The 54,242-nt window shown below is 41.3% G+C and overlaps 2 protein-coding genes across 3 annotated transcripts; both read right to left on the reverse strand.

Annotated features, from left to right (window-relative positions):
* Window positions 1-202: 202 nt before the first annotated feature.
* Window positions 203-35,844, reverse strand: HEATR3 (HEAT repeat containing 3). Of its 2 annotated transcripts, none has more exons than XM_074969141.1 (15): window positions 35,669-35,844; window positions 30,139-30,311; window positions 28,917-29,004; window positions 24,588-24,736; window positions 21,995-22,104; window positions 21,125-21,265; window positions 20,365-20,648; window positions 19,064-19,154; window positions 15,582-15,739; window positions 8,165-8,247; window positions 7,708-7,844; window positions 4,865-4,953; window positions 2,915-3,058; window positions 2,638-2,814; window positions 203-1,488 (listed from the first exon to the last, which is right to left on the reverse strand). In XM_074969141.1, the coding sequence occupies exons 1-15, from the start codon at window positions 35,801-35,803 to the stop codon at window positions 1,366-1,368; spliced, it is 2,082 nt and encodes a 693-aa protein (XP_074825242.1). In that variant the 5' UTR covers window positions 35,804-35,844; the 3' UTR covers window positions 203-1,365. The 2 variants fall into 2 exon arrangements, with proteins under 2 accessions (XP_074825242.1, XP_074825243.1); XM_074969142.1 differs by having other exon boundaries at window positions 24,588-24,700; window positions 35,669-35,841.
* Window positions 35,845-39,802: 3,958 nt separating this feature from the next.
* On the reverse strand, window positions 39,803-48,336 carry CNEP1R1 (CTD nuclear envelope phosphatase 1 regulatory subunit 1). Its single transcript, XM_074969143.1, has 6 exons — window positions 48,200-48,336; window positions 45,648-45,719; window positions 43,520-43,593; window positions 41,912-42,021; window positions 41,752-41,806; window positions 39,803-41,146 (listed from the first exon to the last, which is right to left on the reverse strand). Exons 1-6 carry the CDS (start codon window positions 48,222-48,224, stop codon window positions 41,105-41,107), a joined length of 378 nt encoding a protein of 125 aa, XP_074825244.1. The 5' UTR covers window positions 48,225-48,336; the 3' UTR covers window positions 39,803-41,104.
* Between the last annotated feature and the right edge of the window lie 5,906 nt (window positions 48,337-54,242).

Genomic DNA, 54,242 nt, shown 5'->3' on the forward strand with positions numbered 1-54,242 from the left:
TATTCAGTATTTAGAAGAATCCATTTTAGTGTTAGCTACTAAAATCTCTGTGGACTGGCACAATAGCATCAGAACACTAAAGTCTTCAAATATTCCGTTTCAATCATTCAACAAGGCTTAACAGGCAAGCTCTAAAAATACCCCCCCACCCTCCCAAAATTTTATACAATATTTGACATCTTTAAAGTGTTCAATTCTTCCCAATTTTATTGGTCTTTGAATATGGCCCCACCTCACATAATGAATAAAACTGATTGGTTTTTAGATGTAATGTCTGCATTCCCAGTTCTCCAAAGCCCCACACACACACACATCCCCTAAACTTATTTTTCTACATCATGTATTTGAGATACTTTCGTTTTCATGAATTAAACAAATACATTTTAAGAAATTAATAAAAAATTTTCATATATAAAAGTCCATCTTTGTCTTTATGCATCCATAATCAGTGACACTTCTTCAAAAATAGGTAATGTATTTTACAGGCATTTCAGTTTAAAATCTCTAACAAACACATTTGAGTAGATATCAGTTCAACAATTTTTATAAAAATCTTTTTTATATCACATTTCAGTACAAAAATAGCTGTATTTGTTATTAGGTGTATTACTTCCCCGAATCCAAACTTTACCTTAATGTAGGATCTACAGAAGGGAAGTAAAGCCTATTGAACTGATTTTCAGAAAGCTGAACACCCACAAAATGAAGTAAAAATCAGGCCAAATATCTTTTGCGGGTTTCTTCTAAACTAACTTCCACAATAATTACCTGTCATGTAAGAATTTATTATACTGGATGAAAGTGAATTTGACATAGCTTCTTCTTTGATAAGCCTCGGAGGACAAAAAAAAGTCCAAATGCTGATCACAATCTATGTACCTATCATACTTTGCTCAGGAAACTCGCCAAAGCTGCCCTTTCAATTTTGAACACAGCTGACAGTACACATTAACTTTCTTAGGCATTCAGCCGCTACTTAGATCATCTGAAAAAAAAAATCTAGGCTTCTTATGGGTTTTCTCAACTTTGTAGGTAACTGTGATTTTATTTTTTTAACTAATTCCTTGTGGTATAATTTTGTGCCAAGGTATATGAAGGTTTCCACACAATGAGAGTAAACTGTATTTACATATCTCAAGATTGCAACACCATTTCTTACAAGCATTAACATGAAATTTCAAAGTAATGCAATACTTTAATATGCTGAATCCAGCTTTAATATTGCATCTTCCCAGAGAGTATAAAATATATATAATGTAAGAAATGCAATGTTAACATAAAAACAACTCCCTCTCTCCAAAATTCTAGAATTCAAAACTTACATATTTGACAATCAATAAAGAAAACCTTAATTTAAAGTCTGTTTCAAGTAGCCTTTTCCCCCCCTAATTTCTCTTGATAGGCAATGAATCTTCTCAAATTCATTTTCACATTGTCAAGAACACACAACTGATCTGTACTGTACTGTCCTTTTCCTTCTTTCCGTATCTGCAATAAAAAAAAAAAAAATTATATACACACATCCACACCCCCACAATTGAGAAGGCAGCTTTTCAGATTAGGACAGCCAAGCACTCCTCTGATACCCTCTGGCAGGATATGATGCTCCTGCCTTTCAATTATTCAAAAACAGTAAATTCACAGCACACGTGCGCACATACACAATGGTTAGCAATTCACACTATAAGACATTTACTGCAACACAGAATCCCCCCGCAATGAAGACAGGTCATTGCCAGATATCTGACCAGTACTATTATTGGTATCCTACTTCAGAGTTAAATCTGTATTTATGTATAAACATGTATTTATCCTCTGTAGATATTTTAGGGAAAACACCTAGCACTGCACTCAGAAATAAAATGAGGTGCAAAACACCCACACATTTAATGAAGGGTCAATTGGTGGAGTATGACAGCCGCGAATTTGTTGTGCCCTAGAATGATGGGCTAAAAGATATTAGGCCATCCAGCAATAAACTATAGAAATAAAAAGGTATCTATTTTAAAAGTATATTGGAGCTTTTAGCCTACTGGGTGTCATCTGGTTAAAGCAACACAATGCTTTGAAAATTTACCCCCTTTTAAAGGAAAAAAATAATAATTTGAGAGATCGGAAGTTTCACTTGTATAATTTCACTTACCAGTAAAGGATTCTGGTTAAGACTATCTTAACTAAGCAGCAACAGGATAAATATATGCACATCTGGACACCCATGCAAATTAAACAAGAAGTCAAACTAGTTTCAGAAGAGGATTTCCTCTCTCCTCTCAAAGGTTAACCATGTTTGGCCCTCTCTACCCATAGAGGAATTGGCAGAATCAACTTACCAGAATTTCAGAAAAAGACTGATAATAACTTAGACACCAAAGGTGCCTCGTAGTAAATATAGGACTATTTCTTTATACCCCTGGTTAAATTGACGGTCAAGAAAGGAACTTTTCTTTCCATCTAAAGCATACTAAGAGTGAGTGAGGTTTGTTTTTGTGCTCTCTTCTATGCACTGGATTGTTTAAAATCATGTGGGCATATTTCACATAAAATTCCTGGTAGTACAAGCAGCTAAACTAATCTCAAGTGTTAACTTGCACTGTGTTTTGAGGCCTTGGACTGGTTACTAGTTTGTGAGATGCCTACCCTCATTTTGAAGACTGGCTGAAATTCTTTCAGTGCAGGGAGCAATTTAATCTGAACTGCTGCTTTTTCAGCCTCTTTCCCATCTGCAAAAACATCAAAGAGAGCATCCAGAGCTTCTCCGGCTACCACAAGAGAAGAATCCTTCATAGCAACCTCAAGAAGAAATTTTCCAATCATCTGAAAAGAGATACTTATTTTTAAAAACATGGCATTATAAAACAATGGCAAGTAAGTTCCACTAAAGCAGTTTAGGGGTTGCTACCAATGTATTTTTTACCTTTAGTGTTTCAGCTGTATCTTCTACTTTTGCCAGCACGCTGCCAGCAATTCCCAGGATGCTAACTACATTTACTCTAACACTGATATTACTGCTATGAATACCTGCTTCACATAAAGTCATCAGCTGCTCAGGAGTCATACACTATTTAAAAAAAAGGGAAGAAAAGTAAATGTCAGACAAATTTAAATTTCCAGAGAAACACTATTTCAAAAGAAAAATCTTTAGGTCATTTGCGTCTATATAAGACAGAAAAAAGAAAAGGAGTACTTGTGGCACCTTAGAGACTAACCAGTTTATTTGAGCATGAGCTTTCGTGAGCTACAGCTCACTTCATCGGATGCATAGCATATCGTGGAAACTGCAGAAGACCATATAAGACAGACAAACCTATAGCAGATAAGTAGCATCAGTATATTATGAAAAAAGTTAAGACTGAAGATGGAATCAGCATGGAGATTATTAAACTATCCTTTTACTCCTTCAGGAATTTCCTCCAGAAAGGCTCGAGACTCATTGTCATGTCTCTGTAGGTAAAAAGCCCTAAACCAAAAGCCACATATTTACCTGAAATATTTGAATAACTCCTTCTAAGCCATTAATAAACACTACAGAAACTCTTTATTCATAAATTCATAGCATTTAAAGCCAGAAAGGACCATTAGGTCATCTAGTCTGACAAGAATATCACATTTCCCCCAGTAACCGCTATAATGAACCAATAACTTGTATGGCTAAAGTACATCTTCTAGAAAGGCATACAGCCTTGAAGCTATCAAGCGAGAAAGAATCCACCACTAGCCTTGGTAGTTTAGCACACAAAAAGTTAAAAACTGTGGCTGCTGCACAAACAGATACAGCTTCAGTTTTACATTTGTTTTTGAAAAAAAGTTAGCCCAACTGTTTTTCTTTAAATACGTATATGAAATAACCACCAGGCTCAGAATTAGCGTGAAAGGTTTCTTCTAGGACAGGGGTGGGCAAACTATGGCCCAGGGTCCACATCCGGCCCATCAAGACCTTTTAATCCAGTCCTCGAGGTCCTGCTGGGAAGCTGGGTCGGGGGCTTGCCCCGCTCCGCACGTGCCGTGGCTCCGTGCGGCTCCCGGGAAGCGGCCGGCATGTCCCCCCTCCGGCTCCTACACATAGGGGTAGCCAGAGGGCTCCGCATACTGCCCCCACTTCCGCAGCTCCCATTGGATGGGAACCATGGCCAATGGGAACTGTGGGGGCAGCGCCCGCAGACAGGGCAACGCGCAGAACCACCTGGCTGCGCCTCAGCATAGGAGCCAACGGGGGGACATGCGGCTGCTTCACGGAGCTGCTTGAGGTATGGCCATCTGAAGCCTGCACCCCTGAGCCCCAACCCTGATCCCCCTCCTGCTCTCCAAAACCCTCAATCCCAGCCCAGAGCCCCCTCCTGTACTCCAAACCCCTCATCCATGGCCCCACACCAAAGCCTGCACCTCCAGCTGGAGCCCTCATCCGCCCGCCTCCCCCACACTCCAACCTCCTGCCCAAGACCAGAGCCTCCTCCCGCACCCTAATCTCCTCATTTCTGGCCCCACCCCAGAGACCACACCCCCAGCCAGACCCCTCATCCTCTCCCCACCCCCCAATTTTGTGAGCATTCATAGCCCGCCATACAATTTCAATACCCAGATGTGGCCCTCAGGCCTAAAAGTTTGCCCACCCCTGCTGCAGGAGCATATTATTTTCAGCAACCTTATTTATCTATGAGAAAAATTAGGATGAATTTTGTTAAACCTATAATTCCAGCAGTGTTAATAAGCACTGTCACAATGCTTAAAACATTAAACATCAAGTTACAAGAATCTAGCACTCTTTAAAGATTGGTTTGTTTTCAAAACCATTCAAGTACAATCTGATGTAAATTTACTGTACCTCGATCTACCAGAATGTCCAACGTTTGGTAGAAAAATCTCTCACCTGAGATATATTCTTTGATGCCATTGTTTGCAAGAGAGCCCTCATAGCACTAGTTATGGCTTCCAGGAATTCAGTGTGTGTAGGAAATTCTGCTCAAAAATAAACACAAAGCCAAAGAGTCAGAACAAACTTCAAATCATTTTAAAGACTTTCTGCACTGAGAGCAGAGAAAAATTTCCTTCTATTCCACATCTATTGGTGCTGCTCTACGTTAAAACCTAGATTTTCAGAAACTGAGCCTCTAGCTTTGTAGGTGGAAACTGCCAACAATTTCATGTTCATACACCTCTACCCCGATATAACGCAACCCGATCTAACGCGGGTTCGCATACAACGCGGTAAAGCTCCAACACACTGCTCTGAGCAGCGTGTTAAGGGTTCCAGGCCAGGGCGTTGGATAAGGGGCAGAGGGTCTTGGGCGCGGTCAGGGGCTCTCCCCCCAGGGTCTGGGAGGCAGGAGCTGGGGGGGGGGGGGGGGAGACACTTGAGTGGCCCGGAAGATTAGCGGAGGGCTGAGAGTAGCCTGCTCTGCTTCCCTCACCCCGGCCCCGGCTGTGTCGCTCAGGGGAGGGGGCTTGGGGGAAGGGATTCCCCCCCACACTCACTGGCAGCAGCGGAAGCGGAGCAGCCCGGCCCAAGCCTGCTCCACTCCGCCAGCTCCCAGCTGTGGCGCTCCGCTTTCCACCGCAGGTGAGTGCGGGACCTTTCCCCAAGTGCCCCCTCCCCTGCAGTGACATGGCTGGGGCAAGGAAAACGGAGCAGGCTGGGGCCGCGTCGCTCCGCTTCCTGCTGCCGGTGAGTGCGGAGGGCGTCCTTTCCCCAACCTCCCCGCACTCACCAGCGGCAGGAAGCGGAGCGGAGTGGGCTGGGGCCGTGTTGCTCCGCTTCCCGCTGCTGCCGGTGAGTGCCTGTCAGGGGGCAGGAGATGTGGATAGGGGTTGAAGCAGTCAGGGGATAGGGTAGGATCGGGTCCTGGGGGTGATTAGGGATGGGGGTCTCTGGAAGGGGCGGTCAGGGAACAAAGAACAGGTGGGGCCAAAGCAAGTTCCATATAACGCAGTCTCACCTATAACGCGGTGAGATTTTTTGACTCCCAAGGACCCTGTTATATCGGGGTAGAAGTGTATTTGTACCTACAACTTATGCCACAGATGTCTAAAGTCCTAGTTTTCCCAAACAATCCAGGACTAGAACTTCTAAGTGACATAAAATATAGGTGTAAAATTATGCACGCAAAAAGAGAGGCCTATTTAAGGCCAAACTGAAAATTTAGCACAAGTGTCCCACAACAATATTTCAGACCATAAGCACCACTGAAGCACTAAGAGGAGCACTGCAAAGGAGCTAAGTGCGTATTTTAAAACTCAATTCCTAGCTCTCTTAAGCAGATTTATAAGACATCCAGTCTTTTTCCTGGGACTCTGAGCTCCAACATGCACCCAGAATATTAACATCTCCCCAATTAACGCAAAGAACATGTTTGTTCACCTGTTAGTTTCCCCCTGGCATGCAATAAACCCTGGAAACCTAAGACTCAAACTGTGCCCACAAAATTTTGAATACTCAACTGCTCCCCAATACCAACCATCTTCTTGCATGCATATTGTTCTGTATTTTAACACTTTTCATTCTCCCCTAATGTGCTTTTGTTGCTATTTACAGGCTTTTGCAAGAGTAAAAACCTGCTGTGGCACCTTACAGATTCCTATCCCAGTTAGGAGACTAGAGCTTTGAACAGCTACTTATACCAGTAGTCCACATAATTCACTACAGTGTTTTTAAGCCTGTCAACAATAATTGTGTGTTAGCACGATTATCCGCTACAGCTAGGAGCATCTGTCATCAGACACTCTTATCCACAGCAGAGAATCATGGGCTAATGTTCCTGTAGTGTAGATGGGCCCTTAAACTATTAATTTCCAGCATGCTTGCTTATCAGCTGGTCACCTCTCAATCTGAAAGCAGCATTAGTAACTGGAAAATCTTCACAATAGCTCTCAGTGGAATTAACACAGAAGCTTTTTAGAGACAGGGATAAGTTTGCTACTCCACAACAGTGCTGTTTTAAAAGAACATTGTCCAACAGGTTTATCATCTTCATTCAAATTAAATCATCATCATTCCAGGAAATTTGATAAGCAGCTTTGATGTTTAGTCCTAAACGTAAAATGTTTGGGGCAAATGATTAAATTTATTAGAGATATACATTTTCAAGAGTGGTACACAAAAAATACACACATAACTTATGCCCTGGAGAAAGAGAGGCCTGTTATATTTCCTATTTTTATAAGTATGCAAATACTAGAGTTTGTTTCAGCTTTGGAAATCACTTTGGGACTAGCTTCCTGTGGTGCCTAACCTGAATTATAATGCCGGTGACATGTCATTTCAGAGAAGTGAATTCTCTCAAATTCAGATTTGTTCAGACATACTCGGGAGAAGTCCTGTTCTCCCTGACAATAGCTTGCCTTATGTGATTAATGGAAAAAACTGTCACTATCACAGGTAGTGATGACCAAATACAGATGATGTGGTTTCATGTTAGGATGGGGCTCCCTCACAGGTTAAGTCACTTTATATTTTAGTGCTTGCATATACTACACACTCCAAAAACTTTATTCGATCAGAGCTTTCCTGGGTAAGTAGATTACGTGGGGTTTAGATAGCTTCGGTGCATGGCAGCATATTCCCAACATCAGGTTTTCTTGCATTTGGAAAGAAGTGCGGAGGAGATTAGTAATAAACTAGTATTAAATTAAATGCTATGTATAAAATGTATTTATAATAGAAGCAATCAAACCCTTCTGAGTTAAGTTTCTTTAACACTATGGCCTTAAACTTACCTGGTTGAGAAAAAACTAGCTGGGAGAGGTGCTGTGCAAGTGACTGAAGTGTTGAAGCTCCTCCAAGACAATCCACATCTGATACTAACAAAATGCTATGGAGACACATTAGAGCTCTGCACTGTACTGTGTTCATTCTGGAACAAAGTAAATAAAAGAAATATGCCTATTGAGGCTCTATTAATTAAAAAACGATCAATATAAACAAAGAATTTTAATTTAAATATGCAATGTTGAGGTGGGGTATAATTTACCTGGGGATCACAAAGTATCTACATGTAAATATTTGTATCTTGTTATTAAAACAATGTAGCAGACTTGTAAGGTCCAGTTCTCTAGGGTGACCCAAGATGAACCACACAAAATATCAATGTTTGTGGTACAAAAGATCTTGAAACTGAAGATCTAGTGTTACATTAATACACTGAAAATGTAAAAAAGTCAAAGAAATTCCTACTTTCTAATTAATGGCTTCCAAGATGGACTGTGCATACAGATGTCTACAGCAACGCTGTTCGGAAAAGCTGTTTTTTCAAGAATCTGGAAAAAAAAATTCAGCAACAGGTTTTTTCGGGGTGAAGGACAGTTTAATGTTAGCTATTTCTTTCAGAGAAGCAGTCGTGTTAGTCTGTATCCGCAAAAAGAACAGGAGTACTTGTGGCACCTTAGAGACTAACAAATTTATTACAGCATAAGCTTTCGTGGACTACAGCCCACTTCACTGGATGCATAGATTGGAACATATAGTAAGGAGATACATATATACATACAGAGAAGGTGGAAGTTGCCATACAGACTGTAAGAGGCTAATTAATTAAGATGAGCTATTATCAGCAGGAGAAAAGAAAACTTTTGCAGTGATAATCAAGATGGCCCATTTAGACAGTTGACAAGAAGGTGAGAGGACACTTAACTTAGGGAAATAGATTCAATATGTGTATTTCTTTGTTGATCACTCAGCAGAAACATTAACCTATATATTTATCCCACAATCCCAAACGACCTCCAGCGCTTCCCCAGATGTCAAAAACTCCAACCGTGATTCACTCAACTGCCAGAATCTCCAGCTTCTCTCCTGACAACGTCTACAATGAAGTTATGCCCTGGGTTTCGCATAATATAAAGATTTTTTATATTAAATTACATTATAAATTACTTGTTTCAATATTTAATCAAAAACCTCTTTAAACAATTTAAAATAAATATGCTGCATAATTTCCACAATGCTGCAGAATCCAGGGATCTTGCCAGATATTTTAGGTTCAGTTTGAGAGAGTACACAGTTTATCTTTGTTCTCAATTCTATCACACTGCCAAACTATTACTACTACTACTACAAGAAGATGAGGCATGTTACCTTGGCAACTCACAATTAAGAATGAGCAAGGCACTTTACAAATAAACAACCCATAACTTTTGCCAATCCCTCATACCAAGTTTTTAAGGTTAAAAAGTTGAGGTAAGATTCCCGCAGCTGGAAAGACAGAAAGATTAACCAGAGAACCCTCCAAAGATCTTCCTGTTGTTCACACAAAGAACTTGGTAGCAAAGAGGGAGCAAATCAGACTATCAAAGAATGACAGGAAAGGCTTAAAAAAAAAAAAATCAGATGTTACTCAGATCCTCCAGTGTCATTCTGGATCCTCGTTTGAAAGAAATCAAACTACTTCACTGACACAGTTAGACGAAGCATCTTTATGGTAACACCAATCCCTAATGGCAGAGTCCCCAGTATGACTTCATAGTACATACTATCACTGAACAAAATGTTTGGAAGTTTGATCTTTTTATTACAAAGGAACACACCTTCAATGTGAAATCAGTCAATTTTTTTTTTAAATGTACTCAAACTTGTCTCAGATTTTACACCTAACTTGAAGTTCCCCTTTGAATTTTTGTTATTTTACAGTCCCATTTTCTTATTTTAAAAAATGTTTCCTCTTCCCTGTCACTGCATGAAAAACCTACACACCCAGGGGAAACTCACCTGACTTTACACAGAAAAAGCAAGAGTGACTAAGCAAAAAATACCCCAGAACACTGTCAAATAAAGCAAACAAACTAAAACGAATATTTTTCTCATATTGCCAGTTACAGTTATCTGAGTTGTTACTTGTAAAAGTAGCAGGTGAAATATTTTTCCAGAAACATGATTTTTTAAGTTGGTGTCCTTTTAAGTACTGGAGGATTAAAGTTATTTTCCTGGGATGCATCAGTTGTAAAGATGAATTAGAAACAAGTTTTAACAACCCAAATCTCTTAACCTGTTAACAAAATACGGTGTATTTTTGAAAAGGATCCAAGTATATGTACATATATTTTAAAATAAACAGTAAGAGTCATGGCTCTGCTTCTGTTAAAGTGGCCTAGAGAGCAAAAGCAAAAATTGTCCTAACCACAGAAACCGGTGCTGAGATTGGGGCAGGGAAGGGTAGGAATAAAAATAACTAGATTCATAGCTTCCAAGGGCAGAAAGGATCACCGTGATCATCATCTGACTTCCTGTTAACAGGCCACTGAACTTCCCTAAAATAATTCCCAGAGCTTATCTTTTAGAAAAACATCCAATCATGATTTTTAAATTGCCAGGGATGGAGAATCCACCAAGACCCTCGGTAAATCGTTCCACTGGTTGATAACCTATACGTAAAAATTTATTCCTTATTTCCAGTCTGAATTTGTCTAGCTTCATCTTCCAGTCATGGGAACGGGTTATGCCTTTCTCTGCTAGGCTGAAGAGCCCATGATCAAATATTTGATCCCCACGTAGGTACTTATAAACTGTAATCTAGTCATCCCTTAACCTCGTCTTTGTTAAACTAAATAGATTGAGCTCTTAGAGTCTATCACTACACAAGGCATGTTTTCAAAACCTTTAATCATTCTTGTGCCCCTTCTCTTAACCCTTTCAAATTTATCAACATCCTTCTGGAATTGTGAACATAGTATGACAGTAGCAATCACACCAATGCCAAATACAGCGGTAAAATAACCTCTCTGCTTCTACTTGAGATTCCCATTTATGCATCCAAGGACTGCACTAGCCTTTTTGGCCACACGGTCACATTGGGAGCTCATGTTCAACTGATTATCCACCACAACCTCCAAATCTTCTTTCAGTCATTGCTTCCCAATAGAGTCCCCCATCCTGTAAGTATGGCTTACACTCTTTGTTATTAGACGTATACATTTATATTTAGCCGTACTAAAATGTTAATTGCTTGCTTGCACCCAGTTTACCAAGCAATCCAGATTGCTCTCTATCAGTGATTTGTCATCTTCATTATTTACCACTCCCCCAATTTTTGGGTCACCTGAAAACTTTCAGTGATTTTATGTTTTCTTCCAGGCTATTAATAAAAATGTAAAATAGTTTAGGACCAAGAATCAATCCCTGCACGACCCCACTAGAAACATACCTGCTCAATAACGATTCCCCATTTACCATTATATTTTGAGACCTATCAGTTAGCCAGCTTCCATTGCATTTAATATGTACCATGTTAATTTTATATTGTTTTAATTTTAAAACAAAATGTTATATAGTACCAAATCAAATGCCTTACAAAAGTCTATTACAGCAACACAGTTACCTTTATCAACCAAACTTGCAATCTCATCCATAAAAGATATCAAGTTAGTAGCACAGGATCTATTTGCCATAAACCCATGTTGATTAGCATGAATTATATCACACTCCTTTAATTCTTTATTAATTGACCCATATCATCCACTCCATTATCTTGCCCAGAATCAATGTCAGACTGAGTGGCCAATAATTACCTAGAATGTCCCATTTACCCTTTTTAAATACTGGCACCATATTTGGCACATCTTCAATACTGCGAGCAGATCTGGTCGCCCCATCTCAAAAATGATATATTGGACTTGGAAAAGGTACAGAAAAGGGCAACAAAAATAATGAGGGGTATGGAACAGCTTCCATATGATGAGAGATTAATAAGACTGGGACTTTTCAGCTTGGAAAAGAGATGACTAAGGGGGGATATGATAGAGGTCTACAAAAGCATGACTGATGTGGAGAAAGTAAATAAGGAAGTGTTATTTACTCTCTTTCATCACACAAGAACTAGAGGTCACCAAACAAAAATAGGAAGCAGGTTTAAAATGAACAAAAGGAAGTATTTCTACACAGTCAACCTGTGGAACTCCTTGCCAGAGGATGTTGTGAAGGCCAAGATTATAAAAGGGTTCAAAAAGAACTAGATAGGTTCATGGAGGATAGGTGCATTAATGGCTATTAGCCACGATGGGCAGAGATGCAAAACCATGCTCTGAAGTGTCCCTAGCCTCTGTTTGTCAGAAGTGGGGAATGCATCACTTGATGATTACCTGTTCTGTTCATTTCCTCTGAAGCACTTGGCATTGGCCACTGTCGGAAGACAGGATACTGGGCTAGATGGATCATTGGTCTGACCCAGTATGGCCGTACTTATGTTCTTAAATCACAACGTTAGCTTTCTTCCAGTCTTCTGGAACTTCCCCAGCATTCCAAGACCTAAAATCAACGTTAATGGTTCTGCAAGCTCCTCAGCCACCTCCTTTAAAACTTTTGGGTGCTAGTTATCTGGAACTGCTGGATTAAAAATGTCTACCTTTAACAGCCACTGTTTAATATCCTCTTGAGCTATTAATAGACTAGAAAGAATGTTATATGATGTGACTAGGCTATGAAGTTTTCAGTGTTGTTGTAGCTACGTTTGAGTCCCAGGAAGACACACACAAGATGGGTGAGGTAATATCTTTTATTGGACCAACTTCTGTTGGTGAAATAGACAAGCTTTCAAGTTCCACGGAACTCTTCTTTAGGCGACCTCCAGCTTCAGGTGAGGCTTAAAAGCTTTTCTCTTTCACCTACAGAAGATGGTTCAATAAAACATATTACCTCACCCACCTTGTCTCTATCTAAGCTGTGAAGGGTAGTCAGCACAGACGGTTTATTCTGCCTCTCTTTCAGCTCATATAGAAATCTTCTCACTAGTTAAAGGCTAATTGTTGAGGTTCCAGAACAGTCATGCTGGAGAATCGATCTAAGCATTGATGCAGCAGAGAGCCTCCAAGTGCGTAGACACAGGGACTGTGTACAGTGTTTAAGAAAATCTTTACTATAGTCACTTTAAAAATGAATGTTTCATATTTTCTGATGCCTGTGAAATCCTACTAAGATGAGTTCTGGGGACTCAACAGCAAACTCAGAATTGGCAAGTAGACTATAGAAATTAACAATTTAAGAGGGGGAGGGGGAGAAGTTTGTATTTATTTCAGTTTGCTTTCTGGCATTCTCCCCCAGCCTGGATAGGCATTTATTCCCATGGCTTGTACAATTTCCATTTTCTCTATGCAGGTCACCCTTAATATATCCAACTTGGAAAATCCTGCACAGTTTCAGAAAAGCCCAATATCTGACTTCATTCCTGACATACTGGAGGAATTTTCTAGTCCCATTTACACCACAGAATTATTTAAGTCAAGTCAGGATCCTGACACAGGGAAGAAAGGTAAGCAGCAGGATACGGACCCTGGACTTCAGGAAAGCAGACTTCGACTCCCTCAGGGAGCGGATGGGTAGGATCCCCTGGGGGACTAACATGAAGGGGAAAGGAGTCCAGGAGAGCTGGCTGTATTTCAAGGAATCCCTGTTGAGGTTACAGGGACAAACCATCCCGATGAGTCGAAAGAATAGTAAATATGGCAGGCGACCAGCTTGGCTTAACGGTGAAATCCTAGCGGATCTTAAACATAAAAAAGAAGCTTACAAGAAGTGGAAGGTTGGACATATGACCAGGGAAGAGTATAAAAATATTGCTCGGGCATGTAGGAATGAAATCAGGAGGGCCAAATCGCACCTGGAGCTGCAGCTAGCAAGAGATGTCAAGAGTTGTCAAGAAGTGAAGAAGGGTTTCTTCAGGTATGTTGGCAACAAGAAGAAAGCCAAGGAAAGTGTGGGCCCCTTACTGAATGAGGGAGGCAACCTAGTGACAGAGGATGTAGAAAAAGCTAATGTGCTCAATGCTTTTTTTGCCTCTGTCTTCACTAACAAGGACAGCTCCCAGACTGCTGCGCTGGGCATCATAACATGGGGAGTAGATGACCAGCCCTCTGTGGAGAAAGAGGTGGTTAGGGACTATTTAGAAAAGCTGGACGTGCACAAGTCCATGGGGCCGGACGAGTTGCATCCGAGAGTGCTAAAGGAATTGGCGAATGTGATTGCAGAGCCCTTGGCCATTATCTTTGAAAACTCGTGGCGAACGGGGGAAGTCCCAGATGACTGGAAAAAGGCTAATGTAGTGCCAATCTTTAAAAAAGAGAAGAAGGAGGATCCTGGGAACTACAGGCCAGCCAGCCTCACCTCAGTCCCCGGAAAAATCATGGAGCAGGTCCTCAAGGAACCAATCCTGAAGCACTTAGACGAGAGTAAAGTGATCAGGAACAATCAGCATGGATTCACCAAGGGTAGGTCATGCCTGACTAATCTAATTGCCTTCTATGATGAGATTACTGATTCTGTGGATGAAGGGAAAGCAGTGGATGTATTGTTTCTTGACTTTAGCAAAGCTTTTGACACGGTCTCCCACAGTATTCTGGTCAGCAAGTTAAAGAAGTATGGGCTGGATGAATGCACTATAAGGTGGGTAGAAAGTTGGCTAGATTGTCGGGCTCAACGGGTAGTGATCAATGACTCCATGTCTAGTTGGCAGCCGGTGTCAAGTGGAGTGCCCCAGGGGTCGGTCCTGGGGCCGGTTTTGTTCAATATCTTCCTAAATGATCTGGAGGATGGTGTGGATTGCACTCTCAGCAAATTTGCGGATGATACTAAACTGGGAGGAGTGGAGGGCAGGGATAGGATACAGAGGGACCTAGACAAATTGGAGGATTGGGCCAAAAGAAACCTGATGAGGTTCAATAAGGATAAGTGCAGGGTCCTGCACTTAGGACGGAAGAACCCAATGCACAGCTACAGACTAGGGACCGAATGGCTAGGCAGCAGTTCTGCGGAAAAGGACCTAGGGGTTACAGTGGACGAGAAGCTGGATATGAGTCAGCAGTGTGCCCTTGTTGCCAAGAAGGCCAATGGCATTTTGGGATGTATAAGTAGGGACATAGCGAGCAGATCGAGGGACGTGATCGTTCCCCTCTATTCGACATTGGTGAGGCCTCATCTGGAGTAGTGTGTCCAGTTTTGGGCCCCACACTACAAGAAAGACGTGGATAAATTGGAGAGAGTCCAGCGAAGGGCAACAAAAATGATTAGGGGTCTGGAACACATGACTTATGAGGAGAGGCTGAGGGAACTGGGATTGTTTAGTCTGCAGAAGAGAAGAATGAGGGGGGATTTGATAGCTGCTTTCAACTACCTGAGAGGTGGTTCCAGAGAGGATGGTTCTAGACTATTCTCAGTGGTAGAAGAGGACAGGACAAGGAGCAATGGTCTCAAGTTGCAGTGGGGGAGGTTTAGGTTGGATATTAGGAAAAACTTTTTCACTAGGAGGGTGGTGAAACACTGGAATGCGTTACCTAGGGAGGTGGTAGAATCTCCTTCCTTGGAAGTTTTTAAGGTCAGGCTTGACAAAGCCCTGGCTGGGATGATTTGATTGGGGATTAGTCCTGCTTTGAGCAGGGGGTTGGACTAGATAACCTCCTGAGGTCCCTTCCAACCCTGATATTCTATGATTCAGCTTGCATGAATGATGCTACATATCTAGGATTTTTAAAAAACGCTAAAGGTTGATTAAAGATAAATCTTCCTGTACCATAGTTGGATTAGAATAATTTGTTGGTCTAAACTAGGGTCTAAATCAAACAGTGAAAAGACTGAACTTGAGCTGTGATCAGATGATATACAGCAGTTCTACCTTCTTTGGAATGAGGTTGTTCATGAGTGCTGCATGAACCTCAGCAGAGAGGCAAAGGGGTGACATGGGCTGCCCACTGCCCTCATCGTAGGAATTCTCCATAAACAGATCACTCTCATCACTGCTGGAGAGTTCTTCCCATTCGTCATCAGAGGGATCTGAGAATAGAACATAGATTTAAAAATGAAATCTGAAGTCATGCACAAACTAGACAACCCAACCCCTGAATTATCTAGTGTGCAAACTAGTGTCTGATGCCCAGTTTAACTCCAGAAAAATATTACATGATAGTCTCTAGGAACTAGTGCTCTAGTACATTTCAAGACTACAGCCTTGTGCAAGACACTTTAAACCAATATCATATGAATTATTTTAATAAAAGGCTCATGTTTAGGTTAAGCTTATTCAATTTATCAAGTACTACAGGATGGAACAGAATCCTGAGTTTGGTATATTTTTATTCATTCCAAGACTGCATCTGTAGAGGGCAAGGGATATATTTACATATATACATATATAACAATATATTTATATATTTTCTCATTACAAATGATTCCCAGTCAAACCCACATTTGCAGCCCCACCTGACGACTCCTGCTCCCTGCCTTATGCCCCCTTGAAAAGAAGCCAGGACCTGGGGTGTGGAGTCTGTCTCATGCCAGTTCAGCTAATTCCCCTGGGCCCCCTGGTAAGCAGGGTATGTCTGAATTCAGTACACTGGCTGAAGTTCGGAAATCAAAATATCTTAGTCCCTAAGCAACCTGAAAATTAAATGAACACCCATCTCTGGATTCCTCTTAATTCCTACAGACCTTATTTCCGTCTAATCATGGACTGGATAGTACTGTAGTAATGCAAGGGGTTTGTATTTTATACTGAGTAAACAAACAGCAGCAAATGCAGCTACCCACAAGAGATTTTCTAATTAAATGAGGAAATCTTATTAATTACTGTTCATTAGATGAGATATTCAGTTTAAAAAGACCTTCATTTATTAGGTGCAGATTTTCTCACATGGTAGAAATTACCAAAGGGAATATATGGTGTTAGTAGGGTTTTCATCAGAACCAGCAAGATTTACTTAAAAAGTTATCACCTAAATGTGGGTAGCTTGGGGATCAAATTTACGTTATGGTCAGGAGCAGTAGTGTGAGAGATTACAAGTTTCAGCTACTTATTTTAATATTCATGTTGAAGACTCCTCAGTTATTTGATTATTTTATTAACTGTCAAAAGAATGAGTAATAAACTAGGATTGAAAAGAAGAGAGACTAACTGCTGAAGTCAAAACAGAAAAAAAAAAAAGTCCTCCCTCCCCCTTTTAAAAGTAAAGCAGCCTGTTTTCAAAAGAAGCTTCATGTACGTAGAGCCCTGTGAAATACTTGCACAAACCACATTGTGCGCATATAATTCCTATTGTCAGCACAGTACAAAGCTGCCTCTCCTCCCACTTTTGAAGTTGCATTCCATAATTCTAGGATGCAAAGACACTAAAGGACAAATGAAACAAAACAAAAGAGAATAAGAAAGCCAACGCAAGATGAAGAAGATAGCTCCATAACAAGAATGTGATTGCACAGCAGAAGATCGATCTACTGTAACAAACTGAGGCTCCAATCCTGCAAGTGGATCCAGGTGCTCATGGAATGCTATTTACGGTCCAGGATTCTGCTCAAGAGCCACCTTCCTGCACACTCCGTACAGATCCAAATGTGGGATCAAAGCCTTAATAGCATTGAATGTCCTGGGACATAAAGAATTGGGGGGGGGGGGGGGGGGGGAAGGAGAGTAGCGGCCGGGAAGAGGTTTTTATAAGTTATTCTTAAAGAGCCATTATCAACCTGAAAACCACATTTCCAGCTGAAAATGTTGTACCTACTATTCCTGCAAATAACCATTAAGTTTACTAGAACAAAAAATTAATGAAAAAAATTTATTTTTTTCCAATGTACTAGGTATATTTGCACAGAAGTTCATGCATAAATCAGTTTCTCGTTTGTTGGTGGTTAGTATCATCACTTTCATGCATTGCTCTAGGGGGAGTTTATCTACATATTCTTCCCCAAGAAGAGTGTTTATCAGTAACAGCAGCAAATCTAAAACTGAAGAGGTGGATCTATGCACATAAAGGAAGGGGATGGGAGGAGAGGTGGGCCTGGGTAAGTTTAGTGGTGTTGCTCTCAGGCTTGCCCAGGAAACTCTCATAAGCAAAATAAGGGATTAGAAAAGCCTTTGTTATTTATTTATCCCCCTCCAAATTAAATAAAAATGAAAGTCAAGATGTACTATTTAAAAAAGGCTCTATCAGACAGTTAATTTTTGAAATTACTTTCATGAAGTTCAAGCTGACATTTTTAAATAGTTGCAAGACAACTGGGAAAGTTCTTAATATCCGCAAAAGAAAAACGTCTGGTGCACAGATTAACAAAAACAGAGATAGTTATTGTAATTATTTAAAATCTAAAGAAAGCAACTGAGATGCTCAACTGCCACTGCTATAGCAAGTCCTATAGCAATAATGGAGATAAAAAATAGAATATTATATATAAACCATGATTTAAAAACAAACTAATGATTCTCTCGCACTGCTGCAGTCATAAGAAAAACTAAGAGATTCTTCACACAGAAGGTCCAAAGGATAAACGATGCACATTTCAATGGTGTTGTCCCATTTCTTTTAAAACCAATCATTGATGATTTTATTATTTAGTGAGTAAGCAAAAGAGTTGCTGCTCCAGAGCCATAAAAAGACATTTGCTACATTACTCTTTAAAACATTCCCCCCCCCCCCTTTTTTTTTTTTTTTAAATTTAGACGTATCAATGGTATCGGGTTCAAATTTCCCTTTTTGATGGTGGGCCTGGATAGCAACACCACAAAAAGCTGAAACCTGAACTGCAGTGCACCCAGCCCCTAACTGAAGACGGAATAGCTGTTGAGTCTTTGGCCCTGCCTGCACTTGAAAGCCTGGCAAAACCTTCTTACTGTAGATGCAGTTATCCCAGCAAAAGCTGATACAGTTTTCCTGTGTTCAGCCAGCAAAATAAGCTACACCAGAAAAGCACTTTTTGCTAATATAACTGCAGACACTAGGACTGCTGACAGCACAGCTATGTCATGGCAAAAAACAAACAAAAAACACACCCCTAATCAACATAGCTAAGTCTGGTGAAACTTAAGTGGAAACCTGGCTTCAGATTGTGTACAATTTTGCTGAAGGACTCCAACAAAGAGGGAAGTTTGAAACTATTACACCTCAAATCTGCAATGTCAAACACACAGAAAAAAGGATTAGAAATTAGTATCTTGACATTCGTTATGTACAGTAAGGGGCACTAAAGGATGCAAATCTATGGTTTGTTCACTTTTAAGAATGGGAGGATTAGCAGGTCAAGTTAGATAAGATCCCAGAACAGTCCAACTAAATTTGCCATGTTACTAAAAATGGAAGCCTTGGTAACAATGAAAAGCGGCCTACATACCTTCACTGCAGCACATATTAACAATGATTTCCAGGGCTGTCTGCTGAGCCATCAGTAAGGCTGTCACTTGTTTCAGCTCCCACTTATCAGCCTATAGAAAACAAAAACTTAATTTTGGAGGAGAGCACTCTAGTTTTAAAGCAGCTAGACTGTCAACCAAAACAGATAAAATACGATAATTGTGAATAGGTGTCACATAAAAAACTAACAGAACAGAGAATATCAAATGTTCTACTAATACTGGTGTGTGCCAAACTTCAGAAATTGTTTAGTATTTCGTTCTGCAGACTAGAGAACCTCTATCTAATAGACACAGATCACTTATCCTGAAAGGTCTAATCTCATCAAAACCTGCCAAAATCTCAGAATTGTTCTGTTTTCCCCCTTTTCAATATGTCCAAATTCTTATAATTTGTAAAAAAGAATTATAGGTGTGACTGGTACCACTGTCTACTAAGGTTGCCCGGCACTTCCCATTAATTCAGTTACTTCATAAACTTTAACCATTTGGGCTGAAATTTGACAGGCTGGGTGTCTGCTTCAGGCTGAATTTATTTTAAAAAATTTCAGCCATAATGACTCAGTGGTTTCTGAGAAGGAGGCTACTGTTCTGCCCTTGTTAAATTCTGGCAATCTTTCATTTGAAAAGGTCTAGCACCCCCATGCTTTGGAGCAGGGACCTGAAACTTGCCAAAGGTTGGGCTTTGTGTCAGGCATATGCCTTTTGCTGTCCCAATGAAAAACTGCCCAAATTTGGTCTAGTTGTAAGGCCCTTTTATAAACTGCAGGGATTAAAAAAAAAAAAAAATCACAGCAGAATCATGGGTAAGTGTTGGAATTTCACAGGACAGGCACAAATGCCAAGGCTCCCTTCGCCTCCCACTCCATGGGGAGGCTGTGGCTGCATGATGGGGGTTAGCATGATGGTCCTATGCCAAAGTGGGGTGGGTAGAGGAAGGGGGGGAAGCCATGCGCCAGCCCCAGCAGCCACTGCTACTTCCTGTCTGGGTGGCCAGCTGGCAGAGAAAAGGAGATAGCACTGATACCATCCTGGTAGCTCTGTCTATAATTAAGGATGAACCTTCCATTATAGGATCCCATTTTCAGTTGCTTATAACTTTGCCAAACTTTAACAGATCAGGATGAAATTCTCTATGCCAGGAGTCTGAGGCTGAATTTTTGGGAAAGTTTCACCCTTCTGCGAATGAGTTACAGGAAAATGAGATTGACAGTTAACCAAAGACTATCAGAAGCATAACACTGCCCTAAGCGCTGTGTCAGCCACAATCTGCCATACTTACTGGAAGTAGATCTGAAATGTCATTGTCTCTTTTGATTTTTCCTTTGGGTGGTTCTTCCATTTCATCATCTTCATTCAATACAGAGTTGTCTATTGTATCACCCACATTTTCCTCAGTTTCTGCCTCTGCAGTGAGTTTTAATCTTTGTGTTTCAGCTTCCTTCATGTGAATAACTGTTTCACCAGCATCCACCACTAGTGATTCTGAGAAAATCTTCAGGATAGCATTTATTGTGCTTGCCTGGCTACTGGATGGAATGGTGTCCTTTATATTCCAGACAGAGCCTAAACATGGGAGAGTAAGAATGTCAAAACCTTTAAGGTACATGGTGCACGGCCTTCTTGTAGCCATTGCAAAACCAGAGCTTGTGCTAACTATAGTACTCAGTATCTATGCCACATCTTTCATCAAGAATCTCGAAGTACTTTTCAAACACAGATATAGATCCCCATCTTATAAAAGGAGAATCTAAGGCACATAAAAGTTTCCCCGTGATCAGAGGTTTCATGGTATGGCTGAGCTACGTGGCTGTGAAAAATGACATGAAACCCCAGGCTCCCTGACAAAGGCATAACAGTGGCAGGAATAGATTTGCGAACAATCTACCCAGCTCTTGCTTCTAAGCTGGCACTTTGGCAACAACATAATTTGTTGCTATTACTTTGGCATGATGGAGAACTAAAACCTCTGCCTCTCCCATCCCACTTTACATTCTATACAGCATATTCAAATATAAAAGTTAGGGTCCAGTTGATCATACCTGCCAACAATGTCCTTAAAAGGATATGCTCCATGGTACTGTCTTGGGACAACATTATGGATTCCAATACTTGGTGCGCAGAAACATTGAAAGAAGAAAGCAGCTCTGGGTTATCTTCCGTCACTGCCTGCAAGCAATGTGCTGTAGTGACAAAAACCAACCAAACAAAAATGTCATGTTTTCAGATCGCTAACTGGATAGACACTATCATCATGAAAGCTGTTCAATTTCACAAGTGTGGGATAAAAGTAGTTTACGGTACTACACTGCCCCAACAATAACCGTTTTTCAACTAAAAAAGGGTTTTCTTCTCCTTTTTTGTTGCATGAAAGATACGCACAAATAGATGAAAGCAATGTTGGAGCTCAGTCTTGCAAACCCTTTTGGGCATGAATAACTTTACCCAGAGAACAGTCCCACTGAATTCAGTTACTCACATGAAGTATGTGGATCAAGCCCTGACTGACTGTACAAGAGAAACAGTGGAAATGTTTTGAAGTACTTGTAACAATATTAGTTAGAGCAAACATTTTCAGAGAGAAGTGTAATTTTTCAATTGACGGTGCCCCCTTGCATTACAAACTCATCCCTAAAAAATCTAAATTAGTTAATTTTTCTCCAGAAAACCTTCCTTCTCACTCAAGCACGACAATACACCATTCCCCTTTTGGAGTGAAAACAAGCATACAAGATTTCAAACTCCAAAGTGCAATTTTTAGAAGAAGGCTTTCTGAAGTTCTTTATTTTCAGTTGTGAATCTGAAATCTGAAAATCATTAATATGACCATATAATACAGTGTATTGAAAGGCTAGGTATATATTTGTAGCTCAAAACACTACATGATGATCATTACCCTTTTCACCACTTACCTACTGAGATAGCCAGATCTATGTTTGTGGAAAATTTCTTCAAATATTGTAACACAACATCCAAGCACCCTTCTTTGTTAAATATAGATACTGCCGTACCATTGCACTCACTAAGAAAAACAAAGAATGATAAAACATTTTTCACTTCTAACAAAAGTCACTATAATAGAGCTCTAACAATTTATTCAAACATTTTAGTTTTGGAATTTATATTTTTATTAATTCATTTTAAAAAACAAACAGCTCCAGGACACATTTTACACTTTGAAGGGTGGTTCTTTTCCACTCAGTAATAAGAAATCATTGTTCCAGCACAGATAGTTGACATTCAGAAGTCTGTACTACTTTTCTAAAACCATCTGAAAGGTGCCATTTACTTTAATTATCTTACTGATAATATTTGTATGTATTTAAATTACCTCACTTATTTCACTTAGAACTAAAATATTAAGACGGAACCATGACTTCTACAGATCAGAAACACCCCAGAACCCAGCCAATGGCCAGGAAACTTGCGATAATTATTATTTGTCTAGTGCCCAAAATATGCTAAATGCTTTACAAAACATGGTCCCTGACTCAAAGTCACTTACATTTGAAATAAGACACGACAAGTGACAAATGAATACAAGAAATCCAGTTCTATCGAGGGCAAGGGTTACACAACAAAAAGTCACGTGGCAGCACAGAGACTTGTGCATGCAGTTATTTTATAGTTGTGTGTGTGTGTTAGACACGAAGGCCCCAACCCTGCTACTACTCCATGCTTGCAGATGCCTGGAGCCCCAATGAAGGCAGTAGGGCTTCATATGGTCTCAAGGTTCCACCCCCATGGAGCAGCTTACATGATGGAGCCTAAATGAACAACAAAAAAAAACCATTCTAGGTTGAAATTCTTAGCCCAAGTCTTTGTCAGATTGTGTCATACCCATGTCTGCACTAGAGTTTCTATTAATATTGTTTCTCTTTCTCTTTGTGCAACCTATAATTTTCTTCATGTCAGGTACCCAAATGGATGTAAATTAGTAATGGGACTAGTCACATGCTTAAATATGCTTAAGCACCCTTCCTGCATCAGAGCACTAACGGGCACTGGGAACATCTGCAGAGGGAGGAGGAAGAAAAGAAATCCTCACTCTTTCCTCCGACATGGCCGCAGAGTGGCTCCATGGTGAAGCCTAATAGCTAGAAAATCATGGCTCTTATGTATAGCATAGCCGGATGTGTTCCACTGCTACAACGTCATCCATCCCCACACAGGAGGTGGAAGGATTTGACCCAACAGAGGAGATGACTGCCTGACACAAGTGGCGTTTCTCTTTATAATGTCAGATAGCAGGAGGGAGGGGAAAGCTATTTCTAGCATTGGTGGCATGATCAACCATTTTAATCTTCCGCTTGAGATTGCAGTACCTGGGGAAAGCACATGGTGGACAAATCGGTGTTGCGCATTGCTTCAGCTGCCTTTGATTTTAACATTGTGCTGAACTTAGTTCCCAGTCAGCGTTCCCTTTCTTTATACTGCAGATCTGCATAGGTCACTTTAAGGCTCATACCTCAGCACTTTCTTCACTATTCTGTTACTCTTCTGCAGCATTCTCTCCATTACAGACACCCCAAAGGTTTACTAACCTCTATGTTCTATAGGTCTTAATTCTTTCCCCATTTCAATACTCCATATTTCTATCTAGACATTCTGCATTCTCCTTAATGTCCTCTCCCTGTAGATTCAGCACTCTCTACACTTTCATGTAGCGATCTCCAGGCACTGATAGAATGGGCATAGCATATGCAGATCAGGAAGCTCCACTCTGCCCCTTCAATGGAGAATGCAGAGCCCAGCAGCATTTGGGCCATCCTAGGTTTCCATTCTGTGGCTTCGCTATGAATTCTAGGGGACTCCCATTTATATAATCCATGATTTGGAGCATTCCAGAACTCAAGAGGCCTGAACTCAACAAAATCAATTATAACACTCCTATTGGCTCCACTGAGTGCATGATCAGGCCCACAGAGAGTAGTTTAATTGTAGCAAAACATTAGGCTCCAGCAGTAGGGACTCTGGTGGGGCCTACATTCCCCACTGAGGCTGGGACAGCACTGGAGTCTCCTGGTTGGCATATAATGTTCCCCTACTTTTCCATTACAGAATGGTCCTGCAGGAATTTTGGGAGGTGCAGTCTTCAGTCTCCCATGAATTGCAGAAAGTCTTCATCTTCAAAGTGATTATGGTCTAGTAGTTGCACAAAAGCCAAAATCAGGATTTAGGCTGAGTAGCTCTTGGAAGTCAGATTTCAGCATAGTCCTACCTGCTTGATTAATAATAATTTTAAAATAATAACTTTGTGGATCTTCACCATCTTTCACTTAAAAAACATGTTTTATGTTATTTGCCATTTATGGGGGAAAGTATATAAATACATTTTTCAAGTTTGAAAAGAGATAACCATGTTAATATACAAACTACTTTCAGGAATGAAATGACCAGCTATTATTGCTTTTATCTTCACTGGGACATATCAGGTCAAACCATTTTTCAAAAGAACTAGATATATAAGAAAAGCATCTGTGTTAATATTAAAATGAAGCTTACCATACATTCCATAACACATTAACAGCCTCATTGGCTATGTCTTCAACACAATTTTTCTTGGTATCTTGGCATTTCGTGGGAGAGACCTCATTGGCCTCTAGTCCAGCACTGCACTGTAACCGAATAGGCAAAAAGGAATTGGAAAAGAACTGGACAAGAGAAAAAAATTAAAAGCAGAGATCTCAGGACAGCTACTTAATGACAGAATTTACAGTTCATCTGCAACTCTTCATGGCAAACGTCATATACTTCAGGGTCATATACGAATTCAACTATTCCTTTCTACAGAAAAGAAATTACACACCTTTACAAAATCACCTTTTACTACGTCTTGGCACACATCCCCTCATTTTCAAAAGCATTTTCTTCTAGACAAATAAACTTGTTAAACTTTTGTCTGACTGCCACAAGAAAACACAATGGCAGATGCTTCTCACGAACGCTGGAATGTCCATTAATGCTAATAATTAAACACTTTTACAGAATGTCGTCTACATATCTCACAGCACTTTACAAACATGGCTAATGTGGAGAACTGGGAAATATGTTGTTTTTTTATAAACGTAATTTTCCCCTCTGTGTACTCACCCTGTCTGAATGCATATTTAAACCAAAAAGGATTGTTGAAGAAACCAGGCTGGAAAGGTAAAATAACACTCAAGGCTCAGAATCTAGGGTTCAAGAAACAGTGTTCTCTTAAATGATTGCCCCTATGCTGAGGGAAGTTGTCAGGCTGACATGGAGACTTACTGGAAGTTAGGGGTCTGCAGCAACCATGCTGTAACTTGATGCCTAAAGAGAAGAGAGGGGCAGCAGGGCTAAGTCAGGTCTATCCGGGGCCTCAAGGGGAATGCCAAGTGTAGGTAAGACAGTACGTGTAGATCTCTGTTAATTTAAATCCACTTCTCCAAGAGCTGAGTACCCTTTGGCAAAACAAATATACCTTGTTTTCAAGAATCTGTTCCTGTATCACAGCATGCTATTCCTGTCCACAAATCCCCAGAGAAAACTCTTACAGGTGCCAAGCTATGGGCCTACTAATATGGTTGACAGCTAGCGGGTGTAAATCAGAGACCCAGTGGGAGAGTGGAGGATCGTGGGATCCCATCCCAAAGGGAAGGTAGAGACCTTCCAGTTAAACGGGATGCACTCAGTGGACTGGAAAAGGGTCTCAGAAGGGCAGTCTACACAGGCATTGACACTTATCCACATTTTATAAATGGGGAAAGTTAGGCAGAGAGGTTAAATAGCTTGTCCAAAACACAGTAAAGTCAGCGGATAGATGGAACCCAGGTCTTGACTCCCAGTCTTGGTCTTTATTCACTGGACCAAATGGAGACTATATAGTACAATTAGAGATATTAGAAACACTTTATCTTACTGTGACTCGTACAATAACAATGTTGCCAACTGTAAATTCAATCATTAATTTGGATTAGAGCACTCACTGTGAACCTCAGTAGATGTGGTATGTAATGTCAAATTGTAAAGATCCTGCAATCAGATTTGCTTGCATGATTCACCCTCCCTATACCTGTGTGGGGTCCCATTAACTTCAACGGATTTCTGTGTGGGCACAGGGATCTGTGCTAGCAGATCAGAGTGCAGAATCAGGTCCTTGCTTGGGATCTCTCTCTAGATTTGCATATCATTTTGGTAAACTCTCTTAGAAATAAAGTGTTCCAGTTGTGTAATAATTTATGTGAAAAGGGATTAGGAGCAATTCCTTAGGGAGCTGAGACATTTGGGGATCATCCCAACCAGTAAGGGGCTTGGTCACTGCCTGCCTTCTGACCTTGGGGTGCCTTAATGCTCTGCTGTTATGGCTCAGATTTCAAACATAAGCTCCCTAGCTGCTTTTTCTCCATTGCATACCAGGACTCTAATTTGCTCATTCTCCCCTTTCCTTCATTACTCCTCTTGACCCAAAAGAATACAACAACCTGTGAGCTTGTACTTTGTTCCCTCACTTTTGAATCCACTAGGGTTTGATCAGCAAGTGTTTGGAGAGTGAACCTCAGTTCACTGATACTGGAGTGCAACTCCTGTACCAACTACGCTACTGTGACATGTTGGAGATCATCCAAATGAGTAAGGACCTGTGTTACCACCTGCCCTGTACCTTGGGGTGCCTTAAACGCTGTATGACTCAGAACCCTGATATCAGTAGCTAGCCCACAAGCACAAGGTCTCACCCTGGCTTCCATCAGCTTAGTCACTGCTTGAGGGGTGACTCCAACAGCCCTTGGAGTCCTGAGTCTCCCCAAATCCATCCTCCCCAAGTTCGTAAATACCAGGCACCTGGACCATTCCCATGAAGGCATGAAACAGACCCACTAGTTATCAGTTTACTTTGGCGCACACACGCCATACAGTTTGTACAACAGATCTGCTTGGGGGTTTAAAAAAAAAGTAGATTTAATAGAAAAACCCCAGATTCAAAGATGAAATAGTAAAGGAAAGCAAACATGGAACAGGTACAGAGAAGGGCTATTAGGATGATCCGAGGAATGGAAAACCTGTCTTATGAAAGGAGACTCAAGGAGCTTGGCTTCTTTAGCCTAACCAAAAGAAGGCTGAGGGGAGATATGATTGCTCTCTATAAATACATCAGACGGATAAATACTGGAGAGGGAGAGGAATTATTTAAGCTCAATACCAATGTGGACACAAGAACAAATGGATATAAACTGGCCATCGGGAAGTTTAGACTTGAAATTAGACAAAGGTTTCTAACCATCAGAGGAGTGAAGTTCTGGAATAGCCTTCCAAAGAAAGCAGTGGGGGCAGAAGACCTATCTGGCTTTAAGATTACACTCGATAAGTTTATGGAGGAGATGGTATGATGGGATAATATGATTTTGGCAATTAATTGATCTTTAAATATTCATGCTAAATAGGCCCAATAGCCTGTGATGGGATGTTAGATGGGGTGGGATCTGAGTTACTACAGAGAATTCTTTCTTGGGTATCTGGCTGGTGAATCTTGCTCATATGCTCAGGGTTCAGCTGATCGCCATATTTGAGGTCGGGAAGGAATTTTCCTAGAGGGCAGATTGGAAGAGGCCCTGGGGCGTTTTTGCCTTCCTCTGTAGCATGGGGCACGGGTCACTTGCTGGAGGATTCTCTGCTCCTTGAAGTCTTTAAACCATGATTTGAGGACTTCAATAGCTCAGGCATAGGTGAGAGGTTTATCACAGGAGTGGGTGGGTGAGATTCTGTGGCCTGCATTGTGCAGGAGGTCAGACTAGATGATCATAATGGTCCCTTCTGATCTTAATATCTATGAATCTATAAACAAGTTACGCAGCAAACAAACAAAGATGCAGCCTCGCCCTTGGTCTAAGCCACATACTTCCTTCAGTACAACTACGTCATTCAGAGGTGTGAAAAATCTACACCCCAAGTGACATAGTTATAATGACCTTATCCTCCTGTGTAGACAGTGGTATGTCAGCAGGAGAGTTTCTCCCACCAACATAGCTATTGCCTCTCGTGGAGGTGAAGTTACTAAGCTGACGGGAGAGCTCTCTCTGGTCGGTTTAGAGCATCTTCACCAGACTCACTGCAGCTGTGCCAATGTAAATTTGTAGCGCAGAACTGCCCTTAGACTTTACACTTCCATCTTCAATGAAATCCCTTTTCTAATACAAATTACCTATTGCCTTTGAACAGTTTCCTAGCATACACCCTAGATATTGGGGGGCATTAGCGTCCACAGACTGCTTCCCATCTAAAGACGGTCCCTCAGTTGCCTTTCACTTCCAACCCCTTCCGTTTTAAAAGGGTTTGCAGGGTTTTCTTTTTCTTCAATCACTACAGATATTCAAAGTGGGAAAATCCCACTTGTCTCAATCACTTTCTATTAACTTTAACGGCCTATCTTTGTCTTCTCCTGGATTGTGCAATGGTTACTTGAGTCTGGCTTGGGAGGTGCCTCTCCCTGTCTGATTGCTCGCTGTCCGGCTGGGAGGTGGAGCTGAAGTTTATTTGACATTTTTGTCTAGTATATCATCATCATATACAATCAGCTGATTCAACAGCTTATTCTTTAGGGTTCAACCCCCCTGTTCTCCTCTTGGTGTCTGGTTGCTGTCTGTTGCAATTTATTTTCAGCTAATATCCTAATTCTGCTTGATTGTATCTACTACAAATAGAAAAAAAAATTACAATTCTAACATTATGAGATACATTAATCTTGACAGAATTTCTGCCTAAATTTCAAGTGACTCCTTCAGAACAATTTTACAAACACTTCATGGTAGTTTTGAAAAAAGAAAGACCAGGACAATTTAAAAATTGTATAGAAGTTAAAAAAAATTAACATACCTCTTTCAAAAGCGCTACAAGGGGTGTCATGATATCTTTAGTCACCATGTCATCACAAACTTCAAATCCTCCACAAGCACTGAGATTTCTGGAACAAGTTAAATGTCTTGGATCACATATTACAAAGTTACCTGCCTTGAATATTTCAAAGATGGTATATTTAAATATTTCTACAGTAACAGATTTAGAGGTTATGACAGGTTTTGCCTTATTTTTTTTTTAAAGTAACATTTAATTACTAAGGTGATACTGCATGAATCACCTGCTTTTAGTCTCTTACATTTCTTAAATCTAAAAATATATAAAACTCAGTTTTTAAAAAAAACAAAAACAGACCTCTGTAGATAGCATAGCAATGAGCCAAAGCCACGGAAGCAAGTCTCAGAGGCCAGGTCAACTGACTGAGGCTTGTGCTACAGGGCTAATAATAGCCGTGTAGATGTTCAGGCTCAGGCTGGAGCCTGAGCTTTGTGACCTGGTGAGGAGAAAGGGTCTCAGAGCCCAGGCCCAGCCCCAAGCCCAAATGTCTACACTGCTATTTTTAGTCCTGTAGCACAAACCCAAGTCAGCTGACCTGGGCTTTCAGACTCTGTCATGAGTCTTTTTCCCCCCCCACCCAGCGTAGATGTACCGAGCCTACTTTTATTCCTACTAAAATATGGCAAGATTTCATTTGGGAAACATAGCCCCAAGCCCTTCCTTCTGATTCCTGGAAGCTAATCTTTAAAGCATGTGTGTGCAAAATATTTACAGGAAACTGTTACTAAACACATTTCTAAAGGAAACACTAACACTGACATTATGTTTTTGTGCAAATAAAAAAAACAACAACAGTAGGTCTAGGTGCAGTACAGCTAGTCCCATAAAATTTTGCCCCTTAGTATTTCTTTCTATTACAGAGATGGAAAACAACATGTGACAAGAAGTAGGAACCAGAGTAGCAACAACTGCTAAGGTAAGCCGTGATCTTGCAACAAGACTCTTGTTGAGCTTTACTGAAGGCAATCAGCATCTGTCCATATGAATCTCATTGTGAGATCAGGACTGTAGGCATTCATACATCAAGACTTTTCTGATTAGAACAATATATATAATAGGGTTAAAGTAAAAAAATCCCAAAGATGACAATATTCAAGGTTGTTTCCTTGTATCTGAAACTCCCCTTCTCTACTGTACCAACAGTAACTCCTTCTTCTAAAATACATTATTAAAAATCACTTACCGGAGAGCTCCAGCAGCTGTCTCACGAACAGCTAAACTTTGATCAAGCAACATGGGACCCAAACACCGGACTACATCTCTCTGCAGAAAGGCTGGGATTGCATGCTTCTGCTGCAACATTTTGGAAATGCTGGCACAGGCAAACTCTCTTATATCAGCACTTGGATGCTGCAGCTGAGGAGATACAAGAAAGGAGATTAGAAAGTTACACTGTAGCAAGAGACAAAACCTGTCATTTTCCCCACCCCCACACTGCACTGTCTTCCCCCTCGTTATCATGTTTTCTTATTTCTGTAAAGGAAGAAGACTTAACAAATTTTAAAAGAAATGTTTCAGAGTAACAGCCGTGTTAGTCTGTATTCGCAGAATTGGTTAGTCTCTAAGGTGCCACAAGTACTCCTTTTCTTTTTTTAAAAGAAAAACACTTTTAAAAAATCAAAAGATCTTCATCTAGATTTTAAACTCTGAAAGGCAAAAATCATATCAAAAGAAAAATGAGCATACAAGAGAAAAGGGAAGCAATGATTTGTTCAATCAGTTCAAGTAATCACGGACTACCAAAAGTCTGATTATGGAAAAACAGATTTGATTATCCACACTCATAACATGTCTACATGAGCTTTAAGTACAATCCTCTTCAATGACACTAGTGAAAAGTGAAGGGTTATGATGGGTGAGTGGCTACCTCTATTTTGGGTTTTTTTTTAAATGTTTGTTCTCTTGATATTGCCGAGTCCTTGACGATCTCCTCTCCCAGTCTGCAGGCGAAAGCTCTGCTCAGGTAGACTCAAATTTTCACAGGGTTTACGGCCTGCTGGGCCAACAGCTGTTTCAAAAAGCAGGAGCAGCAGAGAAGTGGAAAGAGGCAGAAGACGCACAGCTGTGCCACGCACCAAAGATTGGCCACTACTGCTGCCCCTGCCCTCTCCAGTGACATACTAGTTCCCCCGGGCAGGGCTTCTGCTTGCAATCAGGAAGAGCACAGAGGAGTGGGTTGGTCAGGGGGCTTTACATGTCAAAGACTAAACTACACTTTTTTTCTTCCAAAGGGAGAGCAAGTTCAGCCATTTACTCTGCATGACCCTCCCTTTTATGAAAAGCAACAGTCAGGGTGAAAAAAGAGTGAGTCAAACTTCAGATGTTCAGTTGCCTCCTCATTCCCTCCTCAAGAATGGTACCAAGACTCAAGGGAAGAGCTGAGGTATATGTGGCAAAACAGGTGGCTGGTGAGATGAAGGCACCTGGAAGTTTGCCAGTGGAGGAAGGCAGGGCGGTATGGTTATGTATTAGACTCAGACTTTAAGGTCAGAACGAACCATCATGATCATCCAATCTGACCTCCTGCACGTTGCAGGTCACAGAACCTCACCTGCTCACCCCTGTAATAGACCCATAAGCTCTGGCTGAGTTACTAAAGTCCACAAATCATGGTTTAAAGACTTTCAAGTTACAGAGAATCCACCCTTTACACTTGTTTAAATCTGCAAGTGACCTGTGCCTCATGCTGCAGAGGAAAGCGAAAAAAAAATAGGGTCTCTGTGAATCTGACCTGCGAGAAAATTCCTTTCCAACCCCAAATATGGCATCAGTCAGACCCACCAGCCAGACACCTAGGCAAGAATTAACCGTAGTAACTCGGAGTCCTCCCTATCTAGTTTCCCATCACCAGCCACTAGAGACATCTGCTACTAGCAGTCACAAATCAGCTACATGCCACTGATGGCAATCATACAATCACCTCCACAAACTTACCAAGCTCAGTCTTTATATGTTTTTTGCCCCCACTACTACCCTTGGGAGGCCATTCCACAACTTCACTCCTCTGACGGTTAGAAACCTTCCTTTAATTCCAAACCTAAACCTGTTGGTAGCCAGTTTGTATCCATTTGTTCTTTTCTCAATATTAGCACTTAAATAACTCCTCCCCCTCCGTAGTATTTATCCCTCTGATGTATTTATAGAGCACAATCATATCTCCTATCAGCCTTCTTCTGATTAAGCTAAACAAGCCAAGCTCTTTGAGTCTCCTCTCATAAGGTAAGTTTTCCATTCCTCTGATCATCTTAGTAGCCCTTCTCTGCACCTGTTCCAGTTTCAATTCATCTTTCTTAAAAATGGGAGATCCAAACTGCACATAGTATTCCAGATGAGGTATCACCAGTGCCTTGTATAATGGGACTAAACACTTTTCTGTCTCTACTGGAAAAACGTCGCCTGGTGCATCTTAGGAGCCTTTTTTCAGAGCTGCATCGCACTGGCAGCTCATAGTCATCCTATGATCAACCAATACACCCAGGTCTTTCTCCTCCTCTGTCGCTTCCAACTGATAAGGCCCTAGCTTATAGCAAAAAATCTTGCTGTTAGTCCCTAAGTGCATGACCTTGCACTTTGCATTATTAAATTTCATCTCATTTCTGTTACTCCAGTTTTCAAGGTCATCCAGATCTTCTTGTACGATATCCCAATCCTCCACCGTACTGGCAATACCTCCCAAGTTTGTGTCATCTGCAAATTTTATTAACACACTCCCTCCTTTTGTACCAAAGTTATTAATAAAAATGTTAAATACGATAGGTCCCAAAACCGATCCCTGAAGAACTCTACTAGTAATCTTTCTCCAGCCTGACAGTTCACTTTTCAGTATGACCCATTGTAGTCTTCCCTTTAACCAGTTCCTTATCCACCTTTCAGTTCTCATATTAATCCTCATCTTCTCCAATTTAACTAATAATGTCCCATATGGAACTGTATCAAATGCTTTACTGAAATCCAGGTAGATTAGATCAACTGATTTTTTAGACAAAGGAAATGCAGTAATCTTCTCAAAGAAGGAGATCAGATTGGTCTGGCACAATCTACCTTTTATAAAACTAAGTTGCATCTAATCTCAATTACTGTTTACCTCTATGTCCTTAACTACTCTCTCTTTCAAAATTTGTTCCAAAACCTTGCATACAATTGAGGTCAAACTAACAGGACTGTGGTTTCCCAAATCACATCTTTTTCCCCCCTTCCTGTTGTTGGTTTTGTTTTCATTCCCCCACCCCCCTTCCCTTAACTTGTAGAAGAAGTTAAGTTCCCTTAACTCTACAAAGAACCACCTGCCATGGGAGGACAATGATGGGTTGCCAATACCACTGCTAGATCTTCCTCTACCTGCAGCTGTGGGGCCCTCGCCAGACAGACAAACTGACCCTGGAGACTTCATACCCTGGAGACTTGCTGAGAATGCAGCTTGCACATTCCCACCTGCTGTGAGAGGTGTCTGTTCGTTGAGTCTTTCAGGAAGCAAGTAAGAGAGCTGCAGGATGAGGCAGCTTGTCTGCATAGCATCCAAGAGCATGAGGACTTGATTGACAGAATGCACATGGAAACATCTGAGATGGAGAATGCTAGCCAACTACAGACAACGACTGCACCAGAGAAGAACTGGCTACTCTATGGCCACCTCAGACCACAGACTGTGCTCCACCCTCAACCCAGCTCCCCCATTCATCAAGGTAAAGTACTGGTCTGCCGTACCAGCTACAGGAGGTGAGGAGCAGACCTCAATGGCTGAGGAGCTGCCAGCTGCCCCCAAACGGGGAGGCTCACAACCACCGCACCCAAGAGGAGGCAGCGTAGGGTGCTGGTAGTCAGGGACTCTTCTGAGGGGGACAGAGGTATCCAACTGCAGACCTGACATGATGTCCTGAGAGGTGTGCTGCCTGCCTAGAGCTTGCATCTGAGACATTTCAGAAAGGCTGCTGAGGCTCATCTGTCCCTCTGACCACTACTCCATGCCGCTCATCCACATGGCCACCAATGATACTGACAGATATAACCATGAAAAGTTCAACAATGACTACAGGGCTCTGGGAGGGAGGGTGAAGGAATCAGAAGTGCAGGCTGTATTTTTGTCTATCCTCCCGGTTGAGGGTAAGGGAGGAACATGCACATCCTGGAGATGAATCGATGGCTTCACAGATGGTGTTAACAGGAGGGCTTTGGCTTCCTCGACCACGGGATGCTGTTCTGGGAAGGTCGTCTGCTGGGAAGAGATGGGGTCCACCTGACCAAGAAGGGAAAGAGCATCTTCAAGCACCAACTTGCCAACCTAGCAAGGAGGGTTTTAAACTACATTCAAAAGGGGCAAGTGACAAAAGCTTCTTTTAATTTTTTCATGGTTTGTGTGTATAAAAACATCATCTGTATTTTCCACAGTATGCATCCGATGAAGTGAGCTGTAGCTCACGAAAGCTTATGCTCAAATAAATTGGTTAGTCTCTAAGGTGCCACAAGTACTCCTTTTCTTTTTGCGAATACAGACTAACATGGCTGTTACTCTAAAAGCTCACAGGTAAGCATAAAAAAAAATGACCTTAACAGAGCACTAGTTGTTGGGGGGGGGGGAGGGGGAGGGAGAAAGACAGAAAATTACAATAGGGCCATAGGAGCAACAACAGGGAAATTAGTGGGGAAATCTGCTCAACATCTTAGATATCTATAGACAAATTCAAGAGGTATGGAAAATAAACAGGAAGAAGTGGAAATATGAGTTCACAAGCTAAATTATGCCTTAGTTGGCATCACTGAGACTTGGTGGGATAAATCTCATGACGGGAATACTGGTATAGAAGGGTATAGCTTGTTCAGGAAAGACAAGCAGGGTAAAGAGGGAGGAGGTATTGCGTTATACATCAAGAATATATATACTTGTTTTGAGTTCCAGGGGGTGAGAGACAGACCAGTGGAAAGTATATGAGGAAAGATAAAATGGATAACAAATAGGGGTGATGTCATGGGAGGGGCTACTACAGCCCACCAAATCAAGAAGAGAAGGTGAATGAGGTACTTCTACACCAAATAACAGAAATATCCAGTACACAAGATCTGGTAATAATGGATTAACAGAAATATCCAGTACAAAAGTTTGAGAACCACTGGTCTAGATTTACTTGGTTCTGCCTCCGACTGGACTTGACTTGACTTCTCAATACACTTGTATGATTCTATACTGACCAGATGACACCCCACCACTTGGTATGTAACAACAACCTGTGCATTTCTCTATCACAGAAGGTACAGCCCACATTGTAGCTCCTTTCCCTCTGAAAAGATGTTGCAGGGAGGGAAAAAAAAGTCCATCTCCCTGTATGGCTAGCATACACATCCCGGGTGGGAAACTGGCTAGCTACTGCACACCACAAATCAAGCCTGAGCCAGGTGCAGAGTGCAGCCGCTTCCGGCACAGACACCACAGGTCCCCTCCCAGATTCAGGGGAGGGTAAAGCCAGGCTCAAAGAACCCCTACCCATCAATCTGCCCGTGCCTGCGCGGCTCAAAGCATGCCACTGAAGCCACACACAGGCCTTCTCCTCCTCCCTGAGGCACGTGGGCGGGGGGCCCCGGCCCTCAAAAGGAGAGGCCCCCTTGCTGGGAGAGCTGCTTGCAGACCACTGGCCGGGGGGGGAGCAGCAGGGCTCCAGCCTGTGCCCAGCCCCCCCTACACCGACTTGAGGGGAGGAAGGGGAGGAGCTGCTTTCGCTTACTTTCTCCAGCAGCTCAGCGGCCGGGGAGCCTCCATCGCCGTCTTCCCCGGCCGGCCCCTCCCCGCTAGCCGCCCGCTGCGGGCCGGCTGGGGAGAACGGGGCTCTCCGAAACCTCCTGGCCTTGCTCTTGCCCATGGTGTCCGCCCGCGGACGGCGACGCGGCGACCCTGCCCCGCCGGGCCGGAGGAGAACGCGCAGCCCCCACGTGCGCGGCCGCAGCCCGGCCGGCCCTGACCCTGGCGCAGGCGCCGTAGTGCCGGACGCGGAGAAGAAGGAGCGGCTGGTTCCCGATCCGCTAGGGGGCGCTGCGCCGGCCAGGCAGCGTACGCCGTGGCGTACAATAGCGCCCTGGGCTGTGCGCAGCTTCCCGCCGGCTCCCCGGGCCGGTAACAGGACACCCAGGGGCACGGGCAGCGCCCATTGCCTTTTGAGAGACTAGGCCCTGGCGGGCTGCTGCTTTACGAGGATGGAAGGAAGGAAGCTAAACCCTCCACTCCTTCCTTCCGCGGCTGCCCCTGCGACACTTTCCACAGGTGAGAAGAGACGGGCAGTGGTGTTTGTCTTAAAGCTCCCACTCCTAGAGTCACAGCTTATGAGGCTTTTCCCTGGTGGACATAGCGCTGGCCACACCAGTGCTTCTGGTGGTGTAACTTATGTCACTTAAGGGGGTGTCTCTCTCACACACCTGAGTGACATAAGTTGTACTGACAAAAGTGCTAGTGTAGACGTCGCCTCTGTCTGCCTCAAATACTCTTAGGCTATGCGTTCACTACTGCGGGATGGACGCTCCGGTGATCGGTGCACCGGGGGTTGATTTAGCGGGTCTTCAGAGTGCTTTCCGCTCAACTCCGGTACTCCATTGGGAACGAGAGGAGCAAGGTAAGTAGACAGGAGAGCATCTACCATGGACCTAGGGCAGTATAGACCTCACAGTAAGTTGACATAAGCTACGTGGACTCCAGCTACATTGTTCGCATAGCTGGAGTTGCGTAACTTAGGTTGACTTACTGCAGTAGTGTCGACATAGCCAAATGAAAAGTCTTTGTTCTAGGTTCCTACAAACGCCATGTTTCACTCAATGACTAGGGGCTCCTAGGCTTGCCACTAAATACAAATAAATAATAAAACATCTTCTGAGTCTACTACTATACCCTATCAACTGGAGTAAACTGCATCTCATTTGTTCACAGCTGGACAGCATAAGTGATTAATGGAGATGGACACTTCTGCACAACTGTGATGTTTCATTCAGTGGACAGTTTGCTACATAATACAGCTACAAAACATGCACATAAACCGCTGCAATATCAGATACAAATTGTTTGGATGCTTTTTTTTAATCTGTCCCTCACACTTAGCTGCATATTTACTACGGGCTGTTATAGAGTAATAGAGACCAGGGCAGGACTTAAAGGAGGGTGTAGGTTTTAAAACTTTGTACAACAGCAGCAAAGGCAGATTAGATTGTTAAAGTAAATACTTTTGAATTATTGTCCTTATGTTGTATCCAACCCTGGAACCACAGAGTGGAGCAGCACACAATAGGAAATAAAAACATCCAGATTCCGACAGAGAGTAGGCAGATTCTTTCTAAATTATCCAGGGCTATTATCCTTGCCTTTTACATGTGGCACACTGGTTTTAGTTTTTGCAGCCTTAATATTTTTCCATTTTATAGTTTGCAACCATGTTTGAAAGTTATCTCCCATAGTTATATACAGTGTTGGTGTAGCCGGGTTGGTCCCAGGATATTAGAGACAAAAGGTGGGGGAGAGGTAACATCTTTTATTGGACCAACTTCTATTGGTGAGAGACAAGCTTTCGAGCTTACACAGAGCTCTTCCTCAGGTCTGGTTTAACTAGAGACCTATATTGGTATAACTGCCACTCAGGCGTGTGAAAAATCCACACCCTTGAGCGACATAGCTTGGTATAACTAACACCCCATATAGACAATGCTTCATCAGCAAGAGAGCTTCTCTTGCCGACATAGCTACTGCTGCTCCGGGAGGTGGATTAACTATGCCAACAGGAGAGTTCTCTCCCATCAGCCTAGAGTATCTTCATTAAAGCACTACAGTAGTTAACACATTTCAAGGGCCATTCCAGGTGAAGTGGACCGTAGCGGTGTATCAGTAAACTCTTGTATGAACTCACACAGGAAAATGATAAATGACCGAAAACACACCTTGGGCACTTTACAGCTGCACTGATGTAGCTGCGCTGCTCTAAGCCGATGGGCAAGTGCTCTCCCATCTACTTAACTACTCCAGTCCCCACGAGCGGCTCTAGCTATGTCAGCAGGAGAAGCTCCTCCACCAACATAGTGCTGTCCCTACCAGTGCTTATGTCAGTGTAAGTTAGAGCTTGGTCTACACTACACAGCTTTTAGCGACATGGCTGTGTCGCAACAGCTGTGCTGCTAAAAGTCATGCGGTATAGCTGCTGTTTGTTGGCTCTCCCGCGGACAAAAAACTTCCACGTGCAACAAGTGGCGTTTGGTCTCCTGCCGACAACGCGCTGTTCATACTGGCACTTGTCGTGGCAAAACTTTTGTCTGCGGGGGGAGGTTAATACGTTCAATTGCCAGCGTAGACATAGCCTTAGTCACTCAAGAGGAGTAATTTATTCACACCCCCCACCCAACTGATATAAATTATACAGACATAAGCTGTAGTGTAAACAAAGCCTTAATCACCTGTGGATGAACACTTCACAAAGTGACCACTCTATATCTGACCTATCAGTCCTCATCCTCGATGGAAACCTTCACAACACTTTCAAAAGATGAGCCTGGGAGCTAAATTCATAACTTTGCTAGATGCTCAAAATCATGAACTGAACCGAGACACTGGCTTCAACAATCTGTAACCCAACACTAACAACCCTCAAAACTGGCTCCTCCACTTCCTTTCTGTGCTTCCTTTCCACACTCCCTCCCCATGACTGGATTGGTGTTAACAAGCCATTTTACCTTGAATGGCCCTTGAAATGTGCTAACTACTTATACTAAACAATCTGTTCCACCTTGTATTTAGTGAGCTGTAGCTCACGAAAGCTTATGCTCAAATAAATTGGTTAGTCTCTAAGGTGCCACAAGTCCTCCTTTTCTTTTTGCGGATACAGACTAAGACGGCTGCTACTCTGAAACCTTGTATTTAGCTGTGACATTTCCCAGACCTGAAGAGCTCTGTGTAAGCTTGGCTATATCTACACTACAGCACTTACAGTGGCACAGGAGACGCTCTAAGCTCTCCTGACGACATAGTGTTTAGAACGGTATAACTTAAATCACTCAATGACTTGTTCAGACTGCTCTGCATACCATACACTGAAATGCAAGTACAGTATTTATATTCCAATCGATTTATTTTATAATTATATGGTAAAAATGAGAAAGTAAGACTTTTTCAGTAATAGTGTGCTGTGACACTTTTGTATTTTTACGTCTCATTTGGTAAGCAAGTAGTTTTGAAGTGAGATGACACTTGGGGGTACACAAGACAAATCAGACTACTGAAAGGGGTACACCATTCTGAAAAGGTTGAGAGCCACTGATTTAGGCATTCCAGGGATGCTGGATGACCTGCAGATCATTAGTTCAAATCCAGCCCAGTTTGGAAGTGACTAAAAGTAATTTCCATCTGATGATGACTCAGGAGCCTTCATGAATATGTTCACCAGGAACTGGACAAGGACCCACCATATCAACAAGTGGTCATATCACATTAATGTCTATGGCACCCTTGTTAGCACCCAAGTACATACTTAAGTGCTTGTTGAATCTGGGGCCTTCCTGAGGCCTCAGAAAGGACAAAGACTGAATGGAGATAGAGACAATACCTGCTCTAGGCATGAGAAGGTGCCTGGAACAGGGTTGAGGTAGACTGGAGGATTATTGTAGAGGGACCATGGGCTGCAGCTTTCCATTCTGTCCCTATTTTGGTGACATCAATATCCAGCATTACAAACATGACATTTCACAAAAAAAACAACAGCCACAATACTTCCATCACTGGAGTCTTCAGCTGTTCATAACTAAAGTACATAGCTGTTCAGCTTTTGTCACTTCCCATCCTATATCTGCACATTTGTCAACATATAATACAAAAAAACCCAAACATACTAACATATATAAAAGTATTTATTTAATGCACATATTTACCTACAAAATTTACATCAGTTAAAAACAATGGAAGGACAGAAGTACAAAACCTTTAGGAACAAAGGATTTTATTGCCTCAACTGAGCAAAAATTTAACATACATAAAAGTCAAACTATGCTCACTTTAAGAGGCAGCCTTGCTAATCTTATCTGTAGTGAGAGGTTACTGTGCCGGCAATAGCTTTGTGTTTTTATGCTGATGTATGCTCAATTAAATTACAAAAATCTGAAACAGGTAAAAAGGCACCTTGAACACTTAAAATTAAACTGTTATGATGATTCTAAATATTTCAAGGACTATTGTACTATGTATACATAACAGCCACACTTAGTTTCTCTTAACACTTTAGAGAGTTTTATTAATTTATTTGTGGCACCGATCATATATTTCGGTTATCAAATTATCTGAATCCGACGTTAAATATTTGCAATATTAGTTGCATGGCCAGATTATAACAGGATAAAATCCACTCTTAAAACAGTGTGATTATGGAATTCAGACACAGTGCAGAACTTTTATAATCTGAAAGTATATTTAAGAGTTTTTAAAATCTTAAAATAATTAAAACCAGGTTGTACTGTGAATTAGATGAAAGCACTGAATTAAGGATAACCACAGTGAAAGTGGCCGAAGTACTGTAGGTAGACAGACAAGTGATACTTTAACATATTTGTAATATTCTTAAACATAATAAGACCTTTTTTCCCCACCATAGATTTCTCTTTTAAGTCTCTTTTGTTTGCGGATTCCAAAAATATTGTAACCAGGAATGAAAGAGTCAACTGTAATTAATAAAAAGCTCTGGGAATGGCAGATAAGCATCCCTTTAAATACTGGTTCATGAGAACAAGAATTCACACAGCATGTATTACTCTTTGCTTAACATTGGCATTGATTTGCTATTTACAGTAGTTTGCAAAAAACACATTATAAGAAACAAACAAGGTTTGGTTTCCAAGTTTAACTTAGTAACCAATTAACATACTTCACCTGCATGTTTTGCTCTACCTGAAGAACAAAAGTGACACTAATACTGAAAAAGAGGTAATCAAAAGTAGCAAAAGCATTGATAACATGAGGATAGTCAAAAGAGAATTTAGACAAATATGCCAGACAGTAATATTGCACACTTACGCTGTCAATTGTAAGTAAGACACTCACTCCTAGGCAACTGAAAACCAGTCCTGTTTGACTTTTTGTGCCACACTACCTTGAGAAAAGGTCGTTTTTGGTTTCCATGGCAGTGGACAGAGTTGAAGGAAGATCGCGATTATTGAACATGGGGCCTAGGTTTCAAAATTAGTTTTCCAGTCTGCAAAAGAAAAATTCAAGTTCAAACAAACCCTGAAATTTAACATAGCCTTACTACAAAGGTGAATGTTATCTGTGCTAATTTCTCTTTAGTCTGCAACAACAGGGGTGAGAACTAAGAGTTTGCATCCATGGAACCATTAAGTAACTTGTAGTTTCATATTTTAACCATACATTATTTGTAAAAATGTAAATATGCACTCTTAGGCTGTCTACCCTTTAACAGCATGTAGAGTACAGGCACTACACACGTGCAACATGCTGCAGTAAAAGGCTCTGGCAACAGGGAACTGCCAGAGCTTCTCACTGCTGCATCCTCCCCACCAGGGCCTTTCCCTGCAGCAGAGAAAGCTCCACTATCAAGATACTATGTTGCTAAAAATAGCAGGATAGTATCTCACAGTACATGGGAGGCACTGCTCAGGCGGTTCATGCAAGTAAGCCAGTCTACACACCTAAGCCTTGTCTCACCATCTACATTGCTATTTATACCCGTGCCAGCTGGGAATGCAATGTCTGTTCAGGAAGAGAGAGCAATTTCCTCTTTTTTGCATTTATTCCTGCCTTAAACACGTACATGTAGTCAGTGCGACTAGAGTCACTTACATCATCACAGGACATATTATACTCTGCCAAGACTGTTCGACATCGGGCTGCTATGCTGTGTGAATTTCGTCAAAGAAAAGTACTAAACAAAGATTTTATGTGGGCTGCAGTTACAGTAAGAATTACCTCAACTTTCACCTGACAAACTATCAAAGGATACATTGATGGTGCCACCACTCTTTTGTGTATGCCAGCAAAGAACAAGCCTATTAGAGTAATACAGCTAATTGTGAAGAATGGATGATTCCACAATGATGTGAAAAAGGACACCTAGGAGAGAAATAAAATTATCTTGAAGAAAAACTATTAAAAGATTCCATGATTGAAGGGACATCATCAAGCTGGAAACCAAGTATTTCAAACCTGATGTTTAGGCCACTAATGTAAACTGGAATAGATCTCTTAAAAATTCCCTTGTTACTCAGAACTTACTACTCCTTTGTAACCCTGCTACTCTTTACAAGAAGTGCTTCTGCCAAACGTCTTCCCAATGAATATCCCTTCTGTTTTCAGGTATTTTGGAAGGTAACAGAGAAAATAGTCTCCGATTTTCCTGGGAGAAGTCCCAATTAGAGCAGCTGCCCTACTAAGTGATATATACTGTTTAAGAAAAATAACCTAAGTAAAATTTTAGATCTGCTATCCATGACGTTATCCCTTTTAAAGTGGGGACAAAATAGAGTGCTAACATCTGAAGAGAGTTTTTAAAACTGTGAGATCCGAGGATATTTAATCTTCAGCTTCTGATTTGATAACATTTCTCATTGTAGTAGTGCTGTTTGAGTCTGTGCAATTAAGCTAAATTTCTGTTTTAAAGTTCTATGGGAACAGTCTAAAACTAAAAAGTACTTTCCTGTTAATGACACAAAAATAATCAATTGTTCATCACTCATCTTGTATTTTTCTTTCCACTTCTGAATAAAATGTAATAGCTCTAGCTCAGTTTATTGCTAAGGTGTAAAAATGAAAATAAGTGAGGAATCCTTTACCAATTTTTCTTCAGTTTGGTGGTAAAGCGAATCTCCTATATTCCACTCAAAACTCAGAAGTTCTCTTGCACCATATAAAGTTCATTGAACAACTATACTTTCAGATTCAGTTTCACAGATACAATGTAGCCTAGAAGTCTGCCATCACTTCAATACAAGCCGCAAATTTCTGGTCTGAAATTTAGAATACCAAGCCTCAGGCCATTCCACCCACACAGTTTAGGAAAACATAAGTTTGATCATCTTGGATATTCACGTTAAACAAAAACTTAAATGCATAGCTTGTGTATACATATCTAGGGTGACAAATTTTAAATTGTTCCACTGCTACAAAAAGTTATTTCAAGGAGAAAGGGGGAGATATTTCCAAAGTGCAGAGGTACATAAGAAAAACTTTTAGGACTAATTAATTTGCTACTGTTCTCACAAGTTCAATTTTCTTGATCATGGATCAGTCTAGTTGAAGGTGGCCTCAGCAGACTATGCTCTATAGATAGAATGAAGTTATTCTTCTGGGGAAATCACCCTTATTCAGCACAGCTGTGGAATCTCTCAAAAATTCTTAGTTGCCCCTCGAAGTGTGATTCCTGTGATGTAAATAATCCACTGAATTTGCTCTTTGTCACTAGTGTCTTGAATCAGTCAGAGAAATAACCCTGCTGTTAGCTTTTCACTCTTCAAGGCAGTCCACAACTCCTGACTACATACACTTGGTTTTTATTATCTAAATTACAAACATTATGAGACATTTAATATTTCAACATTAGAGTATAACTTACCTTCTGTGTCTCAGGATCTATTAACCAGTTCCAAGCACCCGTTGCTGTGCAGACTGATACCACTATAAGAATCACTGATGAAAAATAAAGGTCATAAGCAACACATCTGGTTTATATTCATTAGAAAGTATTTAAGGTCTCATGAAAAGCTTTGAAAGAGATTACATTCTATTTTATTTCCCCTCTCCATTCTTGATTTATAAGAATGTCCAAAGAAGAGCGAGATTTATTTGAAGAGTTCTACCCGCATATCATGTTTGTTTCTCATCTGGACTCCCACCTTTCTATTTATGCAGTCAAAGTGGAAGGAGATAAAAAAAATGTTTTACCCTTCAAAACAATGCAACCCTTTCAAGATTCTATTGGCCTCCTAGAGAGGACAAAAAAGTAGTACCAGATAGTGTTTTGTTAAGTAAAGACATGCGGGGGGGGGGGGAGGGGGGGAAGGGGGAGATATAAGAGGTTTCTACTAGATACACTGATTTAGAAACATTAGTCAGAAAATTGAGGGAAAGTACTACAGAATATCTTTCTTGAGCAATACACTAAAAACCCACGCAGTATTCTGCACGTAACTTCCAAGGACCAATAACACTAAAGTGCCAGTCCTGCAAGCTGCTCTGCAAGGAGGCAGGCAGCCTCGCCAACTCTTTCAATTTCATTGCAAGTGTAGCAGTACTCCAGCTCTGGGAGGCAAGTGATTATGTGAGAATCTCAGCTTTTATTACAATACAGTTTTATTTCCAACCCTCCATTCATAGTTGTGGATAAAAGCCTGAAAGACATGAACAGTGCACATTCTCAAGGTTCAAGCCTCATTGCTTGTAAAGCAGACTCGTGATATCTTATTTTTGGGGCTGGTAATACTGATAAAATAAAAACGGTCCAGTTAGGAGCTGGAATTTGCACAGTCGAAGGGGAATTTAAAAAGTTTGTATGCCATATAAAATGAAAGGTATTTCTCCAGTTTCACACAGAAAGATAGTAAAGATCTACCTATATCAATACCAGTTTTCCAGGAATAAAGTAGTTATTATACAGATAACAGAATTATGAAGTCACTAGATGCCACATCCAATGTTTATTTAAAACTTCTTCATGAGTGTGCTTTAAGTCAGTAAAACTTTAGCCTGCATTTAAATATATTTGAACAAGTTTGGAAGAGATTGCCAACAGTTGGAAAGTGAACACACCCATTAAAAAAATAAACTATAGGACCAGTGAACTTAATATATTGATTTTGGGGGAAACTTTGGAAAATATACTAAGGAATAGGAGAAAGCTATCGATAAACAAATGGTTTTAAGTTATCATGGTGAAAAATAGCCCAACTTGGAAACCAAACCCCTATATACAGTCACAAAATAGATACAAGAATGAAAAAAGGTAGTGCAGACTACGCCTACACTAGAGAGCTTACAGTGGCAAAGCTGTATCTATGCAGCTGCGCGCCTATAAGATCTCTCATGTAGCCACTCTATGCTGACAGAAGAGAATCCTCCTGTTGACATAATTAAACCACCCCCAAAGAGCAGCAGTAGTTATGTTGGCGGGAGCTCTCCCGCTGACAGAGTGCATGCATACTACCACTTATGCCAGTGAAACTTATGTCACTCATGGGGGAGGGAGGGTGTCACACTCCTGAGCGACATACGTTTTGCTGACATAAGTGGTAGTGTAGATATGGCCTTAATCACAAAGCCTCAATATGCCTCGAACTTGTCCTGAAGAATTCCTTTTAAAAAGACTAATTCAGTCCTGGCCTTCTTTGCTGAGACTGCCTATAAGATCATCATCATCCTGATTACACTTCTAGCTTTGTTGTTCTTGCCAATATCTACTTTTGAATAGCAACTGTGCAAATGTTATAAGCGTTTTGTGCACATAGTATAGTTGCAACAACATAAATCCATTATTTTACTTTTGCTATTTTTTGTAAAATTTGTGTGTGTGTGGTGCCTTCAAATATTTAAAAGATTTTTAGGCTCATATACAAAGTATATACAGTAAGATTTTTAAAGCACAGGTTTGTTTTTGTTAACACCAATCCATAGGCATATACATGGGTAAATACCAAATGAAGTATTAAAGAGTCAATCCAACTTCTCCTTTAAAATATTAAGCTTACTTCTCCAACGTCCTGTAGCTGGTTGCAAACATGCAATATATTCAGTAAGTCTTCTTTCAAAAGCCTTGAGATCTGAGGAAAAGACAGACAGAGATCTAATAAGTCTTGGTCTATTAGTTGACCTTTAATAGTTAATGCCTCAGATTCTGTTCTGTTACTTATGCCCTGTGCAGCTCAGACTCATAACTTGCAAAGGAAAGCTGTAATGCATTGATGATATAGTGATCAAAAATCACCTGCGCCTCAGATTAAGCAATAGTTAACGGAAAGATGCTTAGCACTGCATTTCAGCATATTAGCTTTAGAATTTACCACACTTTTTGGTTAAGCTCCCCACCAAGAAGGAATATATTAAGTGACAGGTATTTCCATATACAGAAGAGATTAGAATACCTTGACGTGGTATCCCTTTGTTAATCTAAATGCAAGCCATTAATATTAATAGATTAAAATACTCTAAAACAAGGTATATTTTGAAATGTAAAATGTGTCAGAAAACCTTGTTATACTCCATGGTCTGTGCTAATGATAGATAAAGTTTGGTATTTTGTTTGTGATTAGAATGACACTTATCACCATAACTCACTACAAAAATTCTTACCTCAGTTGGCATCATTTGACATTTTTACAGTCCTTTCAGTTTCAATAATCTATTTTTTTACATGCCACTCATCTTGGAAAATGAAAATACAATAATAAAGTATTTAAGTTTTAGCCAGCTTTAGAATCTGACTCATGAAATAGCATGTTTGGTTTGCAACATTACAGGGGAACTATTTAACATGAAGAGAAGTCTACTTTAGAAATATTTTCAGATAAAAAAAAAAAAAAAAAAAAAGAGTCAACTGTTCATTTTAATGTCTGTGAAGATTTCCTTTTCCAGCAGAGAAGTTTTGGGCTTAAAACTGTCCCACTAATTTATTGTTTGAAGTTTGATATTTTTATTAATAAAAGGTATATATACTTCAAATGTAAGCTGGCTTCAAGTAACAACTACTATTCTTTCAAAGAATTTCATGTTGTATTAGAATGTCAAGTTCTAATAAAGGTGACAATGCAAAAACTACAAGAAAAATACCTTCATTAAAATGCATGCCTGTTACTGAAGTGTGTACTTACTCTAAAATATACGCAGAGATTATTTCAATGTTTATCAACTGGAAAAAATGTAACTACTTTGTTAACCAATAGAAAGCATTTGTAAATTAAATATGATTTTTAGTGTTTTAAATGAAGTGAATATAAAAAAATAAAGGCTTGAGCTACATTTTATAAGTCTTGGAAGCCCAAATTGTTAAGGGCCTCTTTCAAAAAAACAATGGGTTTGGTCTTTAAAAATGCGTGTCTACCAGTTCTAACCAAAGAGATAATTCCGATATTTACAGTGTTAGAATAAGTGTTGACAGTCACTTCAGTATTCCCATAATTTCTAATATGTCTGCTAATGTATCTACATCTTGTTTGTTTTATATATGACATTTTCTAATCTTGAAGTACTGGTGTATTATTAAAATATTCTCCTGTATTGATTTTTTTGAAGAAAGGAGCTTTAAATTCCTTTTTAATATCCTTTGCTACAAATCTGCACCAAAACTTAAAACAAGGATCTGTTTTAGCAAATAAGAAAGTGAAGCTCAGTGAGCTGTATTTTTCCTGAAGAAAAGAATTCCTTGGTTAGATTAGTACATCTCAATGTATTTGGAATATAGAATGCAATTAAAGAATTACAGCTGTGTTGAATACATAGCTTACATTCAAAAAGGAAAGGAATTAGTGAATATTCTATGACAAGTTTCCAACTTGTACAGCAAATCTCTTATCAACGCAGAAAAAACAGACTTAATAGACCACACTGTAAAAGCCAGGCTCGGTCATGAAACAACCAAACCAAAGAAAGATGACAAAAAGGAAGTTTTGCAAACTACTGGAGATCTTTTAGTCTGTTCCCGGTGGAGAAAGCCGATGCACGCAGTCTCGTTCAAATAACTTGGCTCAGTTAAGAGTTAGAACTTTCCCCTTTTGCAACCGAATCCACTTTCTATCGTTGATCCAAGCGCCGCTTGCAGAGCAGGAACATGTCCCTCCTCCATCAATAAGCGAGCAAACAAAACATTAATCCACAAGTCACCGGCTCCTCGCCTTTGAGCCATCCCCCAGGGCGTGAGGCTGTGGGCACCAGGGACCTTGTCCTGGGGCAGGTCTGCACAGCGCACCTCTGGCCCTACAGAAAACCGGAACCCCCCAGGGGAGGGGCGCCGCTCACTCCCGTTCCCAGCCCCGCACACCCTTCGCTGGCTCCCGCTGTCACTGGGCCACAGGACGCAGAACGTCCCTTCCCACTCCGGGGCGGAGGTGGGGTGGCCTCGCAGTCCCCCAGCTGCTATTGGCCAGCGCCCTTTGACGCCTCCCGCTGAAGGGGCCGGAGTCGTGGGTCAGAGGCAGGAGACCGCTCTAGGGCGCGGGAGCCGCACAGACAAGCTCCTCCGCAGCCCCCCGGAAAGGAGGAAGGGTCACTGGGCCCGGGGGGGCGGGGACCCCGCGACCCCAATTACCTTCTGCCTGCTCCAGCGAATTCATGGCGGGTGGGGGAGGGCGGTCACCACGCACGGCCGCCCCCTCCTCAGCGTCTGGAAGCCGCTCGCATCGCAGCCCAGAGAGCCGGCTCCTAGTCCCCCCCTGCGCCCCTTCCGCAGTCCCCCGTCCCCAAAACAACGCCGCACCTCATTGGGCATCCCCTCCGGGTCGCACCCCTCCCTAGCAAACCCCATCCCCATTGGCTGGGAAGGGAAGGGGCGTGGCTGCAAGAGGAAAGATTCCAAAAAGGGCCGGGGGTAGGATCGGCTCGTGGCGGCGCTGTAGCGTTCGACAAGAGCGGTGCGCGATGGAGCTGCGGGCGGGAGCCCGGCCGAGCAAACTGTGCGGCTGTTGCCTCTTTTTTGTATGTGTCACAGCCCTGAGGGCATCGGTCTCCACGTGCAAAACTAGAGCGAGGTGGAGAGGCCTGATCGAAAGGCCATATGGAATCAATGGAAAGACTCCTTGGTCTCTTACACTTATAGTCCTAGGGACAGTTCTGCAATTCTTTCAGACTATTCCCCTAAAAATGTGTGCTGGATAATTTCCCATTTCAATAAATGTATATCCTTAATGTTAAGTACTGTAAATTGCTGCATTGGGTTGGGGGGGGGGGGAGGAAATACATTTTAAACCAAATATTTATTATATGTTAATCAAAAAACTAAATCTTTATGAACTATTCTCGGATGTGGAATATAAAAGGCCAGAAGAATAATTGCTTGGGTTGGAGGTAGCAGCTGCAAACAAATGTGAAAAGAAAAAAGAAAAGGAGTACTTGTGGCACCTTAGAGACTAACCAGTTTATTTGAGCATGAGCTTTCGTGAGCTACAGCTCACTTCATCGGATGCATAGCATATCGTGGAAACTGCAGAAGACATTATATACACACAGAGACCATGAAACAAAACTTCCTCCCACCCCACTGTCCTGCTGCTAACAGCTTATCTAAAGTGATCATCAAGTGATCATCAAGGAAGGCCATTTCCAGCACAAATCAAGGTTTTCTCACTCTTCCCCCCCCCCCCCCCCACACACACACAGACACACATACAAACTCACTCTCCTGCTGGTAATAGCCCATCCCTCTTTGAAACCTCTCTTTATAATGCGCATGATAATCAAGGTGGGTCATTTCCAGCACTAATCCAGGTTTTCTCACCCCCCCCCCACACACACCCCCTCCAAAAACCACACACACAAACTCACTCTCCTGCTGGCAATAGCTCGTCTACAGCCAAGCTCTGCGATACAACCGCATTTGCTCCAACCCCTCAGACAGAGACAAACACCTACAAGATCTCTATCAAGCATTCTTACAACTACAATACCCACCTGCGGAAGTGAAGAAACAGATTGATAGAGCCAGAAGAGTTCCCAGAAGTCACCTACTACAGGACAGGCCTAACAAAGAAAATAACAGAACGCCACTAGCCGTCACCTTCAGCCCCCAACTAAAACCCCTCCAACGCATTATTAAGGATCTACAACCTATCCTGAAGGATGACCCAACACTCTCACAAATCTTGGGAGAAAGGCCAGTCCTTGCCTACAGACAGCCCCCCAACCTGAAGCGAATACTCACCAACAACCACATACCACACAACAGAACCACTAACCCAGGAACCTATCCTTGCAACAAAGCCCGTTGCCAACTGTGCCCACATATCTATTCAGAGAACACCATCACAGGGCCTAACAACATCAGCCACACTATCAGAGGCTCGTTCACCTGCACATCCACCAATGTGATATATGCCATCATGTGCCAGCAATGCCCCTCTGCCATGTACATTGGTCAAACTGGACAGTCTCTACGTAAAAGAATAAATGGACACAAATCAGATGTTAAGAATTATAACATTCATAAACCAGTCGGAGAACACTTCAATCTCTCTGGTCACGCAATCACAGACATGAGGGTCGCTATCTTACAGCAAAAAAACTTCAAATCCAGACTCCAGCGAGAAACTGCTGAATTGGAATTCATTTGCAAATTGGATACTATTAATTTGGGCTTGAATAGAGACTGGGAGTGGCTAAGTCATTATGCAAGGTAGCCTATCTCCCCTTGTTTTTTTCCTACAAACCCCCCCCCCCCAAGACGTTCTGGTTAAACTTGGATTATTGCTGTGCACATTGTAAGATGAGCTATTGCCAGCAGGAGAGTGAGTTTGTGTGTGTGGTTTTTGGAGGGGGGGTGTGGGGGGGGGGGTGAGAAAACCTGGATTAGTGCTGGAAATGACCCACCTTGATTATCATGCGCATTATAAAGAGAGGTTTCAAAGAGGGATGGGCTATTACCAGCAGGAGAGTGAGTTTGTATGTGTGTCTGTGTGTGTGTGTGGGGGGGGGGGGGGGAAGAGTGAGAAAACCTTGATTTGTGCTGGAAATGGCCTTCCTTGATGATCACTTGATGATCACTTTAGATAAGCTGTTAGCAGCAGGACAGTGGGGTGGGAGGAAGTTTTGTTTCATGGTCTCTGTGTGTATATAATGTCTTCTGCAGTTTCCACGATATGCTATGCATCCGATGAAGTGAGCTGTAGCTCACGAAAGCTCATGCTCAAATAAACTGGTTAGTCTCTAAGGTGCCACAAGTACTCCTTTTCTTTTTTCTTTTTACGAATACAGACTAACACGGCTGTTACTCTGAAACAAATGTGAGAAATTCTCCCATAGTTCTTTGTTACTGTATTTAATACCTCTCTTTTCTGTCGGTGGGGGCATACACTGGCCCCAATCCTGCAATCTGGTCCACATGACAAGTCAGTCACTATAGCTGGGGGTTAGATTAGATGATCCCTGTGGTCCCTTCTAACCATATGATTCTGTGAACACCTATTATATTGGCACACTGACTGTATGTTTAATAGGTTCCTGTTTAAATATGTAGTCCAAAAAGCGATATAACTTATTTTGGTAACTTTATTTTACCATCAAACCTTAGTCTTGTTTTAGTGTTGCAAGTTGGTTTGATTAGTCACAAGGATTAATGAGTTGATGTCAGCCTTCAATATGTGTAGTAAAAATAACAAAGTTGAAATGCCCCCTTTGAGTAATGTCAAAACTCCACAGCGAGAGCCTAGTTTTCAGGATCATTTGAAATTATGTTTAGTTTACAAAGAAGACACTTTCAACACACAGCAAGGATCAGAGCAACTTACATGTGCCTGTACAACCATGTAAAGTAGTGGCCTATGCAATGACTAGGGAATGCAAAACAAAAACCAAGCTCCCTGTATTTTTTATGTATGGATTTGATTTTTTCAAAGCCAACAAGGTGGAAATTCACACAGATGTATTCCTTTTCTGTCTCCCATCTGCTTGTGAAAGATATTAATCATTGTCAGGAATAGCAAAGTGTCTGGACCACATCTACCGTTCCAAAGAAGCATGCTACTACGGACCCAAAAAGCCAGCCTCATGGTTTTGACCTGCCAGGCAGACTTTGGACCACATTGAACTGCATCCGAATAAACCATGGAAGATGAAACTACTTGTGGAAAATCAAAGACTCCCTTTCATGCAATTGCGATGAGAACATCCAACCCATCCAATCATAATGCAGTGCCCCAAATGTGGATTCAAAGGTGAATTGGGTGATACCCATGACATCACAGAGGAGGCCTTGAAATGGTTTATGGATATACAACTGCATCTATAGAATGATGTTCTGCAGATGCTGCCATATGCTTGGGAGAGAGGACAAGCATCTGAAGAGTAGAGAAATTATAAAAATGCTTGGCTGCTACCTCTACACTATCATGAAAGATGCCTGAGTTTGATCTGGATTACTTGTTTGCTCTTTAAATGTAACACTCAGAAGATGGCTTGTTGATTTCTGCTTAGAATAGACAGTGGCCAACAGCAACTTTTAAAGTTTACATTTTCCTAGGGCTGGGAGTCTCTCTTGAACTGTTAGCGGTCAGCTCTCATGGCCTCCTCTGACTTTATTAAAATTGTTGCTGCTCCTACAAAAATGTTGGGTGCTTGGCCTAATCCCTTTCTCCCATACATACAGCAAGGTTTTCTAGTTAGTGCCACATTTTCCTTGGACCAGTTCAGAAGGTGAGATCTCTAAACCATGCCACATACATCTAAAATAGCATTACCTGCTTTGTCTTTAGTTCCATAATAATGGGGTTGGAGTGGTGTCCTGTATCAGTCAAAGGGAGAAAGTTGGGTACCTAGAAGGTAAAGGGGAACCCCTACAGATGCAGATTTGACATAGGGAGAAGTGAGTGCTTAGTGAATGAAGGGTGTTCCCCATCCTGACTATGCCCTAAGAGTAGATTATGGGGCTGGAAGGTAGAAGAGAAGACTGCTTTGCACTGTCCTTAATTTTCTGATATTGAGAAAGGAGAAGAGATGGATGCTGTTGTTGGAGAGTCCTGTGAGATATACAAATGTCAAATATGACATGAATATATTGTTGATAACTATAGGTTGATTCTTCTGGTCTTTAAATCAGAAAAGAAATACTCTTTCCTCACTAAAGACAACTAAGGCTAAAAAAATGTACCTTTGTTTACTCCACCTCTGTTTGTCCAGAATAGAAGACCAACAATACACTCCTTAAACTTGTGAGACACATTGTCTAAGGTCTACACAGGGAAATTGACTGGAAATTTTTGATATCTCTCTATCTATGATTAATTATCTTGTTCCTTCACTACTGTATATTGTCTCTTCTGTTTTAAGCCCTGAAAGATGTGAAATGAAAAAAATAAAAATGAATGAGATATAATCAAGGAATGTATGGACTATGTCCACTAAATTTAGAGGAACTGTAAAAGATTTTTGTTTTTCTAAATGATTGTTAGATTCTAGAAGTGATATCAATTGTGTGGAATGAGAATGAAAAAGAATATTGAAAGATACAAGCACCTACTCTGTGTATGCATTTAAAATATTAAAATAAATTACTTAAAGGGGACATTCCAATTAACAGTCTGGGTTAATTCAGAAAGACAGTAATTGAAATTAAAAAAAAAATAAAAGGCCTCCGAAAAGAAAAGGATAAAGGACACGTGTTATACACCATTGCCATCTACTGGATATCAAGGTAAGTAGCATAGAAACTGAGGGAGCAGAAAAGTGAGTCTGACAAATGTCCAGTACAAAATAAGTGACTTGCTCTCCTCCAATTAAAACTGAAACAGTGGAACCTCAATGTGGAACTTCAGAGTTTGCTGAACCCATCAAAGAAGCTGCAGAACCCTGTAAGTGCTATTGGATGCTTATACCAGCCAATAGCCTTTCCATTCTCTTAAGGTTACCAGGATTAAGAAGAAACTTTGTTTCAGAGATTGTATTTCTCTGTGTTCTTTAATGTAAGTAACTGAAAGTTATCTTGTTGCATCTGCAGTCTTTCTGTTGATGCCCCAAGAAACTATATTTTGGGATTTTAACAATGTATTGTTATATTGTTAAAATATGTTAAACAATGTTTAACAATAAGAACGGCCATACTGGGTCAGACCAAAGGTCCACCAAGCCCAGTATCCTGTCCTCTGACAGTGGCCAATGGCAGGTGCCCCAAAGGAAATGAACAGACAGATTATCATCAAGTGATCCATGCCCTGTCACCCAATCCCAGCTTCTGGCAAACAGAGGCTAGGGACACCATTCCTGCCCATCCTGGTGAATAGCCATTGATGGACCTATCATCCATGAATCTATCTAGCTCCTTTTGAACCCCATTATAGTATTGGCCTTCACAACACCCTCTGGCAAGGAGTTCCAGAGGTTGACAGTGCGTTGCGTGAAAAAATATTTTCTTGTGTTTGTTTTAAACCTGCTACCTATTAATTTCATTTGGTGGCCCATTGTTCTTGTATTATGAGAGTATATATATGTTTCTCCTTGTAAATCCAAGTAAATTGGCCTAAGAGAACCTCAAAGAAAACTTTTTCTAAACTATTTCTTTTGATGCTTTAAACTAGTACCCTTCAAACCAAACACTAGAAATAACAGGGACACCATTCATAAGAGTGCCTTAAGACCAACTACGTTTT

The sequence above is a fragment of the Natator depressus genome, chromosome 12, assembly GCF_965152275.1.
Source record: "Natator depressus isolate rNatDep1 chromosome 12, rNatDep2.hap1, whole genome shotgun sequence".
In the NCBI taxonomy this organism is placed as follows: Eukaryota; Metazoa; Chordata; order Testudines; family Cheloniidae; genus Natator; species Natator depressus.

Bases quoted from the DNA above. Each gene is read 5' to 3' on its own strand.
- HEATR3 (XM_074969141.1), bottom strand. From the start codon at position 35,803: ATGGGCAAGAGCAAGGCCAGGAGGTTTCGGAGAGCCCCGTTCTCCCCA. The intron at 30,312-35,668 runs GTAAGCGAAAGC...GTATCTCCTCAG, and splicing joins CCGCTGAGCTGCTGGAGAAA to CTGCAGCATCCAAGTGCTGA. The intron at 3,059-4,864 runs GTGAGAGATTTT...TTTTTTAAATAG, and splicing joins CATCAAAGAATATATCTCAG to TGTATGACTCCTGAGCAGCT.
- CNEP1R1 (XM_074969143.1), bottom strand. From the start codon at position 48,224: ATGAATTCGCTGGAGCAGGCAGAAG. The intron at 42,022-43,519 runs GTAAGTTATACT...TTTCTCTCCTAG, and splicing joins TAGATCCTGAGACACAGAAG to GTGTCCTTTTTCACATCATT. The intron at 41,147-41,751 runs GTAAGTGACTCT...TTTCTTTTGCAG, and splicing joins ATAATATGTCCTGTGATGAT to ACTGGAAAACTAATTTTGAA.